The sequence below is a fragment of the Carassius auratus genome, chromosome 25, assembly GCF_003368295.1.
Source record: "Carassius auratus strain Wakin chromosome 25, ASM336829v1, whole genome shotgun sequence".
In the NCBI taxonomy this organism is placed as follows: Eukaryota; Metazoa; Chordata; class Actinopteri; order Cypriniformes; family Cyprinidae; genus Carassius; species Carassius auratus.
In genome coordinates, this window is record NC_039267.1 from 10,714,506 (window position 1) to 10,782,275 (window position 67,770).

A 67,770-nucleotide genomic window follows, 5' to 3' on the forward strand; every position below is an offset into this window, starting at 1 on the left:
TTCCAAACCCAATATGACTTACTTTCATCAGTGGAACACAAGCAAAAGGAGCCATTTCGACAAATGTGCTAGTTGCTCTTTTCCAAGCAATTAAAAAGAATTAAAATTAAAACAAATCTTTCTTTTCACTTCGATTCTTGAATTGGACAATCTTAATGTTGAATGTTGAATGTTGAATCGGACAGTCACTTCATGTAGTCACAGAGGGGCAGATTAAAATTTTTACCTTACATCATAGTCTGTTTCTCACACAGAACTATTAAAGGACTTCGGAAGACTTGTAATACAAAGCACATATAGAGCAATTTTATTGCATTTCAATAGTGTCTTTGTGTCATTTTTGGAGCTTCTAGTCTTCCAATGATTAAGTAATCCAGTCATTTCAATAGAAATCCACACGATTGGCAATTTTGCAAGAAAAGTTTGGCTATAATGATTTGGCACTATTCAGTGAATCAGAAACATACAGTGCAACCAGAGTTGTCTGATTACAGAACAAATGATTAATTATTCAGATCTTTTGAGTGAATCAGAAACTTAGTGTAACAAGTGTAGTCCATTTCTAAAACAAATGGCTCTAATTGTTCAGTCCTTTTCGATGAATCAAAAACATGTAATTTAAGCAGTGTTGTCAATTTCAAGAATGACTGACTCTAAAGATTTGGTTGTTCTTAGTGAATCAAACACATTTAACACAGCCAGTGTAATACCAACCTTATCTCACAGCAATTTGTACATATTTTACTTGATGGCTACTTCGTAAGACATTTGTACAAATTCGTATGATTTGAGAAAGATCAAACGCATTTTATGAGATGGCAAATTCGTAAGAATTTGTACAAAACACCAACTGTTACCCTGCCTCTAAACTTACCTCTCACAGAAATCGTACAAAATCGCATGAGTGAGGTCGTAAGAATTAGCCATCTTGTAAAATTTGTGGGAATTGGTCGTAAGATATTTTTTTTTTTTTTTTGTGAATCAAACTTCAATTAATGTTACAGACTCATTATTCATATGACAGTGTGTAGTTAAAAAAATGCATACTATACCTTTTAACAATTAGTACAATCAGCCATCATTAAAAAAATTATGACGAGTGTTTGTTCTTTTTTTTTTTAAGTCTTCAAAAGTGACTGTCGGTAAAAACAACATTGACTTCTCTCAGCCATAAAGTCTAGTTTTCAAGCTTTAAAGAGCCACCCCAAGTTTAGTTTGCACTCATTGACCTCAAAAGTTACAATTCTCTTTATCCGTCCCACCCAAGGACAGCTCGGCCCAGCAGATGTTATGGATCTGGAAGCCTTAGCCATGCCAGTCGCGTGCCAACCTTGCTGGCCATGCCACCAAAATGGGCATTTGGGGTGCGTCTGGCACCGGTGCCTAATTCTGGCCAATTTTTTTCTTCTTTTAATTCAACTTCTTATTAAATAATTATTTAAAAACCACCTCCCTGCCCGTCCTGTCCCTCCTGTTACCCGGGTGCATGCAAATAGGGCCGTAGGTATGTGTTAGTTATCTTCTCACTGGAGATATGCCCTTGTTGCTTCATATAGCTCAGCTCTAAAGCACCGGCCATTGATAAGGCTAATGTCTCTGATAGCCACTGCTCTTTCAAGTCACCCGCACAAAACAGCCGGCATCCTTTCATGTTGTTTTCCCAAGCCAAGGACAGACAAGCCTCCCTGCGGGACTGAACTGGCTAATCAGTAATCGCTGACTTGTTGAGTCCAGCACAGCTTCATATGGACTGAGTCTCTGTCATTTACTGTCTCTCTTCCGATCTTTCATTTCAATCACACTCCTTTGCCTCATTTTCAAGTTTTGAAAGTGAACGTGTTACTAGCAATTTAGTTGGGAGGAATATCATCCTGTTGCCCACATCTTTGCTTCTGCCACCTGCCCCGTCTCCCACCCCTCCTTCCCCTAATTTTTTCCGTGTCTTCTTCCATCTCTTCCATTTTATTTGGTCTCTCAGGTCCAGCCATATAGCAACTGTTGGTCTCTGAAGATGAGGGTCAGCGGGACGCAGCGCAGACCGGGATGATCATCACACAGCAGACACATGGTGCTAAATTAAAACATTAGTACCACTTTATGACTTTATTTAACTTACGCCAAAGAAAACTGATTACACGTCTGCTTCACGACAAAAGGGGTCTGGATTTCTTTTTTGGATTTGAGGGTTTAATCCATTTCTGAAATGGACTTGATGAACCCTATGGTGTCAAGCTGCGGGCAGTGCCATTAAATGGCTCCCCAGATCAGCTGGCTCATTCTCTTGATGATAGTCCAGGGTGTTCATGGTTTATCCTGTTGCCGGGTGGAAACCTAGTTACAGACAACATCTGCACCAGAATCCCACCCACAGTTATGGTCATATGGTCGTATCATCAGACAGTTCGTCCAGACTAAAGTCTAATATACTCATCCAAGTCCAGTCAATGCACTTTGTGCAAAAAAAAAGGCCAAGAGACTTTTTCATCTAACTGATGTTAAGTATTTTTACAGTAGTGTTTTGATGCTTCTGGAAACCTGCTTGAAAACAGTCATTCTTTTTCATCCATCCAACTAAATACTCCGTAAAAGGGAAGTTCACTACAAGAAAGTTCTGTCATGATTTACTCAGCTTTCATTGTTCTGTGATAATCAGAATGCTGTAGAACTGGTTTGTCCATACATAAAAGACATAATAGACAGCATAATAGGTTCAATTTTATTTAGATGCGACATGCCACTCGTGTCTGGTGTAGACAGTGTAAGACATTATTCAGAATTATAATGATTTAATATTCTACAAAAGAAAGAAATTAATTGAGTTTCGAACGAGATGAGTAAATGACGGCAATTTTTTATATATTTGAGTGAACTATCCCTTTAAATCTCCTGAGCTATACATGCAAGAGCAAACTCTGAGTGCTACCATTTTCCTCTAAGTAGCCAAACACATTGATGTTATTGTTGTAGTTCAGATGCAATAAAACCTGTTGATATCTCATGTGTATGACAGAAAGCAGTGTTGACGTGTTTGCTGTACATGACCTTTGCAAACCAACATTTCTCTCCATTTCACTCTCTCAATTTTTTGTTTTGAAATAAAAACATTGACCCACATGTGGAACCCACCCCTTCTGGGATCAGAGGTCATGGAGGCGGTTGCCTGTTTGTAGTGCTTGCCAGTGGCAAACTGCAAGTCAGCAACCCCGGGGCAAAGGGTAACTATGACAGCTCTAAAACCGTCGGGAAAAAAATGACCTGCGGAAGATGCTGGCTTTCAGGACTTGACACTCATTGTCATTAATCTGATCGTCCTATTTTTGGCCTCAGATCTGTCATGCACCTTTCACCCTGACTATGGTTTCATCCTACTTGATTACTGTGTTTGTTTTCCAAACCTGAATTGATATTTTTAGATGTTTCAAGGATTGACGCCACTTTTTTTGATTTAGAGCAGTATTCTTTATACTCATAAAACAAAAATGTATTTCATTAACCTGCCACCTTCACCTTTTAACATTTAACAGCCTAAATGTGTCCAGATTTAGCCCAGGGCAAGTCCCAAATCTCACCTGAATTACATCAAAGCTCCCTTGTTTGTCAGTCTTTTAAAACCGTTTTAGATTCATGATGTTATCTTGAATAAGAAACGTTGAAGAGAAAAGTCAGGGTTCTGATCAAAAATGGTGCAGAGAACATCTTTTATCATGTATATTTTCAGTGATGTGTAATTTCCAAAGTGCTTCTACTAATTCTGACTAATTGCATATTGAACAACAGTGTCGGGAATGCTTGCATCTGAAAGTATCTTGCTTCTAAAAGTAACTTTTAGTTCCTTTTTATGAGTAATGTGCTTTCAATGATGCCGCTAAAAGTTGCATATAATGATTATTTAATCCAGCATACATATATTTACACAAGTTTATATTATTTTATTTACTATTAAGGCCGTTCGCACCAAGAATGATAACTATAAATATATAATTCTAAGCGTTAAGTGAGTTAAGTTAAGTTAAGTGAAGTGACATACAGCCAAGTATGGTGACCCATACTCAGAATTCGTGCTCTGCATTCAACCCATCCAAAGTGCACACACACAGAGCAGTGAACACACACACACTGTGAACACACACCCGGAGCAGTGGGCAGCCATTTTTTCTGCTTTGCCCGGGTAGCAGTTGGGTAGCAAACCCACTACCCTAGGGTTAGGAATCAAACTCTCTAACCACTAGGCCACGACTTCCCCATCCACAATCTTCCCCAAATCCACACCACAACTAAAACGATGAAATCATAGAGAAACGAACTCATTGGAATCACTTTCAGGAGTGTTTTTTTCCCAGTTGATGAACGATAAAAATTTACACCCAATCAGAATCCATCCTGCTATAAAGAGCTCAAGAATTTAAAGCGGTAGATGAGCATGTGCTTAGAATAAACAGACAATATAATTCGCTATTGTGGTCGTTAATATCGTTATCTTTATAGCTATCATTCTTGTTGTGAACCAGGCTTTATTGTTATTAATACTGCTGGTCAAAAGTTTGGGAATGGTAAGATTTTTATGTTCTCTTATGTTAACTATTCGATCAGCGATTAAGTAAAAACAGTATTATTATAACAGAAGAATTTCCTTTTTTCTTTCTTTTCATTCTGACCCCAAACTTTTGATTGTTACAATATATGTATATAACTTAATATAATTTTAAATGCATGCTCGCAACCAAAGAAGAACAAGACATGCTTAACAGATTATCTTTTGGTCAAAACCAACAGATCAACCCGATGACTTCTAGAAAGTGTAGTTGTCACCTCGCAAGAGCCCTGCTATCAGGCTTATGGTCTAATGGTATGTTTTCTAAAAACATGCCAGTTTTCTTTCCCTCGCCTCTGGAATTCGTTATCTAGTTGCCAGGAAGTTGTGCTACCAGGGTTCATTCATTCACAGCTCATGTGATGTGTTTAAGGAAATGACTTGAGCATTGAAACATTGTATTATCTCATTTTTACCCCTCAGGACATCCCATATAGAACTGACCACAGTACACGAGCCAGAGATAAGGCATCACAATACAGATTTCCTAACAATCTATGGCTGAATTTGGATAAACATACTAATAGCAGTTTGCTATTTTTTCCCCTTTTCATCATAGTTTACATGCAGGCAATTATCTTTTTCTCTCCTGTGAGTTCACATGCAATTTTACACTTTGATGTATTCGATTTGAATTGTGAGAAAAGACAGTTTTGTGTTTGGGAGTCCAAAAGAATTCATAGTTATTGCTAATGCATTGAAAATATTCAGATTAAGAATGGAACAAATAATGATTGGATGAGTGTTTAGAGGAGGTCTTGGCTTTTTAATGCTCCTTTAAGCATCTGTATCCCTGAGGTTCCTCCTCAAATCATGATGGAAGAGCTGGCATCGGCGGAGCGGAGCTCTTACAGTCATCAAGTGATTTTCAACACTTCCTTCAAGCTCCAGTGCATTGCACAACAAAAACCAAAACACAGGCTCTGGCCAGCTCCTAGATGTATTCCAAAAAGAGCATCCTAAGGAAAAAGAGGAATGGAACTAATTTAGAGCAGAGGAAGTCATGGTTTTGGTCAAGGTTTTAAATGGAGACGTGCTCTAGGAAGGGCTATTTTCTACCCAATTGCATTGCGTTGGGATATTACTCCCTAAATAAGGAATAAGTGGCTCCAAGAAAATGTATTTTTTCTGTTTGATTGAAAGTCGGTATGTGTCTTTTGGCAGAGGTAAAGCTGATTGAAAGTTATAACAGTGGTTTGGCAAAGTACAATTTAACTTTGTTCCAAACCTAGAGTGAGCATTTTAAGAAATTACACTTTCTTCTAAGATCACTGCCATTTTGGCATTTTTGAGATACTATTTGTTTTTAATATTTTACATTTGTTTTTTTATATATATATTTTTAGTTGCAGTTTTAGTAATCTATTTGTCTTTTTTATGTCAATATACACTGTAAAAATGGTGCAAATTGTAAATATAACAAAGATTATCAGTATTTCTAAAATTTCATATTTAATTCAGTGTGTTAGTTGTTGTTTCTTTGTAATTAATTGTGAAATTTACTAGCAATTTCTTATTGTAAACTTACACCAAATTGTTTTAAGTCAGTGTGGTTTTATTCTTTTTTTATTTCAGACTTATTTTGAAATATTAGGATTAATAATAAGGATTTTAGTATATCCAGTTAAACTAAACAAAAATGGTAAATGGTGGCAACTAGCTGACATAAAATATTTATATTATTTTATTTCCATTAGCGTTTATTTTTTTTCAGGTAATGCAAAGGTTTTAGATTTTTTTTTCTTTCAGAAAGACATTAATACTTCATTTAGCGAAGTGAAGACAATTAATATGTTACAAAAGATTTCCATTGCAAATAAATTGCTCATAGAATCCTGAAAAAGTGTGTCACGGTTTCCATTAAAATACCAAGCATAAATATTAAAAGACTGAAAATAATAAGAAATGTTCTTGAGCGGCAAATCATTATATTAGAATGATTTCTGAAGGATCATGTGACACTGAAGACTAGAGAAATTATGCTGAAAATTCAGCTTTGCAATCACAGAAACACATTAATCTTTAAAATATATTGAAATAGAAAACTGTCATTTTAAATATTATGTAATAACATTCCACAAAATTAATTTTATTTTATTTTTCAGGACACTTTTTTCTTTTAGTTTAAATTTCCGCCAAATTTCAAGGCAGTATCCCATATGCTGTGTAATTCACAGAGAGGACAATCCCATGATACATTGGGGACAACCTCTGTTGTTTTTACCCGTGCAAATAATGGTAACATTACAGTTTATGTATTTTACATAATTACTGGTGTTTGCATGTGCCATATGTGATACATACGGTGAGCTTGTATGCCTGTGGGTTTGTACTAGGCTGTCTCCATATGTAAACCCTTTTTTTTAATCCTAAATTAAACTCACAACCATTTGGAGATGATTGGACTCAGTAAAGATAGATTAAAAGACCTGCGTTTTACAGGACTTGTGTGAAAGAAAGCTCCTGTTTCATGGTTTAACACCACAAAACAGGAGACAGTAACACCTCCAGACATTGTGCTCTGGAGCAGCTTTGAGGGGCTCAGGGGCCACTTCCGGCCAGCTCATTTTAGAGGAGCGCTACCTCTTTTTTCCCATGCACCACTGCCGGGTAGGTAACCAGACGCAGATGGTACCTGTTACCAGCACAAAACCTAGCTTGTTTTCCTTTGTTTGAGTTCGAACCCCGCCGGTGGTAAAGGGGAGCGCGAATCAGATGTGCGTGAGCTGAAGGCAGCGAGAGGCTCACAAACAGAAGATCGCTGTTTGAGAGGATGGGGTCTTTATCTAATGCCAGGATGTGGGGGAACAATATCCTACCTGCTTAAGGATGTAGATGAAACCCCCGAAATAAGAGAGATATTACAGTTTTAGTCACATTTGTTATTTGTTTTTTACTACAGGAACTTTAGTTCTTACAGCTGCATGTATATGATAAGCTTCACAATGTGAACAGTTGCAAGCTACCTAATAATATGTTACTCCATTTTTATTGATAATAAAATTGAGCTGTGTCGTGTCACACCATTTGTTTGCATTGAGCAAGCAGCAAAAGAATACAGCATGTGATTGTTTTGGTCAAATTATATGTTCAATTACGTATACTATATAATGATAAACGTTATCTATATTTTATAAAAGTAAACAATGCTAAAAAAATTGATAATATATAATAAATATTTTAATGGTGAGTAATGCACATTATCTGTACATTTTTAAATATTATGTTATAAATTCAGGAAGGTAATCTGCGAGTATACTTGCTTGTGTGGCTAGACTACATTAAAGATTTGTGTAATAATTATTGCTATAATAAGCATTACTGTAAGTCTTGAAGGTGGATGGGACATCTCATCTGCACACTGGAGTTTTTCGACTATGACATGGGGCATTTTAATGAATCAGGTTCATCAGAGAAACAGTGTTTAGTGGGAAGTTAAAGACCTGTGAAGTCGCATTTTTAAATCTGATTCAATGAAGTTTCCCCGCCATTCATTTAACCTGTTAATGAATCACACATATGATGCATTGTTACAAATAATACTCAAGAACTTTTTTTTAAGATATTTCATTCAGCAAAGATGCATTTCAGTAATCAAAAGTGACAGCAAAGTCATTTAAAATGTTACAAAAGATCTTGCATATTTCGTATAATTGCTTAAAGAATCCTGAAAAAGTGTTTCACTGTTTCCATAAAAGTATTAAGAGCAAATTATTAACAATAAGAAGAAATGTTTCTCGAGCAGCAAATCAGCAAATTCAAATTATTATTTCTGATGGAGCATGTGGCACTGAAGACTGAAGTAATGTTGCTGTAAATCAGCTTTGCATCACAGGAAAAAAATACACTTTAAAATATATTCAAAAACAAACCTGTTGTTTTAAATTATAATAATAATGCACAATATTACTTTATTTTTAATCAAACAAATGCAACCTTGGTGAGCATAGGAAACTTAAAACATTAACAAATTGTACCAACTCCAAACTTTTAAATGGTAATATATATATTATAAAATAATCTTAAAATAAAGAAAATCTTCCAAAACGGGTTCAAAGCTTATTAGAGCTCAGCATTCTGCCAAACAAATCCAATAAGCTAAATGACAATGAGCTGTTCGGGTCCCCAGCTGTCAGGCTTGTTTCTCAGTTCCACTGAAGTAATCGATGCTCCTCATACTTAAATTTCACTGATAGTTTACAGTAGCCTATAGGGTCTGTCTCTGCCCTCCTGTTCCAGTGGTTTACAGTGGCCCTGAATGCGGCGTGGAGCGAGTTTTGGACCCAACAGTTGGGGAATGTGTTTGCAGTGTTGTGTTTCCTTGTTGAAGTGGTCACGTTCCCTGTCCCCGGTTCTCTATTCATGCTGATAAGACTTACCGCGGTGTGAAAGGGTGCCAGCGGAAATAGCACGAGCGGTCCAGTCGATAAGATTACATGACCCTCACCTTTATCAGACTGGCCTGGGAAAGCGGGGGGGGGGGTTCGATGAGTGCGATCTTACTCAGTGACCGTTCACAGAGCTTTGTGGTGTTAGAAGCTCAGCTCAATGCATGAGAGATGACATATAGTAACTCTGGGAATCATGGGTAGTTGGTGCATGGATCTCTGTTTGGAAAAAAGCATATTTTTAGAAGTAACGTCATGTTTCTGATGATGGTGTGTTCGCAAATGCATCATCAGTCTTGGTAGTTTATTATGACTCTCTTCAGGGGGTCTTTAAATACGTGTGATTATATATCAGAAGTTCTGAAAATTTCCCTTGCTGTTCTTACAAACATGCTTGAATCATACAGTTTCAAAATTATGAAAGCGCTATACTAAAAATGCAACTTTTCTTTTTTTTTTTTTGGTCTGCTGAAAATTCTACTGAAAATGTATTCTATTTTTTTATTCAATCATCTAAAAATAAATTTTTATGTACTTTCAACAAGAACAGTAAATATGTATTTTTATAATTATATATTTAAAAACAATTTTAGGTTACACTTCATTTTAAGGTGTCCTCCTATTTATACATTTAAGTACGGCGGTAAGGGTTAGGGTTAGGGTTAGGGTTACCGTTTGGCTTTAGAAATGCTTGCATGTAATTTTCAGAATTGATTGTTATTATATTAGTAAGTATGTAACGTGTAACAAGGACACCTTAAAATAAAGTGTTACCCAATTTTCTTAATTTTCTTAATTTTTACACTTAATATGAATTATATGTATAATAGATAGATAATCAATGATTTCTTTAGCTTTTCATGCACACACATTCATCTTCCAGTGATTATTCTTCATTTGTTGTCCTGCCTTTTCTCTTCTAAGTTTGAAACATATGTACGTACAGACACACTCACTCACACACACACACACACACACCCTCTTCCGATCTCTCACCCCTTCCTCCTCTCAGTCACACATACACACCCTACACTAATCATTTGTGCCCCTTTCGTGTCATAGTGAGATTGTCACCTCCCTGTTCGATCAGTTTTTCCTGTTCCTGTTACAGAAAAGTGATCATACATTCTTGTTCAATAAAACGGTAACCTTTAACTGATAACGGACAACTGTGTAAACCTATGACTACCTCGTGTTGCCCATAGAGGGCGCAAACCAGACAAATCAAAGTCTCTTTTCACTGCTGACTACTGCAAGCACTTAAGAGACAGAGGCTGAATTTAGAATAGCGAACTAGAATATTACACTTACTATTTAAGTAATTATATGACTGCATACTGAAAACCAGCTCAGTATAATTACCTTTGCCTGCTATTTTTAAATGCAACAGAGAACAATACAAAACTTACAGTTTGCTCCATATTAACAACATTATGTTGCATGCTTAATTTAGCAGATGGAGTTCAGCAGACTGAATGAGTTCAGTTTGTTATATTTACATGCATAATTAATTATACTCGCACACATTATATATATATTTAGTAAAATACCTTTTTTGAAAAATAAATGCATATATGTGAAGTCTGATCTTTGAGAAAATATAAAGGGTCACTAACTTCGTCAATTCTTTCACTTCCTTTTACATTTCTTTTTTCTTTTTTTTTTTTTTTTACTGATCTGTACAATAAATTTATCCTATGGTGTGACATAGTAAAAATTAAGAAAAAAAAAAAATCTTTATAATACATTAATAGCATTAGAGAGATGTATCTTCATTGTTAGACACTTAGTTTCATAGAATGCTGTTTATTTAATATGAAATTATAATTAACATATTTTTTTACACCATGACTTGTTGGACAATTTCAAGACAAACTTTGACAAGGATAACTTTGCAGTCATCATTTCAAAACTGCTGAAAATTATACCATTTTAAGTTGAGTGATATTTGTATCTCCTCTACTGCAATATTCAACTTTTTTATTACAAGAAATTTTGAGATAAAACAAATTTGTGGTCACACCATAGGACATTACGTCATACTAAAGGACAGAAATGGTGGTTATAAAAATGATTTCTATTCAATTCTGAACATGTCAAAGGAGAAAGAAAGTTTAATTTGGATACAAACAATATTGCTTATTAAACAAAACAAAAAATAACTTTCATCAACAAAATTCAGTCTTTTAGTCAATCAGTATGTTACTAAAACAAACGCTGAAAATCTTTTAGCCCCTCTTCTAGAAAATAGTTTGTCCTGTAATTATTGCATTTTTAAAAACACTGAAAGAATAAAAGGGAGTTCTTAAGAGAAATCTTATTTAATTATTTAAAATGCTTCTTAAAACGACCTTGTCCTCTGGTGTGACATTTTTTGTCCTATGGTGTGACAGTACAAACTTCATATCTGAGGACATTTTCTGTTGCACCAAAGGACATTTCAGCCTTTTGTGTCAATTAATGTCAATTAATGTCTTTGCTGTTCTTTTAAAAATTTTAAAAGTTGTAATTTATAGAATTTTAGTGCAATGCATTGTGGGATAGATAGCAAATTATTGTAATTGTTGTTTGTAGGGGTGTCCCCGGCTAAGGATTTTCATAGTCGAATTGGAATTTTTGAATCTTGCCGATATTTGACTGATAGTTGAATCATATGTTTTGGGGACGGGGCAAAATACATTACCAAGAGTCAAGTCAGACATTCGACAGTCATAATTACGTTAACGCACAAGGAAAAATGTATAAGGGACGCCTTGCAGATGCAAATGGTAAATAATGTTTTATATTTTGATTAAAAGGTAGTTAACATTAAACGCAGTTTTGGGCAGTAGCGTCGCTACAAGCAGCGAAGCTACTAGTTTAACTACATTTCTCAGTAGCTTGGTCGTGGCTTCGCTGCTTTCTGAATCAAATAGCTTTTCAGTAGCGAAGCTCTTTTTTTTACCAAGTAGTGCGGTAGCTTCCACACAAGCTACATTTTCGCAAGCATTTCTGAAGCTCAAACTCAAATCGGGAAATACAACTGCTAAGATCGCTGATCCTGGATCAGTAGTGATGCGACAGCGCTACTTCATCTTGTTCGAGTTTACGGTGGATAACCAACCATCTTTATGATGCATTACCGCCACCTTCTGCCCCGGATGGTACCACTCCTTGGCCAGTCACGCAGTGAGTGAGTCGCAGTGAGTGAGTAGCCGTGGCCATACCTCGACAAGTACATGACACTGACCGAGATAACAGAGAGAAAATATGTTTTCAGATGCTGCTTGTAAAAATGATCAGGGTCCCCCTTACGAAAGGAAAATATATTTACCAATATATTTCTTAAAATATATTGTGATATATTGTAATATATTATTTTCCCTTTTTATTTCTAATATTTTATATATTTGAATACATTTAATAATATATTGATGACACATATATTATATAATATATTGCAAAATATACAAATGATTGCCGCTTTCACTATAAATATATTGGAAAAATATATATAAGAATATATGCCTAATATATTACATGATATTTTCCAATATACTGCAATATATTTTTGTTTTATAAGGGCCAGCCTGTTTTACTGTTTGGAGGTCTTGCATTTTGTTCTGCAAAGTCCTACAGTATATTAAGCATGCCCATGCAACAGGTGCATATACTTACTTGTGCGCACATTGTTAATTACATGTATTTTTATTGTTTTTGTTGCCAAATTGATATGGAACACAAAAAACTATTAAACTAACTAAACTAAACTAAACCTGCCTATCTGTTTGACTGACAGTTTTAAGCACTGAGATAGCATTGACTTGTAATAAAACGTGTTCAACATAAAAATTTAATTTTAAAAGTAGCTTAGATGTAGCAAGCTACTGTTGATGTAGCTTAGCTTGCTACATTTCCCAGGGGGGTAGCTTCAGTGTAATGAAGCTTCATTTACTGTAGAGTAACTGGTAGTTTAGCTCACTACATTTTCCAAATAGCTTGCCCAACACTGATTAAACGTCAGCGAAACCCGAAGAATTCACAACATGTTTTACAATATTCATTATACAGTTATGACAGTAGTTATTAATTAATGTTGTGCATTTTTGTTTTGATCTGTGCATGCTGAAGATGACCAGTAGAATGAAGCAGGTTTTTAAATAATGGGATTTAACTCATCATTTATCTCATATAGAATATGCTTTGTCATCTATACAACATAACGTTAATATTACGACTTATAGGCTATCTGAACAAAATGCCCTGAATGTATGAACATGTCTGAACGTGTCTGAAACACGTTCAGCTAAAATCGAAAAATTTACAGCGTATTATAGTAGTGTTCTCATTATAATGTTGAGTATATGACAGTCCCAGTAATAGTTATAAATATACTGCATTGTTGTTTGTCCTGTTCGCTGAAGAGATGATCACGTTTTATTATAATGAAGCACTTCACTGCAGCGCAACTCAACCAAATGCATCTTACACGAGATATATAATATATACACTATATAAATAAACCGGCTGAAATGTTTTGACCCTACCCTTCCTGATTGAAAAAATTTATTAAAGTCTTAAATCGCTGCCGCCAAGATGCTCCTCTAACAGTCACGGATTATGGAACGTTAACTTAACTAAACTAAACTTGAATCTATAGGGGTGGTTGGATTTATTCACACAGTAAAAATATTTATTTGAAGCTTCTTTCTTTTCAGATTCTTATTTACAGCATAATCTTAATATGCTGTATGTTAATTTACAGGGAGAAAACTAGTAGTTCTATGTGAAATCAGACATTTGAGCACCCCCATATAGCCAAAATGGCACAATCATAACACCCCACACGAATGCTCGACTGCGAGATTGGTATAAAATCGGGCTCCTCCGAATCGAAGCATTGAGTCGTTGACTATTCGGGGTCACCCCTAGTTGTGGGTCATATTCTGAATATGAACCTACCCTAAATGGATCAAGTTAAGGTTCTCTCAACTGACAGTATATGTTATGTCATCACTTAGCAAATTTCCATATGCAAATCAAAGTTCACCCTGGGCTATTCACAGTTATTACCCACTGCCAGCCATCATACCCCAGGGAATGTTCTTGTCATGTGAACAATCTTCTCTTATTTTAAGGGTCATAGCACAATTGACCTTTAACTGGCATGGTTTGGTCAGATGAGATGGATTCAGCTATTTTGAGGCTAAAAATGGCGAAATTAAGCAAATTCCTCTGCATAAATAGCATTGTAGAAATGAGGTCCAAGACACTGGAAATTAGGTTTGACTAAAGAGCAACTGAATGCCAGCGATTTACTTCATTAACATGGGAACGGTTTTACTGTGGGTTTTTCTTAACTGTCGTTGCTGTTTGATGTTAGAATGATCTTTTTTATAGCACATTATAAAACAGATTGATCCTGTCCTGGATGCTAATTGGTCAATTCAGCATTCAGGCTGTACTAAAATACACGATTTAGCTGTGACACTGATACTCTATATATCTCCTCAAAGCACTCATAAATGCTTAGCAATCTACAGTTTTATTAAGTTTTTTATAAAAACACGCAGCATAATCTTTCCAAGCTGACTGGAATACCGTCGTACTGATGATCTCAACAGTAACACCAATCCAGCGGCCAAGTAGTATAAAGGAGCTTTTCATGCAAATCAGGCTGAGATATAATGAAGTCAGCATACTGAAATGAAATGGCGATTATAAGGGCAGAAAATAAAGGGTTGACGGATGAGCTGGACTGGTTTTGGTTGGCATGTCCACTTAAATACCAGCCACTTCTGTGCAGCTCTGGGCTTCAATGCCTCTGACTGTCAGGCGACTGAATGAGGCAGTGATTGTACACGTGTGTGTGTGTCCACATGCTTTGCTCGTTTCTTGTGTGTACAGTGTTGCATAACAGCACGGCTTGCGTCACGAATTGCATGGCAGATTCTTCAGCTGCCACATCTGCTCATTTGCATAAACAGATGTTTGAGGTATCGAGCTTTCTTTTTTCATGTTTTAGCATTTTTAAGAGATGAAAAATAGGCTATTACATATCAAGCTTTTTCACTTTCTGCCTCAAAGAAAAACAATATATAAAAGAATTAATTGTGGGATAAAGTTTAAAATAAGAAATAAAGTATTTTTACAAAGGTACAGATGTGCAAATACAAAATAAAAATGCAACTGTGAGTACAGTTACAAAGAAATACAATTATGACATATAAAGCCACATTTAGGAGAAATAAAGTAGTAGTTTAAATTTTTTTTTTTTTTACTCTGAGACAGATTAAATTAATATTTAAACTCAAATCAAATCAGCAAGTTTATATTAATTCATATGCACATCATGGTTAATTTCACTTATGTAGGGTCCAAGGTGATATCAGACATAATAATAATAATAAAAATAAATTATAACGAATAAAAAAAATTGTGATTGACTTGTTAATTAACAAACAAAAGAGAAATGGGGAGTTAAGTAGACTTTGCCATTTTAAAGTGACAGAACAAGTACACTCCCATTCACACAAGATTTTTAATGTTTTTAAATGAAGTCTCTTATACCAAAGCCGGATTTTATTTGATAACAAATAAAATAACAGTAGCATTGTGAAATACAGTATTATTACCATTCAAAATAACTGTTTTCTATTGTAATATATTATAAAACGAAATGTATTCCTGTGAAGCAAAACTTAATTTTCAGCAGCCATAACTTCAGTCTTCAGTGTCACAATATTACATAAATTTTTACTATGACTTTTATTGTTACATTTTATGCTTCTTAAGATTTTAATGGAAACCAGAAGTATTTTTTTTGATGAATGTTCAAATGTTTTCAATGTTCAAAAGAACAGCATTAAAACAAAAATGAAATCTTCTGTGACATAATAAATGTCTTTACTGTTGCCTTTGTTCAATTGAATGCATCCTTGCTAAATAAAAGCATTCATTCTTTAAAAAAATATATTTTTAAACAGCAGTGTAGTCCTGATCTGATACTGACAATATAAAGTCTGCATCTGCCTGGTACTCGTGCAAGTGTGTCCTGCCAAAACCACTGCCATACTCAAGCAGATCGAATCCGTAAAGGTGCACGCTTTCCACAGGTGACAAATCTGGCAGCCCGCCGGCGCTGTACTGGTGGGCCGGGAGGAGGACAGTTGTGAGTCGGCAGGAGTGCGTTGATAAGGAGAAAAGTGGGGGGCGGCAGGGGGTTATGGATTGGCCACAGCTGCAGGGGCGAGTGGTCAGTGGAACAGACAGCTGAAGGATAGAAAGGAAATGACTAAAATAAACTGCCTGTGTTGTGTTCGGCCTTGTTCTGAGTGCCACTGCAGCGAACACATCTGGCCCGTGAGATGCACACCCTGTTGACGTAACGGACATAAATATTTAAAATGCCACAAAGGTCGCAGAGTTGATTCGCACCGTCCAAAAGTGTGAGAAAAACTCGTACAGTGAGAGAAAAGACACTGCGCTTTGACTCAGGCCAATCGTGAGTTTTGTTCTCTTTGCGCACAAAATGCATTCTCGTAGCTTCATCAGAACCGCTGATATCACTTGGACTATTTTAACAATGTCCTTACTGACTTTCTCGGTCTTGAACGTGTCAGTTGCATTGCTGTGTATGCAGGGTTAGAAGCTCTTGGATTTCATCAAAAATATCTTTTTATTTGTGTTCCGATGATGGACAAAAGTCTTACTGGTTTGGAACGACTTGAGGGTGAGTAATTAACGAATGCAGTTTCATTTTTGGGTGAACTATTCCTATTAGCATTGTCTGTGAATCTGGGAGTATATAGCCCCCTTCACACTGCACGTTGGACCCGGAAAATTGCCAGAACATTGCTGGGTCCCCTTCTGTGTGAACGCAAACACGTCCCAGGATTGATTCCCGGGATTGATCATGGGTCGGGGGCTTAGTAACATTGCCAGGTTCAGTCCCGGAATGAGCTCTGTGAAAACAAAAGCCAGAACCAATGCCGTAAAGGGTGTGTCGTAGTGATGATGTGCGTTATTGCGCGACTCTTTTAACCGGGTGTTTTGAAGACAGATCAACGTTTGCGATGCAAAAAATATGTACAAACTGCAACGAAGCAAAGATCAGTTAGTTCTTCACTTTCCGTGCTGAAGCAGAGATCGTTCGCTAGCTTAAGTGAAAATTAACGTGCCTAGCGTTTTTGACTGGTACATTACACGTCCTGACGTCACGAGTCATAACGGGACCTTTACGGGTTGTGTGTGAACGCACGCACAGATTCCGTGTAATCAATGGCAGTGTGAAAGTGCAAAATCTAGCGACCCGGCAACAATTGTCGGGACACATTACCCGTGTATTTTCCAGAATCGCAGTGTGAAAGGGGCTTATGTGTTGCACAAGAAGATGTTTCGACATATTGTGTGAAAAATATGTTTGAAAGAACAAGAATTATATTGTATAGTTTGCACACTAGGGTAAGCATTAGCTTGTCAGTTACTCTGAGGTGCAGCAACCCAGGACAGACTCACCTCACCTCAGTCCTCACCCTGCCCCCCGTACCACTGACATTTGACCTCCACTCTTCTGTCTGCCGATGAGGACTGACAACAGCTCCCTTTACAAAGAACAGGGTCTGACCCTGGCCCTGTGAGTGTGTTTCATGTCGACTCAAGTCGAACTGAGAGGGCACAAGCAGCTCTTTGTGGGACAGAGGTGGCTGGGCCCAGTCCAGAGAAGTCCATGCAGCTGTTCAACACTGACAGCAGCTTCATTCGCTGCGCTCCGTGTACATCTATGTGTGCATTGTCATGACTGTTTGTGGTCTTGTAAATAGAGAGCAGACACTTTATTGATGTTCTGACTTGAGGTAAAAAGACACAAATGACGCAAAGTAGCCTATACACAGACGATTCAAAGAGTTGCTTTCGTAGTGAAAGTGCCTGTGTTATAGTCACATGACATATGTATACACTTTCAGGCAAAAGAATTTGAACTATAATTTATTTTTTATGTTTTTCAAAGAAGTCTTTTCTGCTCACCAAACCTGCATTTACTTAATCCAAAGTACAGTAAAAACAGCAATATTGTGAAAAATTTTTACTATTCAAAATAACTGTTTTCTATTTGAATATATTTAAAAGTGTAATTTATTCCTGTGATTTTTAAAGCTACATTTTTTAGCATCATTACTCCTTTACTCACATGATCCACCAGAATTCATTCTAATATTCTGATTTGCTGCTCAAAAAATATTTATTATTATTATTAAGTTATAAGCAGCTTCGAGTATAATTTTTTCAGGTTTCTTTGATGAATGGAAAGTTCATAAGAACAGCATTAATCTGAAATATAAATCTTTTGTAACATTATATATGTTTTTATTATCACTTTTAAACAATTTAAAGCCTTGCTAAATAAAAGTATTAATTTCTATAACCCCCCTACCCAAATACATACGTACATATATATAGTACAAATATTTGTAGTAGTAATATTACTGTTTTTACAAACATTTTGCAGCCTTGGTGAGCATAAGAGAAAAAAAAAAAAAAGAAAAAAAAAAAAAAATATATATATATATATATATATAATAAACGAATATATGAATTATAAATAAAAAATATATAAATATTAAAGTAGAAACAATATCCAACTTGCTTCGTTTACAACCACTACCCCCTTTATTCATCAATGGAATCATTTTATCAGTTATTTTAACATCTGTAAATTAATTTGCATGTGTTTACAGTGTATCTTGACCTTTCCAATATGGTGGATGCAGTTTGTTGTTTGCAGTTGCTAAGCAACAGTTGCTAATGTAGAGCTATAGCCTCAAATCTCATATCACATCTCATACGTCTATCCAGGTTTTTCCTCTCTGCCCTAGTTTGGTTTTTCTAGTGCAAATTCACGTGCTGGGTCCAGATTCCACTAGAGAGGACCTGCCCAAACCTGCCTGGTCATTTTTCCAACCTGAACCCGGCTGTCAGTGCTGGTACTTGAAGAGGAACCAGTGCTTTGTAAGACAAAAGAGCATGGTCTATGTCCCATAAAGCGTTCTAAACAGAACAGGCGGTGAGGGGGGCCACAAAACCACATGTTGTGTTAGCTCTGAGTGAGGAGACGGCAAGAATGCGCTCCCCCTGATTGGGCCGCTCCCCTGGTTTTTGTAACTTGTATGTTTGTGTGTCTGTGGGTGGACAGGAGAGCACTTAAAGCATGACTGATCACAGAACTTCAGGACATTTTACAATTGTTTTTCCCAGTTTTCACACCTGAAGGTTACAAATGCTACAGGTTGGGACTTCAGTAGAAATAGAAACAGAAAGTATTCATGCCTTCATGTGCGCTCAAGGACAAAAAACTGATATGAATTCTACACACACATCCTTTTACCTTATTTGGATAGTCAGCATGGATCCTACAAAGGTGTGTGTGTATGTGTGTTTCCAGAAATGTGAGCTTCCTTTCATAGACTTCAGCTACATAGATTCTGAATGTGATAAGTTAATGTTGATAAGTTATTATCAATTAAAAAATCTGTTTGACTAAAAAAGAAATATGATAAATCACCCATTTGCATGCCCAAACTCTTTCCAATAGAGTTTCACCTTCCACTAATCAGCATTTTTTAATTAGGGGTCTCAAACTCGAATTTATGAAAGCTCGTTTCAAAAAAAATTAAATATATACTTGCAACTTAATCTCAAATTTAAAACGTTATTCCAAATTCTGGGGTTATATCTCACAATTCAGACCTTTTTCACAATTATTATATTTAAATTCATAATTATGAGATAAATGCACAATCATGAGATATACAAATTCAGAATTGCAAGTCGGAAATGCCCCAATTCTGAGAAAAAAGTAAAAATTGCAAGATAAGAAACTTGCAATTGCGACATGAAAAACAGACAGAATTGTGAGATATAATCTCAGTCAACTACCTTTTTAATTTTATTCTGTACAAAAAAAATAATGATAAAAAAAAAAACACTATAAATTCAGAATTCTGAGAAAGTCGTGAGAATTGCGAGAAAGTAAGAATTGTAAGTTTATATCTTGTAATTCTGACTTTTTTTGGTAACACTTTACAATAAATTCCCATTAGTTAATGTTAGTTATTAACTAACATGAATGAACAATGAACAATACATTAATTACAGTATTTATTCAACTTTGTTAATGTTTGTTAATGAAAATACGTCGTTCATTGTTAGTTCACGTTAATTCACTGTGCATTAACTAATGTTAACAAGTACAACTTTTGATTGTAATAATGCATTAGTAATTGTTGAAATTAAGATTAACTAAGATTGATAAATGCTGTTGAAGTATTGCTCATTCTTACTTCATGTTAACTAAAGTAGATAACTAATGAGCTTATTGTAAAGTGTTAAAAACATTTCTCAGAATGGCGAGTTCATATCTTGCAATTCTGGCTGTAAATTTTTGTTGACTTTTGTGAGATAAAAAGTTGCATTTCCCTTTTTATATTTTTTTATTCTGTGATGGAAACATGCTTCTGTACAAATTGCCTGATGGCAACAAATACAAATGATTTTTTTACCATTCATTTAAATCGAGTACAGTTTCTGACACAGTTTGACAATTATTGGTGCGATTCATCTTTCCACAGCTAGCATAACTCATAACATAACATTTACGAAATAAGTCATTTAAATATGTAATAAGACTATTACAAACAAAGTCACACCTAATAAATGTAAATACATTGTAAATAAATACAAATAAATCAATTTTCATCCCTTGACAAGTTGAAACCGTTCCATCAATGCAATCCCAACATGCACCGCCACCAAAGAAACATCTGCGTGACACTGTCAGCTGTGAACAAACATGGCTCTGAAGTCCTGCCGGGACACAAACAGAGACATGGACAAAGACACTGAGAGGAAGTGATTCTGGCTTAATCCTCAGTGTACTCACTAAATGGGAAGGTAAACCGTCCCGCCGGCGGAGAGGGAACAGACCAAAGACATTGTCCGTCCCTCCAGTATTGCATATTTGTTTACTCAGCTTTTTTTTTGTCCACACATATATCAAAGCTGTTTGTTTAAAAAGGGAGATTGGAGGCATTGAAGAGGTGCGTTTGGACTTGATGCCAGCTCTCGCTTTTGACGCCCACCTGGATGACACTTGTGAACGGCTCTAACCACACCTGCAAAACAAAGAGCAGCATTCCGATCATTGTGTTAAAGCTCTTTTTTTCTTTTCAGATAAAAAGAAAGACAGTTATAAGATGAAAGGTTCGGAGAAGAACACGATAATAGAGCAATGACTTTTTGTCTTCGGATTTGAAAGTTTCCCTTCGTGATTGACGACCCTGCAAAAAAAAAAAAAGGTTGGACCAGCATGAATTATCATGCTGCTGGTTTATACTAGTACGTTTGGAGTTGGTCAAGCTAGTTAAAAACCACATTGTGTATCTTGGGCATCCAAAATTATGAATCATTACTGAAACAGAATCAATTCCATTTTTTTTTTTTTTACTGAAACCAAATGATTCTCATGATGTTCAGTTCTGTTAACACTTTCTTCTGCTAATTCTGGTGCATCAAACATGAAATTTGGAAAATCTGGGATCAGTTAGACAAAAAAACTATTCTGAATCATTTCAATCATTTCAATCACATTCAATCATCAAGTGAACTGTTTGCTGGCTTAATATAACATCACATAATATTTGTGATTTTAATAATGCTATTAAATTAAACAATGCTATCATTTTTCTTTTTATTCTAAAATTAAAAAATAAGTTTGTTCACACTTTTATTTATAATCCAATTCTCGATATTAACAAACCATTAACTCCTAGTTTGCTGCTTATAAATAGTTAGTTAGGTAGTTGTTAAATTTAGGTATTGGGTAGCATTAGGGATGTAGAATATGCTCATGCAGAATATGTGCTAATAAAGTTCTAATAAACAGGCCAATATGTTAATAGACATGCTAAAAAGCTACTATTTAATAGTGAGAATTATTCCCTCACTGTAAAAAATCCAATTAACGAAATGTTGGAAGGCCAAAAATATTTAAGTTAGTCCTAATTTTATTTAAATTTATATTATAAACATTGAATAAATGGTTATTATCTAATCCAGTAAACATTCTGAAAGTAAATTTTTGACTGAACTAATAAAAATGAATCCAGCCAACACTGAGATCATTCCAGACGTGCACGAACCTGAGTGACTTCGCGGGAGAAACACCACCTTCAAACGCCACCATCTTGTCAAGTTTTCGCATTGGGTAAGTTGCATTAAAAATATAAAATTTTTTAGACTTTATCGACAAAATCATACAACATATTCTATGGTTTTGAGTGGATATTTAGAAGTGTTTTATAAGTCGTATGTCCGAAGAAAAATTAATATTTATGTTAAGTGTATGTCAAGTTAATGTGTCAAGTAAATGACACTGAATAAATATTTGTACTTTGACTGAATTTATCAAAACTTGTATATTAAAAAAATTGTAAATGTGTTATTTAAAACGTATATATTTGACACATATATAAAAACATTTTTATATAAAAATAACGTTGTGTGAATTATATGAGGGAAATGTTAAGGGAATGTGGTCCTCTTATTTAATCCATAAAACATTTAATGTCACAAGCTGTATTACTATAATGAATTTTAGGTTTTATTTTGGCGTTGTATGATATTTTTGTGTTTCCGTGACATTAAAAGGCATGAAGAGCATTCACGGTCTTTCTCTTTAATAAGCCATTGATGGTTAATATGACGAAACATGTAATGTAAGCCACAGTAATGCACTTATTTGATGTTAACATGGGTCTGTTGAATGTGTTTTTGCATGTGCAAACTTTTGCAATTGTCCCGTAAAGTTAAAAGATGACACAACTGTTTCTTTTTTTGTTAATGGCACCTCGGAAGAGTCGTTAGTTCCGTACCAAGATAAACAACTGAATCGTTTCACAAGGCTGTTATCAAAGCAGACTGCATCTCAGTCAGTTCCCTCGGTAGTGACTAGATTGTGCATATGAGTCCCTGCACTGGTAAAGAGAATTATTATATTATTTTTATGCTGTTAAAGGTAGACTTTTAATATGTAATGTTCATTTTCTGTTTCAAATCCTTGCAACAAATGAACACAGTCAACATCAATGCTCCCGGTGATGTGTAGTGCAAAAATTATAACTATAATTAACTGATACTATATTTTAAAGGTCACGTTTTTTGTGTTTTTTTTTAGCTTTGATTGTGTTTACATTGTGCAATATAACGTGTTCATGTTTCGCGTGTAAAAAACACACTATTTTTCACACAATTCACCTATCTGTATACCGCTGTGAATTCTGTTAAATAAAATATCTTGCTTGCCATTGAACTTTGAGCTTTAGAATTTTACAGATATTATTTATACTCTAACAACAACATTACACACTAACTGAAGTTTGAAACATGGGATCACGAAGAACGGGACCTTTTAAATTATTGAAAAATTCATAATTTTATTTTTTGAGATAAATTGTATATTTTTTCTCTCCATCGGGGTGTGGCTAAAGGTTTTATTGGTGCTTTGTCATCCTTGCAGGTTTTCAGTTGCAAACCAGTCAGTGATTACCAGACCAGTCCAATGGAACAACACAATGTGTGTGTACTTCCAAGACTAAGGTAATATGTGCAAATGTTTAAACTTTTTACTACAATTAAAATTTGCTTTATTGTTCTCAGTGGCATCTACACTAATATTTTCATTCTTTTCCCGAGGTCTCCGTAGTCACCCATATCTAGTCTGTATCCAGATCAGATAGTGTGGATCAGCACCAAGAGATGCCCTCGACAGCCCTGAATGTCAGAGGTTCCAGTGACAACTAGATGAGCCCCAGAGACAGATCCCCTCCGAAGACTTCTTTACCTAGATGGCCATCTTGAAAACACCACAGGAACCAGACCAGTCCTCTGCACAATCTGACTTTACTGCAGCGTGCAATCAAACTGCTGATTGTACCTGGCCAGGGAAGAAGGATGGAGTTTTGGTTCCTTCTACACACAGCTCTTCTGTTTAATACTGTAAAGCTGCTTTTACACAATCAATATCTATATTTATACACCATCTGGACTTTACTTGACACAGTTCAGTAGAACTGTAACACCTGGTTCATTTATTTTTCATGACTTCTGCCTCATTTTAAAGATGTAATTGTGAGCAGTATTAATATTTGTAAATGTTTGTTTGCAAACATTTTGTTTAACTTGTTTAGTCTTTTTATACTGGATTTTTGACTTTCAAGAGCTGTAAGCCCCAATCGTCCAAATTAAAACAAAAAAACTTTTGAAATGTTTTAATTGACATGTAATGAATCTAGAATATATGAAAGTTTAACTTTTTGAAATGAGTTACAAAACAGAGAACTTTTTCACAATATTCAAACTTTTTTAGATGCACCTGTATATGTACACCAGAAAATTAAAGACAAATGTTTGCTTCTTTAAGGAATAAATAATGAACCAGAATCTTTAAGCGCAGTTGGAATCAACCAAGATTTGATACCCATCATTAACTAAAACACAGCATATGTTGATGACTAACTTTGCTGTGGGGGAACCTTCAGTCACAGTCTTTGCTGCTGCAACTAGATGCTGCTTTTCTCAAGTAAAAAGCATGAGTCAGCAATCACACACACATGTATGCACATCACACCACAACTGCATAGCAAGAAGTAAAAAACACACACATCATGCAATGTCTTGTAAGCTTCATCAACACTGACAGAGTAATGTACATTTATCAGAAGGTCAAATACATTTCTTGCGGTACACAGATTGTGGGAACCCCATAAGTCTGCTGCAACAGGAGGGTGCGGATATTTTAGAGCTAAGTCAGCAGTCAGGCAGAAACACGCACTTACGCAACACCTACGGTGGTGCTACATGAAACACAAACCACACAAACCTCGCATACACTTCTGTACGATTGACGACTGAAGACAGTCCCTAACAGGGTGACCCCCCCTCCACCCCCCTAACTTAAAAAAACAGCAGTATGGGTTGCATTGAGGCACTTAAAATGCAAGTGAATGTGACCAATATGTTAATGCTAAAATACTCACCGTTGTGTGTTACAACGATTTTAGTGTAATAACATTGCTTCATAACCTTTTCTAAAATAACTTTCTGAAGTTATTAACAATACTACACTCGCTGCAATGATAACACCATAACCACCAAAATGAATAAAATTTTTTTAAAGAGCTTTACAGCTCAAATTTATCACATTTATGAACTTTCTGTTTCCTTTGTTGGTCACCTTCCTCCTAGTTTTGGTTAATTGATTCTTTCCACCTGTTTCCAGTCCCCTTATCACCTCCTGATTGTTCAAATACCCGTTCTGTTGAGTTCTCCCTTGTTCGTGATTAGATGTTTGTACGTTTGGATGGTTGAATGTAGATGTAACCTGATCTAAGTGTTAATGCTAAATGTAATCTAGTCTATTGTCTTTGTCCTCCTTCTTTATCAGTAAACTCCTTATTTGTTCCATATCCTCATCTCGCCCTTTGTTTGACATTTAGCACTACCTTAGTTTGTAACAGAATCACGGACCCACAAAAGTGTAATTAATTTAGCGGCGTTTTTTTTCTTTCATTTATTTATCTTTTTTTTTTTTTTTTCTCTCCCGGAATGGCCATCCCAGCAGTCCGTCTCCACCAGGGACTTTTTAGATCTGGCGTGCCTTACTCACTTCCCCGACCGCTCGCTCTCTAACTTCTTCTACACCGGCCTGAGCGAGCGGTGTAAGGCACGCCTACCAGCGAACGGTCCCCGAGAGGATTTCACCGCTTTTGTGGAATGGGTGCTGGAGAAAAACGGATCTTCATGGACCGTCAGCACCGCCGAAGAGGGTATCTCCAGCCCCACTCCCGACCCAGAGACCAGCCAGCCACCATCAAGCCGCATGGAGCCAGAGCCCACCGCAGCCAAAGAGCCCGAGCCATCCGCTGACAGGAAGCAGGATCTCGAGAGCGCGACTGACCAGGTGTGTGAGCCGGCAACACCGTGCATCGTGGGAGTCCTCGTGGAGATCGAGGGCGTGGAGGAAAGCCCTGCCCACACCCCACTCCTACCTCCTCCAGTCATTTCCTCTGCTCCATTTCCGCTGGTTCCATCCAGCTATGAATTTTCAGTATTTACGCTGGTTCCGCCCAGCCCTGAGTTCTCGGTTTCTCCGCTGGCTCCGCCCAGCCCTGAGTTCTCGGTTTCTCCGCTTGTTCCGCCCAGCCCTGAGTTTTCTGTTTCTCCGCTGGCTCCGCCCAGCCCTGAGTTCTCTGTTTCTCCACTGGTTCCTCTGTTTCTCCGCTGGCTCCGCCCAGCCCTGAGTTCTCGGTTTCTCCGCTGGCTCCGCCCAGCCCTGAGTTCTCGGTTTCTCCGCTGGCTCCGACCAGCCCTGAGTTCTCTGTTTCTCCGCTTGTTCCGCCCAGCCCTGAGTTTTCTGTTTCTCCGCTGGCTCCGCCCAGCCCTGAGTTCTCTGTTTCTCCGCTGGTTCCTCTGTTTCTCTGCTGGCTCCGCCCAGCCCTGAGTTCTCGGTTTCTCCGCTGGCTCCGACCAGCCCTGAGTTCTCTGTTTCTCCGCTTGTTCCGCCCAGCCCTGAATCTTCTGTTTCTCCGCTGGTTCCTCTGTTTCTCCGCTGGCTCCGCCCAGCCCTGAGTTCTCTGTTTCTCCGCTTGTTCCGCCCAGCCCTGAGTTCTCTGTTTCTCCGCTGGTTCCGCCCAGCCCTGAATCTTCTGTTTCTCCGCTGGTTCTGCCCAGCCCTGAATCTTCGGTTTCTCCGCTGGTTCCGCCCAGCTCTGAATCTTCTGTGTCTCCTGTGTTCCCTCCCCCCTCCCTCTCCCACCTCCTCCTGGACCTGCCGGTCCCTCTGCTCCACTTCCGCTGGTTCCGTCCAGCCCTGATCCTCCTGTCCTTCCTCCCATCCTTCCTCTCTTTCCTCCTCCTAGACCAGCCAGTTCCTCGTCATCCCTGCTGGTGCCAGTCAGTCCCGCAGCTCACCCTCAGTCCGCGCCATCGGGGCGTGATGGTTCGCCGCTGGACTGCCGCTCCTCCTGCTCCGGGCTCCTCCCTGGCTCCTCCCTCCATCCACTCCGCCCTGGTTCCTACCTCCATGCTCCCTTATCACCTGCTCCTGGCCTGTCCTCGCCCGCCTCCAGAACCCCCACCCTCCCTCCGCTGGTATTCCTCTTGCGGTGCGAGGACGCACCGTTCCGGGAGGGGGCGAACTGTCACATTTATGAACTTTCTGTTTCCTTTGTTGGTCACCTTCCTCCCAATTTTTGGTTAATTGATTCTTCCCACCTATTTCCAGTTCCCTCATCACCTCCTGATTGTTCAAATACCCGTTCTGTTGAGTTCTCCCTTGTTCGTGATTAGATGTTTGTACGTTTGGATGGTTGAATGTAGATGTAACCTGATCTAAGTGTCAATGCTAAATGTAATCTAGTCTATTGTCTTTGTCCTCCTTCTTCATCAGTAAACTCCTTATTTGTTCCATATCCTCATCTCGCCCTTTTTTTGACGTTTAGCACTACCTTAGTTTATAACAAAATTATACTATTTTAATCATTTTAACAGAAGAATTAATGTATGTTTTTATAAAATTATAAGCTTCACTACTTCCAATGAAAATGCCTTAGAATAAAAAACACTCAGAAATTACTATTACATTAACCTGATAACTGTCACTCACGTTTTTGAAGATAGACTTGAATGTGCATGATACAAACTTAAATTTTTATATTTCATGACTGAAAACATTTTGTTACATGATTTTGATGTGCCATTTACATGGTAATGCAATGTCTGATTTTAAAATGGGTTTTAAAGGATGAAAAAGTGATAGAGAAAAAGGCAACGAGGAAGTCTTATTTTTAAACAAAGGTCAAAACTCCTTTTGTAATGTAGATTTCTGAGGGTGCACTCTTGTCATAAATTTATCTATTACTTTTCCTACATAATTTTTAACAATAAATATTGGTATAATATAAATTTGGGAGTCTTAGACCTTTCCAACGATATATAGTTTGTCAAGATTAGATTAAATTTGATTGTAATATAGTACAGTCAACGTAGGCGTCCCATATACGGGACGGGGTGACATTTAACAGGTTAAAAAAAAAAATGTAAAGGCTGAAAAGTAGAAAAGAATTGAAGTTTAGTAGAAAGACTGTTTTTTAATAAAAAACATACTCCAATAATCTCTGCTTTATTTACAGCCTTTTTAAATTTAATACAGTATATATAATCTTTATTATTATTATTATTATTATTATTATTACTATAAAGAAAACTAGGGAAAAGTCCAAACTGTTATGGCACAAAATGCTGTCAATGGTAACATCCAAAATACAACTTAAAGTTTTTTTTCCAACCACATTAGCACCTGAACTTGATTCAGTATTGAATCAATAACTCTTCTCTTTTCACAATTGACCACCTGTGTTATGTATAAATGAAAAAGTAAATTGTCTTCATCTGTCTTTTCACTATAAAATTAGGTGGTATTATTGAAAGCCTCCTAGAAGCATGATTCAATGGCACATACACACTAAGTACTCAAGTTTCAAAGACATTTTTTGGGTGATAATAGCGCTGCTTCTAAATGCAGAAGGAACAATGGAAGAACTTTAGTCTCACATCATTTATCTCCTGAGTTTCCTGAGAGTCTGAAGTCTGGGATCTGCTCCAGACATCTGCCCATTCACACTCTTTTGTATACGTACTCCTTGCTCACATTGAAATATGTGTTTTGACAACTTCACATCTCAGTAGCTTTAGGGATGCAACTGTTTCCCTCTCGCCCCTTATTTCCTCCTTGTGTGCTGGGACTCTCACGTTAGCTCTTTCTTGCCTACTGTCTTTCCATTCCTCCCAGGTGAGTTTGACTAATCAGTACTAATCAGTACTGACGAACTGTCTACTCACCTGTCAATCAACCAATGCGCTGAACCCATCTAACAAAAAGGTGTTCTAAGAACATTTAGCTAATTATTTCTGAATGTCGTCTAAACATTTTTTCTTGGTTATGCAAATATTAGAGAAACTGTTAAGGAAACTGTATATTTTAGGTATTGTGGAGACATTATTTTTGAATGTTCTGTGAAAGATATATAAACAATGTTTTTGTGTTAGCATTTAGAATTTTTTTTTTAAAGTCAGGTAACTTTAAATGAAGATTATTTTACAGTCTCTCAGAGTTTATTCAGTTTGAGAGAACGTTTGCTTCTCTGTTAGCTGGAAAGAAATTGTAAACTTTACTGCTTACTAGGGCTGCATATCGATTTCTCAATTTTATAGTTTCATTCTTATAAATCGTTATGGATTCTTTAATCCCAAGAATCGATTAGTCTTTTCATTTAATGAATGGAATATTGATATATTCTGTGACTATAAACCCGTTAGTCAGTTAGAAAAATTAACAATAGAGGAGCATTTTGATATATTCATTATAACAATATTACTGTTCTTCAGTATTTAGTTTATATTTGAATAAGTGTGCACTTGATGTATATCCAAAATAATCAATATTGAAATGAGTCAAATCGAAATTGTAATTGAATCTAATCTAATGTAATCGCAAGCTTATGAGTAGAAATCAAATCTAACTGTGAAATTTGTGTCAACAGCCAGCCCTACTGCTTACATAGGATTTAAAAAGAAACTAACAGTTAGCGGTATATATAATGGTAGTGGTTATTAAAACAATAAGCCCCAAGAAACCATGGTTTACAGAGAATTTATAACAGCAAGGAGCGTAAACCCCCTTAACTGTTATTAATTGACTGTAAACCATGCTTCATGGGGCTTATTGCTTTTATAAAATGGTAATTCCATATATAAAAAGAGCAAATAAAGTGTAATAGTATAAATAAAAAGATTCTATCCGTATTCTTCCACCAAACAATGTAGTTCCTCAGAAACAGTTGTGGTTTCAACAAAGTGGTTGCCGAGCAACACACAGAAGTAAACAAAGGTGTGTGTTTGTAGTGTAATTTACAGCAGCTTTGAACCTGGCTCAACCAATCAGAATCAAGGACCAGAACTATCCGTTTTATAAAAGTAGCCATTTATTTCAGATGTAAACTTGTAATAGCATAATTGGAGATTGAGTTGAATATCTGTGGAAAACAGGGTCTATAATGCTAAAGTGGTAATTGGGTGAATTCTTTTATTGTATGTTTGCTTCCGTGTATTCAATGAAAAAAACAGATTAGGGGCCCTATTTTAACGATCTAAACACAAAGTGTAAAGCGCACGGCGCAGGTGCACTCAGGGCGTGTACAAATCCACTTTTGCTATTTTAACGACAGAAAAACGCTCCAGTTTTGAAATGAGTTGTCGCTATTCTCTTACTAAGTAATGGGCGTAACGTTCAATAAATCAACCAAAGTGTCATCTCCCATTCCCTTTAAGAGCGAGATGCTCTTCCGAGGTGAAGAAGGTGTGGGATGAAGTAGAATTTCATTCATCATTATAAGTAGTGATAAGCTGAATTGCAAATAGGTAGCCTAATTCTAATACACGCAATGATTATCCATCATTACGTTTTTATATTTATGTAGTCTACACAATAATATTCTTTTACACATTCATCCTTTTGTTTTTAATATTTGGCATGTTTGTGTGATGCGCATCCCTGTGTGTAATAAGCAAAGTCAACAGGCACTGTGGACCCGCCCAGAGGTGCATTTTCAACCAATGTGCTCTTTAAATAACAAAAAATATTGCCCCATTGACTTACGACTTTAGAACAGGTTTGAGTTGGTCTATGGCACAGTTTATTTTCAGCTCCTTAATAGCAATGCCCCTAAACACACCTCTTTTTTAGACCAGCACACCCATGGGCGCACAAATGGGCACAAATTAATTTGCTAATTAAACAACGTTGGCGCTGGACGGGAAAATGCGAATGGCGCCAGACTGAAACTAGCAAACACACCTGCACTGCGCCTTGCGTCACATTGCGCTGGGTGTATGATAGGGCCCTATTTTTTTCAGGGATTTTCAGCTTAGGGTTCAAATGCATTTAGTTTTTTTTTTAAACAAAAAGAAGAAGAAAAAGTAAAAATGTGCATCGCTCAAGTAAAATGTGGCTGCATAAAGTCTAAATCTTTTGGAGATGGTTTGATGGTTGTTGTTTTGAGTCACTCTTCTTGTACTCTTAGCAACCTACACTTTTTCCATATCTATTATTTAATCACAGTGTTGAATTTATACAGAAGTAACGTTTCTCAACTGTGCTGAATTTTTTTTTTTTCTTTCAGTTTTTCCACTTTCCAGAGTCTTAAGAGTAACAAAAACAGTCTGGTCTGAAAGTGTGGGGTTTCTCTCTTCTGAAACCGGCCACCATTAGGGGAATTCCACCAATTTCAGTAAGAGAAGGACATGGATTTTCCACAAAAAAAGAAGATACATTCACTATGGTCCTTTGGGCTGTACAGTTTAATGCCATAACCAAACCGTGAAGCCCCATGCGCCAGCCGAGAACATCAGAAGCATGTTTAGATTGTGAAAGAAGTCATATAGAACGCTGTAATCACTGTTTGATTCTCTGTTTTGTTTGGTTTGCAGGTGGCCATGGATTTCAGATAGGCCAAAGCCTGTGCATACATTCAGGTAAGTGCTGGTTAAAGGTTTTGCAGATGCTGCAGCTTCTATAGTTTCTGTATCTTTTTTTTATTTTATCTTTATTAAAAAAAAATGTGATGACATAAGACAGCAGTTTGTCAAAAAATGTGGCTGTTTTCTGGCATCCATCAAGGGTTGAATGTTTCAGTTTAATTTAAGGACATATAGGAAGTTGCCTGCTATGAACCAGGAAATGCCTGCTGGTAACGTGATGAAGTTTTGTGGCATGAAATACCAACATACCCGCTAATACCTATGGGATGTTGACCTTAAAGTAAATGTGTTTCTGTGGTCACAAAGGCTTTAGCTCTAATGTCAGTTTTGAAGTCAAATGATTAATTATAATCAATGAACATGGAGTTTTTTTCATGATTTGATACTTGTGCTGCGCTTCATTTCAGTTTTGTTTGTTTGTTGTGTTTACGTTCTTGTTGTTTCCTTCTGTCTGTGCCTGGCATCAAACAATTTCACTGTATCCTATCACGCTGGCTTCATTTTGAGTTTTTCTACATTTCCCACAAGTATCTAAATACACATAGTTTCATATAACAGCACGGAGGTGGGTGTTGTTTTAAGGGCTCATTATTTCAGTAAAGTGATAATGCATGTGTGTGTGTGTGTGTGTGTGTGTGTGGGTGTGTGTGTGCGTGTTTGTGTGTATAGGGACACGTCTTACCAGGAGTGGTGTGATGCTGACAATGGCTGTTTCAGTTGTTCCTTTGCAGAAGCTGTGAACCTCATGTCTGCAATACATTTTGTTTGTTGTGGTAGTTTAGATTCAGACGTTGCAGCCTTTTAATATCTCTCTTTCAAGAGTAGATGTCTTGCACATTCAGAAAATGCTAGGTATGTTCGACTTGGCTCAGGTTCAGTGCTTGCATACATTTACAGCTCAAGCATACAGAATATACTCACTCATTAAAAACATAAAATAAAATCTGAATTTATTCATAATATCGAATTTTAAAATTCTTCTTATTTTTTCCTTATTTTGTTAATTAATTTATTTTTACCTTTAAAGTTAATTTATATACTGTTTTTACGATTCATCTGACATCTGACTTTATAAGGAAACTATTTCCTTTTTCATTTTCATTTTTTTACTCTCTGACCTTTAGACTCTGACCTAGACTTTGGCCAACCATCGTACCAATAGCAACAGCAGTGAAGATTCTCGGTATCAAAATGATCTGATACTTAAACAAGCTGAACCACTGAAACCTGAATTACAGTTGAATTCCTGTAAATGTTCTTGTGAGGGGTTTCCATGCTATTTATAAATCCCATTCATTACTAAACCTCCTTTCATTTACGCTAGCCTCTTATGCAATAATTCTCTGTAAATACTGAAGCAAAGGTTGTCTGTAACCTTATGAAATAAATTCAATATAGACACAGAGGTAATTATGAACAGTGGAACATATGGCTTAAAGTGCTTAGCCAGTTCCTCTGTCTGGATGCCAATGAGAACAGTATAAACTCTTACTTGGACTGGAGTCACTTGTTTGGATTGTACTAAAGATGGTGGCGCTTTAATCTGCCAATCCAGGAGTTCACATTAGAACTCTGAAGTTGTGTGTCTTTGCTTAAAGACAGTGTTGAGAAGTCGCTAACTAAAAGTAGCTTACATGCATGACAGTAGTTCATTTTACAGTAATAAGCTGTTTTTTCCAAGAAGTAGTGGTTATAGTGTGACAAGCTACAGTTTTAAAGTACAGCAAAACTGCAATTTATATTGAAGCATGTAGGGAATAAACACATTAAAGTCTTCTTTTGGTTCATTTGGAGTATAAATGTCTCTGTTAACATTGATAAAACTTGTAGAACTATTCGCATGTGTGTGTGCATGTGAAAGAGAGAATGACTTGACACATTTGACATGAACATTTGCACTTGTACTCTTTTCAGTTCCTGGGCTCGGGTCTATGCAGCTGCTGGCTGCAGCTGAGCTCCAGTTGAGCTCTGTGCTGGAACCACAGTTTCTAAAACCCTTCTCCACTCCGGCTACACGTTCTCCTTGTCGTTCCTTGCGGTCAGTTCTCCCTGCGGTTCAGACATGCCACCCAATCTCCCGTTTATTGGACCCATCTGTCTCATTAGATAGTGTGTCATTGCTAGCTAGTATTGTTTTAAATGTCAGATTTGGAGACCAGCCTGTATCACTTCCTCTTCCATTAAATACACTAGAGAAAACGCCAGGTTCTTCATAGGATTGGCATGATTTCCCTACAGGGCTTAAAAGTTTAAAACGGTCTATGGGATATTTTGAGTTCCAGCTGCAATTTTTCTTGGGTGAAATTTTTCCAAGTGTTCCACAAGATTTACCCAGGTAATTAAGACTTTCTTTGCCACCATGTTGAACCATATCTAAGTTCAAGGATGTGCACCTGCAGTGGCCATCACAAGACCCCAAGTATGTGTAATGTACAATGTAATTAGCAACACTCATTAGTGTGCAAAGCAAACTGATCTTTTTTTTTTTTTTTTTAGAGTTTGGCACAAATTTGTTCCAACTTCTTTTGATTTTTAGGACTGGTTGAAACATAGTGGCAATTTTATTATGACAGTTACTGTATCTTGTGTTTAACATAACTGCATGTGTGATTTTTTTTTAATGGTTTTTGTCTTAGTCATAATTTTTATTTTGAAGAGTATAAAATGAGTCAGTATTTCATTATATCATATTCATTAATTATTAGATTTTACTCTAAAATGGCTTCTAATATTAATTGGCGAAAATCTGATCAGTTCCCAAAGAAAGTGCAAAACCAAAAATATTATATATAAATTTCAACATGCATCAACATTTTACAAAAACAACATGTGAAAACTGTCTTGTCCAACATTGTCTGAATTAGAGTAATTTAAATACTGACATTATGCAAATTTTTCCATCCAGAGTTTCAAACAAAATTGTAATATCACATCAAACCTTTGCGAATAAGAATCTTTCCAAAGTCAAAGAGAACAAAATCGTCACTTCCTGATAAACTTGCACTAAATATCACAAAGAAAAGTAGGATAAGCCACTGAATATAATCATTTCCATGTGTAATACATGACTTGCGCCTTACGAAGCACAATTGCGTTCGGAGGTGAATGCCTGCTGTTTGGGAAAGAAGTCGTGTTCTTCTGGGAGGCAATTATACAGAAAGACTTTGCTCAGTTATTTTAGAATGAACATAAAACATTTCAGATGCTGTGCAACAAGATCAGTCTGCTTGTCATTTTATGTTATCCCAATGCACCAAACTTTTTTGATTTGCATGGAGAACTTTATTTGGCAAACGCATTTCCATCTGCTATGTAAAGGATAATGTACATCCAGTCGGTTGTTCTCGCAGAATAAACACCGACAGAGATTTTCAAACATTTTAAATCGAGTTTAAATATTTTATAAGCTAAACAAACACAAAGCTTCCACCAAGAAAAAAAATTGTTCAAGCAAGAGTACAGCGCCGACTGCTCTTACCCGGATGAGCCGGTGTCATTAGCTTTATAGGTTGTTATCGAGGGATAACATACCTCTGAATGTCCTGACTGACCAATCAGAATCAAGTATTCCACAGAGCTGTGTAACAACAATTGCATAAACCACCTCAAGGAATCAAGTTATCATTTGCATAAACCACCTCAAACAAGCGTAAAAAAACGTTTATGAGTTTATTTCCGAAATTTAGCATTTCCATCACACGATTCTGATGCGAGTCTTCAAAATGCACATAAAAACACTGTTATGGAAACATAGGTATTGATCAAATCAAAAAACCTTTGTTATCATACATTTAACATTATTATTTTTATCGGTTGGGTGGCCTGTGTTGTTCTAGAAGATAATTATATGCCTACAGAAATACTCGGGTATTTAAGAATGACCATAACATTTCAGATGCTGTGCAACACGATTGGTCTGCTAGTCAGGTTATGCCGTCCTGTGGCACAAAGTCACATTACGATTTTGATGGGCATGGATGATTTTATTTAGTCTGCAAATACGCTATTATTTGCATTAAACCTTTATCATACCAGTCAAAAACCACCACAAGCAAGCAAATTATTTTTTTGATATTAGGTGTTTCTGTTACTCGTTTCTGATGTGATACGTCAAAATGCACATAAAAACAGGGTGATGGAAACATTGATCAAATCAAAATCCTTTGTTATCAAACATTTTCACTGCTGTTTTTATTGTATGAGTGGCATGTAGAGTTTTGAAAGTACAAAACTGATTTGACAGTACAAGCTCCTGCATACAAACATTGTTTTACAGTGCCCTGTTTGGCGGTGCCCAATGAAGGAAACATCTGTTGCACCGTCTGCACCAGATCCCCACAGCCGGCTAACTGAGGGAGAACTTCTGGCACATCCACATCTCCAGAGCAACTACTGCTGCTCTCTCACACACACATGTGAAGTCCTGCTTCAGCTGTGTGCGTGTGTCTGTTTGTGTATGTGTGTCGTCTCTTTTCCTCCAGCAGTTGGGAACATGCGTCGGTCCTCACCGCTGGCCATCAGCTCTGTTCCGTATTCTTCTGGAGTGTGTGCATGTGCGCATGTGCACACAGTTCCTGTGTGGTAAACCTGTTTAAAAGCAGTGGGTAACTCTGATCAGTGCAGTGCCTCGCAGGTTTAGCAGACTAGCAGAGGAAGCCTCAGGCTGTGCAGTATTGCAGTGTGTTATATCAGAGCTGATTAAGACTCGTTTTCAACCGTGTTCAAACTAAATGACATTCTGGTCAGTATGGCTCCTGATGTGGTTTTCACAACCAACCTTTAATGATAAAAATCCACCCAGTGTTTTTTTTTTAATCCAGATAAATAAATTTTTTTTTTTTTTTTTTTTTTAATCAAGCCATTCTCAGATTCTTGGCTTTGTGACATCACACATACCCAGGCCCCTCCCACGATTGTTGACTGAGATGGCCCCCTGAGTGAGCTGTCATCAGTCCACCAATGTTTGTCTACCAGATGTAGACAAGAATATATCCTAAGCGATTAAGGTGTTTTGTTGTTGGATGTAATAATTAACAAAAATTGCCATCTGATGGCCCCTTTAATAATCAGTTCTCTTCATTTTGATCAGTTTGACAGAAAACAAGACTTATTATCTTGTCACGTCTCAATCAAATATATCTAGAAGATGACAAATTATTGAGGAAAAACTAATTTCTGTGCAGTGTGACAGAAGGTAAAGTGAAAGTTATTTAAATATTCTACTGCATGGTCTAGCTATTTTTTCTTCTTTTTTCCTTGTGTACAATTAATTGAAAAGTAATAGATATTGTTTGGAAATGTTGCTTATAATAAGTAAGTTCCCCATAGACATTTACGTTAGGATAACATTTTGACTTATTGTGTTTACTTCAATTTAATCCTAAAATTTTCATTACTTGGTCTTAAATAGTTCTTAATTATTTAAATGTATCTTTGTAAAACTAAAGTTTATTATCTAATAAAGCTGAGATCACCAATTAGTGGTCCCAATTCAAATCCATGGTTTATCCATAATTTATTTTACATTTTTTATATGAATGTTTTTCCCCAAGCAGAAATGGAGCACTGAAGCAGCATATATACCATGAAAAATGCATTTCATGATTTATTTACACAGGAAGCACAATCATGGGAAACAAATAATCAACATATTTACTCTGGCTTAGCAGGCAAAAAATTCATTTTATTACCGTAACCAGTACCCTATATCATGTGAGTTTTAACAATTTCATGTTATTTCCAGGGCTATAAATACATTTGAATAGAATACTGACTTGAATTTTTTATTTCATTTATTATATTCAGACCTTTTTGCTAAGACATTTTAGAAGAGCACTTTAGAGTTATATTGAGTAATTTCTTTACCAAAGATTTGGGAAATAACCTCGATGTTTGCAATGTCATGGTACGTTTTACTTGCAACTTCAACCTCTACTGCAGCATTGTATGGGAAGGCTACTGTGCTCTTACTCCGATGATTTTAGTCCTTCTAGAGGTTAGAAAGCAAAGTCAAAGTCAGCTTCCCCAGAGAGGAGGCTCTTTCTCTGAGAAAAAATGGCTACTGCGGTGACTCCTCTGCAAGTCCAGACTGCCAGTGGCCCTTGCTGTCCACTCTCCCAGCCACAGAAATAGTCTAGCGTGGGTAAGGCAGGATTGGACGTTAAAATAATAATATCCCATTTAGCAAAAGGGAAAGCACAGGCCTGCTCATTCCCAGAGCAAGTGGTGGGAAGAATCGATGACTTCCTATTTCCAAGTCTCTGTGGATTAAGGATACAGCGCTGGTCCCCAGGGTGTCTATCGTATTAATAGCCTCTTGATAAACTTGCAGAACATGTGAGAACTTCTGGTCAATGAATCAAACAAGAGATCGCGTGGAAAGCACATTTCCCAACCACGAGCATGTAGTATCTTGTATCTTCCACACAATGGGCGAAGAAACTGAGGTGTGTGACATTTGAATGTGTTGAAGACAGCAACCTGAGATTTGAGCTTTTGAAGTGTCAGTCCAGGTTTCTATTGCTCTGGAATTGTCAGGCATTAACCAGAAGTCTGTCCCGGGGTGCAACGCCCTGAGCGAGGGAGTGGGGGACTTTTTCTCAGGTGAAGTGTTCATGGGCTTTGTGTCACAAATCGGAGTCCCATACGTGAGTATGAGAAGCGCTCGAGTATCTGAAATAGATCAGCAGCTCTGCCCTATGGGATGTGCTGGGCTGATCATCGGGTCTCTATGGTTATCAATGGGGAAAGCCCCAGCGTATGCATGCGTGACTCTATTCATGAAAATATCAATTAAGGATCACATGTCGAGTCTGACACTCTTCAGCTGTGTGAAACACTTGAGCTTGTTCTAGAAAAAAAAAAATAGCAATCAGAAATGAGAAGATCGAATCTCGAAGTATTGATACGTTCTATGTTACAGCGAGATAAATTTTACTGTTCTTTTACTATTATATTATTTTAGCATATATTATAAACCAAAAAAAAGCCAATTTTAAAGAGCCAGTAAGATGAAAATTCTAAGCTTCCTATCACTGTTTATAAGTCCTGCACATTAGGTTTAAATCCATCCAAGGTTAAAAAACATTGACATTTTGTCAAAATATCATTTTAAAATTACATCAATTCTCAGAGATCCCCAAACGGTTCGCGCGAAGCTGTTCAAAAGATTCAGTTTCCTTAAACCTCACCTTTCGGTAGCATACTATGTTCTGATTGGTCAACTGACATAGTCAGTTTTGATTGGTTGTTCCGCACACAAATTCCCGGTAAACAAATCGTTAGCATCTTTTTTGGGGTGAATTATGTCTTATTCCTCTCATCGCGAAGCAAACAGTAAAATAAAAAACAGTCTCGCTGCTTTTTCTTCTGTGTGGGCGTATTCAAGCCGCGCGTGTAATTTAATTTAAGTAATTTAAGTTCTTTTCGGGGTTATCAGGGGAAAATTACTCATAACGTATATCCGTGTTAATCGACTCCAGAGGGTTAACATATAGTGCTAGCGCGACATACTGATAAGACGCTCGGGAGAAAACAAACACATAAATTCATAATCATACTTACAAGTTGTGATACGGAGATGCTAGTTGGTCCAAATAAAGTTGGTAATGAACCCTCTTTTATGGCCAAATGCTTTGAAAATCCCGTCTTGTACTCACCAAGATTAGAAAAGCAGTCATCAGTGAAATGTTGTGAACACAACAAAAGGGATTTGTTGTACTGCTCTGGTATTGTGGTAAAAATGAATTTTAGCCATTGGTTCTTCTGATCTTCATTCTTTGGCTGTGAAAATAAAACAAACTTGCCTTTACAATTAAAAACACACTGTCTCCTCGACATGATGCTCTCACACCAACCAGAGCGTCTGTGTGGGGGGGTGGGGCAGGTCAGAGTTTTGTTTCTCCCAAGACGGCAGGCAGAGATTATTATGCAAAGTGCTCCTGGTGACGTACATAGAGATGGGCAAAAGATTTGAAATCTATAACGACTCGTTTCAGCGATTCAGAGTCGACTCCTTACTTTAGAAGCCAATAACTTTATGAATTGTGTACTTTTTGGTTTAATTACTTTGCACATTGTTTACACTGATGGACAGCTACATCATACACTCTAATATAGGTAATTTTTGATTTCCCATTTGTGTGGCTCTTTAACATTAAGAAATTATGAAAAACTTAATTTTAACACTTTAAAACACTACAAAACAACAAAGCTAAAAGAAAACATTTATTATAATGAGTTTGTGTGATGATTTATTTCAGTTAAAATTTGTTTTTAATTTTGTCATGTTAGGTAATAGCTGTAAAAATATTACACATATTGCAGTATAGACCAGTAAATGTTACATTTAATTAAATGTTTGCTTTCAAAACTCTAATTATCCCTTATGTTGGCATTTTAAATGGTACGTAGTTGAATCAGAAATGAACTCGCAGTGGGATCGCAGAGCACAAATCCTTATCTTTTCACATAAAGTCAAACATGGGGAACAGAAATAAATTTAATTGTTCATTTAGTTGTTCAGCTAGACCGTTAAAATATGGCCAGAAAGGATCGTTTTTATTTCTACTCTATCTAACATCTCCCTAAGATGAGTTCCTCTGGGCAGGGTGGCGATAGTCCAGTATTGAGGAAAAACCCATGGTCCCTAAACGGGCACAGGAGCACCAGCGTACATACCGACATACCACACAGATGGCCGAACACTTCCCAGAGCGAGGGCCACCCAGTTCCGTAGGCCCTCCAAGGTCTACCTTCCGCGTTCTTCGTCGAGTCCAGACGAGGATCAAGGGCAGGCCGCGCATCGAGGGACTCCGTAATGAGTGCAGGGGCCCAGTCATCACTTTCAAGTTGCCAGGTGTAATTTCATCAAACGGTATTTCCTGCAGATAAGACCCAAACATTTCTCCTCATTTAATTTTTAGGGTTGGAGGGAGTGGGAGTGATTGACATGATTTTGACTAAAGGAATGTGAATCATCTGCAGCTCTTGTAGCATTGAAGTGTGTCACGTTAAAGCTCATCTGCAAAAGTATGTGTACAAGTACACGCTTTATGAATAGCCACTTATCTATGGTTTTTTTGGGTTTCCATTCAAACATAACGTAACTCCGCTCTCCAGCTCTTTAATAGCTTAATCAGGCCTGTATTACACTATTACTTTACTCACCCAAGACCTTGCAAATTGTTTCCAGCTTTGAGGAAAATCAGTTAAGATAGTTTGCAGGCCCTGATAGGCAGTAGATTTGAATTTAGCGTAGTTGGTCCTTGTTCTCTTTCTTTTGGTTTTGTGTTTAGACTACAGAGAGTTTGATATTTGCCTTTGTTTGACCTCAGTAGCATATTGCTTGCTGTTGGAATGCCCACAGTTGAAACGCGTGTTGTGTCAATGAATGTGAAACATTATGAACTCATCTGAATCTGAACTGAATGACGCTGCTGTCACAAGGGAGAGGAGTACAAGCAGACAAGGACAAACATGGGACTTCCTTCCACGTGCCTCAGATTCCAATCATGCATAAATATGCACACCCAGGGAGGTTTGGAAGTCTGTCCATCCTGTTCATTATCTGGAAGCCTCTGGCCATTAGGCTGGAATGGAAACCATCACAGGCTCATCTCTAAATAACGTCATGGTCCGGAGGGACAGCAACCTGAAAGCCATAGCAGCTCCCTTTTCCGCTTGGTAGGTCTCAGTTCATCACTCCCCGGCCACTTTCAACTGGCCTCACTCACTCTTTTCTTGGTTTATGGCCTTCCTTGTCAATGCTCTTATGTAGCGCTTGCACTGACAGCAGTTCAAAGCGACTGAAAAATTTTCATCACAGTTGGTTGTTTATGACATGGTAAGCAACAGAAACTGGTTTTGATGCAACAAAGCAGAGAGCAAATATTTATGTGCAACAACATGCAACTAGCAAAGCTTATGCGATCTACCGTCTGATAAGAGTTTGATACTGTAGATGAATAGTCTACTACAGACAGTAATAACACACTTGGCATCTTCCTATGATTTAATTTCAGTCTTTCTTGCCCTCAGCAATGCTTTTTCTTATTATTTCTGCCTTTCTGTCATTTTTTTCTCACCTGATAAATACTTGACATTGCTACTTTACCATGTTTTATCACTTTCTTTTCTGCTGATTCTCAAACAGATGAAAAAAAGGACCAGTGTTTCCCAACCAGCGCTTTATTTTGGTATAAAAATTTAATTGAGACAATTAAATGTATTTATTATATATTTCTTATAAGTTATTTTTATATTGATATAGAATTTATATTTATTATATGTAAGATATATTTACAAACAAATTGTATACATTATATAATTTCTGTCATGACAACTCTAGGAATAGATTGTAAAATCTTTATCACTGTAAATAGAATGTGCATAGGTTTGGTCTTGGCAGACTAGACTTGCTATGCTGCTGCTGTAGAGCAAGTAGACTTGCTTCTGCTAAATGCTCAGAACATATAATGAAAAGGAAACATTCTGCTGAGAGAGGAAAAGCCCCCGTAGCAGACCTAGACAGGTGGTGCTGGGGAGGAGGTAGGCTAAAATTAGGACCTGCAGACAAAGCATTTATTGAATATGTCCGAGGTAAACGGTAATGAATATGTGTATCCTATTGGCCTAATGAACTAAGTTAGAATGCAAGTAGAATTTCACGGCTGAACTATTCATTTATGTATATTTACATATATATTTTTATATAACAGCAATTAAATAAAAATATTTTATTAATGCTACTAATATTATTTATGTATTTGTTTATTTATTTGAAATGCTATGAAATGAAATACATTAAGAAAGAAAATGAAATGAGTAAGTTTCAGGTTTTGCAAATTTGTGTGAATGACAGTTGTAGTGGAAATATAAACACTGTACAGAGAGAATTATGCAACAGTGACCTTTACTCGCCTCACACTTCACAACGCATGCTTGCTGTTTTCATCTCAGATTCTGTATCTCTCAAACCATCAAATTAAACAACAACACAAAATTATAATAACAATGTTAAATGAACTTATATGAGTTCATAGGAACACGGTTTCACTTTGGTGTTGATTAAAGGAAATTGGAGCATTTGTAATAAGGCTTTGAGGGTGACTAAGATGGTAGAGGTTGGAAAGCACTGGTATAGGCTGAGCAGCCACCATCTTGCTTTCTGTTTTACAGCCTTTACATGTATCACACTCATGAAGGAGAGCCTATGAGGAAGGAGGATATTTTCAGTGTTCAGACAGGGCCATGGTCTCATCTTCACTGTCTCTTTTGACCTCTGTCTTTCGTGTTTGTCTCTGTCTTCCTGTCTTGTGCACCTTCCTCTCTCGCTCTCTCTTTCCTTTCCTTTTGACTGTGTTTCACCATATGACTGCTCTGCCTTGGCCTCTTCTCCATTTCTTAATGTCTGTGTTTTTTATCTCAGCCCCAGCCATCTATGTAGAGTTCTGTGTAGAGCATTTAACAATTTTCCCTTTCAGTCATCTCACAGATTCACCTCTCTCAGCAGAGTCTGTTCTGAAAACCCAACTCGCCAAAATGTAAATAGTGCAGAGGCTTTCTCATTACCTCACTGGGTATTTTTAGGTGCCTCTTAAGAGCAGACACGAGGAGGCCCATAACTCACCAGCTACAAGAAAAATCATCGACAAACCATAACAATAATGCACAAACTATAGGGAGTGCAGTGTAGTAAACCATGCTGCAAAACTATAGTAAAGAAGTCCTTATTGCTTTCATAATTTTAATGTCACATTTGAAACCAGCAGCACCTCAAGACCTTGATGTTGCAAAACCGTTTGGGGAAGTTAGTAATGGTCTTGCTTTCCATAGTAGTGTGGGAACAGGAGTTGGTATCTGAAGAGCGATCACAGTTGTCATCACATCATCTATCGCTCCCATTCCATCCATGTGCCTCTCCCTCTGCTGGTATGAAGTGTCCCTGTCTCTGACAACAGTGTCTTTGAGGAAAGGAGGGAGTTTTGCTCTCTCTGCTATGTCTGTGGGGCTCAACTTTAGCGGGGTGTTCCCTCCCTGGTTCCTCTCCAGCAAAATTACCTTCAGCTGCAGTTGGAGCCAGAGGATGACACACATCTGGGAGTCTGGGCCCAAAGCCGAGGTGGAGGCTGTCTTGATGTTTCTGGTTATGCCGTAGTCATCACGAGGCTCTCTTATCTACGTCTCCCTACTTTCTTCCAGGAAAGGACTTTTTCCAGTCCGTTCACACTGTCAAGACTGTTTGGAAATGGAGTAAAGGATTTAGGAAGGGAAAAAAGAGAACTAAACAAATCAAATGATGACAAGGATGACTTTTCCCTTCTAAGATTCATAAATATGCCACTTGAATTGGTTTGGCTACAGGATATTAATTATTTGGTGTCCTGTCCTGTAATTAATACTGATGAGGCCCTGTAGTCTTACCTGATTGGCTAAAAGGCAAACGATGGTGAATTAAGATTGCTGTTTATTGCTAATGTATTTATGCAGAAATTTTTTATATATAGTATTTGTTTCTGTTTATATATATATACTGTTTGTGTATAGATTTTATATTCAAAATTATTTAATTTACATTTTACCGTGAGAATTTTTGTTGAGAATGTTGTTGTTTGTACTGTTGCCAAAAAAAAAAAAAAATTATTAGTTCCCAGAAAGACAAACTTGAAACTTTGTCTCCCCACGCACTGTGATGCAAACGTGTAGCTTAAATCACAGCTTAAATATCTACAATTAATTTGAAATCCTTGACACTGTTAATTGCCACTGCAACAGGTTTTTTTTTTTTTTAAGTCTAGGCCAGTGAGAAGTTTGATTTAAGGGTGTGAAACTCAAAGAGATGACTCAGAATTGTTTCCACTGAGGTGAACAGTCGTCATTCTGTTACCCGTAGTCATACAGAAAGCATCGCATGCACCTTTTAGCTACATGCATTGTTAAATTGCTCATTCTGTTTCTGGTAATGAGGCTAGAGCCGAAGAAATCACCTAAGCTCAGTGCACAAAAAGAAAGTGTGTAACACAATGGGTGCTGCATTTAATGGACAGCCTCCAGAGTTCGTTCCCCATCTCCATTCAGGCTCGGCTACAGTGAGAAGGCTCCGTCTGAGTGGATCGTGTCCAGCAAGGATTCTCCTCTCACACTTCCACTTTTTCATCTGGCCGGAGCAGTTTCCTGCCCCCTGGATGCCACGAGGCCATAGGGGCGGATGTGTCCTGAGGAGGGCTTTCCATTAGTACAAAGAGGTGCTGAAGAGAGAAGCCTTCATCCTTCCTTCCTTTAAAGAAACTTAAAACATGACATCATAGACAGAAACCTAAAAGGGGAGGAGAGGAGGAGGAGGAAAGGATCTCAAAGGATGGCAGTTCAATCCGACGCCAGTCTTCTAGGAGGCTTTGATCAGGCTCAGCTTTCTGCTTCCAAAAGGCTACAAAAATATCCTTCTTATTTCAGAAACTTACATAATTTCTTCTCCCACTTCCCCTTTGCATGGAATCTAATAAAGCAATGAAACTAATAAAGCGAATTAGGACTTGAGCCGGGCACCAGCGCACAAGAGCCCTTTATGTCTTTCCTCGCAAAATGGAGCTCACAGGGTTGAGCTCACAAGAAGGTCTCCAGCAAAGCAGGCGAATGGCTCTGGTTTGCCGTGCAACATCTCCAAGCAATCCGTACATCTAAATGTATAGCTTTGAAGTCAGACACTTTTAACATGCAGTCCATGCAGAATGGGTTTCTGAAGCAAGACGGAAGGCAAATGTAGGAAGCTAGACAATGTCGGACCATGTGCTGTGCCATGCCTGCAGTGGCATATAGGAAAAAGATTGAGAGAGATCGCGGAGGAAAAAAAACTGCTCTTTCATTTTGCTGGGTAGCCAGCTGTACTGTACTTCAGTGGCCCTGTGCACTCTATACACTCTGCTGAACTGCGAGATAGTGATCAATTATAATCCTTGTCACTTGGGGCCATGGGTATAGCAGCTGGCCTCAGGAAGCAAGAGTTCCATAGCCTCTTAGCCAATCAACTGCCTCCAGCTGTCCTCACACTTAACCACCATTCAAAGTGTGGCTGTTGCGTGCAACTGACGAGGTTCCCTCACCGGACTTTCTTTTCCAGTTCTTCCTTCCTAATTCTCCACAGCGCAGACACATCCGCCTCAGGCTCTGACCACCATCCTCCCCCCTAAAGCGTCTCTCTCTCTCGCTTTCTCTTTCTTTCTCAGTCTCTGTCTTTTTGACATACTCTCCCTCTGCTCTTTCCTTTGTCTTTTCTTTCGTGTCTGTGAACTCCTCTCGGCTCTTCTTTTCTTCCCTCATGCCCTTGGAGTTTTTTCACAGGTGTTTTTGTGTGTGTGTTTGGGGGGGGGGGGTGTTTGGGGTTGGATTTGCATGTTTTTTGGATATCCAGCCTGTGGAGAGCAAGCCAGCCGGCAGATCAAAGCCTGGCCCTGTAAAATGATCTGAAAGAGTCCCCCATTAGCATCCATCAGGCTACCCTGAAAGCTCTCCACTCGGCTAAGGGGGTCTGAGGGCCCCCCAAAGTGAAAGGCAGTCTGCAGAGGGAAGAATTTGGGGGGGGGGGCAACCCGGCTGAAGACATACAGGAAATATTTTAGGAAGGGAGGAAAATTCACACAACACACACTCTCTCTCCTTGTCTTAGATTTCTTTATAGTGTCGAGACTGTAATCAGAGAATATCTCCATCTGTGCTCCATCTCGAGCATCGTATCCTCTTTATCCCTCTGTTGGATAGTCAAAGATAGTTCCGAAATCAGCAGGGAGGGAGCGCTTTAGCTTGGTGCATCGCGTAGTGTTAACGAGCACCTCCATTTGTCAATTTGAGCACCAAACTGACCTACTTCCAAACTGGTTTTGGAAGCGTGATGTGAGCTTTCAAGGGCCCAAACCTGACTACAAATCTGCCATGTGGTTTTACAGATCCCCTGTAAAGACCTTGTCTCAGATGACCGCCAGGACAAGACCACAGGAAACAGATGATTCTTCTGCACAATCTGAGTTTGCTGCAGCCTGGAATTGAACTACTGGTTTCGTCTGGTCAGAGGAGAACCTGGCCCCCCAACTGAGCCTGGTTTCTCCCGAGGTTTTTTCTTCTGTCACCGATGGAGTTTCGGTTCCTTGCCACTGTCCCCTCTGGCTTGCTTAGTTGGGGTCACTTCATCTACAGCGATATCGTTGACTTGATTGTAAATAAATGCACAGACACTATTTAAACTGAACAGAGATGACATCACTGAATTTAATGATGAACTGCCTTTAACTGTCATTTTGCGTTATTGGCACACTGTTTTCCTAATGAATGTTGTTCAGTTGCTTTGACGCAATGTATTTTGTTTAAAGCGCTATATAAATAAAGGTGACTTGACTTGACATCAGATGTATAGTCTATCCCAGTGCAGTAATGATCGCTTATACTAGCTCCTTCCACAATAGGGTATTGCAAAATCTTTGGGGCCCCCATATGGAAGAGAACAAGGGGGCCCCGCTGTAGCACAGTTATGTAACCCTGCGGCCCTCCCATGCTACTTACCCGCACACATGCTCAGAAACACTCTGCTTGCTTATCCCTTTGTGTTGACTGCTCAGGCGCGCATGTGTTGTAGATTTGACTGATGCCTGTATAGTACGTTTGCATGCAACTTCCCATCGATTGCAACTGTGTTGCATGTGAGATGGTACTGTATATGTTTGCATGATAATTTGCATTTAAAACTGTTCACTTTAATGTGTGCATGCACGTGCTAATGTGTGTGCGACCGCATGCCGCTGTCCCAATAATGAGTGTCCCGTTTGGCATGCCGAACACTCGGCTGTCCGACCGAGGATGAGTCTCTCAGCCACTGAGGAAAGAGGATGTGATCTCATCCTTTAAAAATCCAACCTATGTCGTTTGCTGCTCATGACTTAATCCAGGCTTCTTCTTTGTGCTAAGCAGCCCCCTCCACAACCCACCTCCCCTTCTCTTTTTTCTTCTGTCCCCAGTTCCTGCTGGATAGGAGAAATGAGGCCGGAACGGGTGAAGGTCTTTTCTACTGTACTCTTAAAGACTTTGACAGATGCAGTGCTCTCCTATTGCCTGATCTTCACTTTATTCCTGTTGTCATTGATGCTATTGTGTGGGTGAGTAGATCACATCACAAACATAAAAACTGCCAAAACTGGTTTGCCAAAACTTGCACACATGCTCTCAAGAAAAGTGAGCCTTACCAGCCATATTAATTGCGCTAACGCCAGTGCTCAACAACTGTCCCGGCAGCTGTTGGGACGCGGCAGATGATGGTGGCACATCATAACTCAGGCTGCTGTGAGAAATGCTGGTAATGCAGCGGCTGCAGTCCACACTTCCTGGCCGAGGGCAAAGGGCCTCTGTGTTAGCATGATGTAGCAGGAGGGCTCACAGATGTCACTTAAAACTCTGGCCCTAAGCTTTCACTTTCATTCAGCAACATCTGTTGTCACAAGTGTTATGACATACAACAGAACACAGCAGCAGCTATAAATAGTGTCGGACAGTACTTGTATGTACAGCTAGCATAAAGTACAGAATGCTAATTGTGTCTTAATGATGTTAAACTTCTTTTAGTTGGTTGCTAGAATTTCCAATGCATAAATGTGGTATTCAACATGCTCATTTAATGAGAAGATTCACAAGAGATGTGTCATATGGCTTTGGAATGAATGTGCATTCCAAGCTTATTGCGAATCATCTCTCAAGGATAGATTGATCTGTTTCGGAACACCTCGGGGAACTGATTTGCATCAGTGCTTTAGGACAAACTGACACCTTGCACAAGCATTCCAGAGTTCCTTATCATTCCTAAGAGAATGCAACTCTCTTTTATTGTGTGATGTGTGTCATAATCATATCTTTTATTATTTTACAGCAACCATAGTTGAACCATGCCACACACTACAAGGACAAGATATATTTATGTAACTTTTACATCATATAAAATGTGAATTTGTTGTGCATGCTATGTTTAACACCTAATGGAATGCGTCTCACGAGAATTGCTTCCTTCCCACCATGTTATCTGCTGTTTTGTCTGAGGGACATCCAGCCCCCCTCATATGGCACAAAACATAGGTACTACTCAAGCCTCATGTGTTGAAAGGGGACCGAGCACCACCCCTGATAATTGTGTGCAGGCAACTGAGGTAGCTTAAACTTTCGTAGCCGACACACGATTCAGGAAAGCATTCCCAGCACCTCCATTCCATTGCACAGCGGATGTCATTACCTTGCTCGCAGCCTGGCTCTCTCCTTCTCCTCATAACATCCAATTGATTTATCCCTGATTGTTTGAAGCTTGCAGAGTGCAGCTGGATTTGGTCCATATGAGGACGGCGCTGAGGGGTCATCTATAACAATCATTTTCAGTGGCTCATTATTCTCAGGCCAAACAACCCAAAGACCCAATTTCCTTCTTGGCTGTCCATAAAAGTAACAGATGGCAGAAACCTGGAAAGTCTTTTTTTTTTCTCATAATCATTAACCCCTCAAATGTCAAATACAGAGCTCCCCCACTTTGAAAGTTTTTTAAAGGTGAGGAATTTTAGTGGGCGGGGCTGGATAAGTATGTGAAATAGTTTGAGGGTGCAGCAAAGTTAAGGTTTTCACTACATCTGCTTTGGGATGTAGATTTAGCGCAAAGGTGTTGTCATATTGTTTGTCTTGCTTTATGATTGTTGTTTTAAATGGAGGAATTTCCCCAAACAGCACCTTTTTCATGCAGTTTGGATGTTGAGAGGACATGACACACATTGCCTGGCCTCTGAGAGTCTCTCGATTTCTGGGGGAAATGCCTCTGTGATAAATGCAAGGCCTGGAACAACAGCTGAAGTAGGACTTGGCCAGTTCCCCCAACTGTTTGAGACACGAGAGCAGTTTCCTCATAGCTTGGCTCAGGCTCATGAATGACCTCTTAGATTTTTTCCAATAATAACTAAACTCCTCTACTCAGCATTTAAAACACCCCTTTCTTCCTGTTCTTTTTTTCTACCTCTTGTCCTTTCTTTTCTTCGAAATTTCCACCCCTGTCATTCTGGCAGTGCTAGTGCAAGTTCAGAGCTGAAACCTAATCTATATTGCAGCAGACTGCAGGGCCCAGGACAGAGTCTGAGAGCAGCGAGTGGGTGGGCGTGCATGGGGGTGGGCTATCAAGGGGGGGGGGGGGGGTTAACAAGCCTTTTCTTCTTTCCTAAAAGAAAGATGAACACTGCTGTCTTTGAGTTTCCTATTGGTAGAATTCTTTTAAATTACAAGATACGTTTTGAAAATAACTCTCAGCACAAGATATGTTTTCCACTGTGATATTTATCATCATTTTTTTTTCTTTTAGTCCCTCTTCATCATCTGTCTGTGGTTCTTCCTCAACGACATTATGCTTTTCAATGAATCATATCCTGGTTATAGTTTACATACAGGCCTGTGAGGAAGATGATGATCAGTTAATTTGCTCCGAGTGACATTGTACACAGCCATCTTTCATTGTGGTCACTGACCTACTTTAGATATGTAGTTAATCTCTCCCCCGTGTGTTTGAAATGTCACGGCTGATGAGGGAACATGTATTTGCTTGTTATGGATTTCCTATGGAATGCACACTTTCGGTCATACCCACGTTTCATGTTTTAATAAGCAGTCATTATGGAGTATTTATTTTCCTACAGGGTGTGGAAGCCAAACCTGTTGGTACACTACTGATTCACGCTCCCCCAGCCCACCATGCCTGGCATCACGGTTTGAACTAGGAATACTTCACCCAAAAATGAAAAAAAAAAAATTTATTCAACCTCAGCTCAGAGATACTTTGAAGAGCCCATACAATGAAAGTCAGTGGTGTCCCAAACACAACGTTGCTCCTGTTAAGGAGAATTTTGTGGTCAAGCTGAGGGCCACTCATGTGCTTGCACTTTAATTTCTGTTATGAAGCTCCACTCAAGGTTCAATGAATGGCGTGTACTGTAAACGCAAGCATGGGTCTATTAAAGCGAGAAGAATGGAGGGGAAAAGAGATGCCGAACTTTATATGACTCTTCAATGAATGAAGGAGGGGAGCAGCAGCCACAGCATGACAATTCCAATGATGGCGACCATTCATAGACACAGGAAATGCTTGACCTCACACCCTGAGAGACGGCAACAACAGCCTGCTTGTGTTAAAGGTGTTATTGGGTATAATTACGGCTTGGCAATGAAGATAGTCTACATGCTTACTCCTACCACCAACATTGCTTTCCTGATAGCATTCTAGGATGCGGTGTATCCTTGGTTTGTTTGAGCTCTTAAATAGATAGTCCACTCAAAGACTTCACTTCATAGCTGTATGACATTCTTCTGCGAAACACAAAAGACGATACTTAAAATGTTTTGTCCACACAATGCAAGTCAGTTGGGTCCAATACACTTTTTGAAGTTCATCACAAAAGGACTTTTTTGCATGCTTGTTTGTCTGGGCTTCACACAGGGTCAGGTCAGCGATGTAACTATCCCTGCTTCAATTTCGCTAATTGGATACGTGTAACAGCATTACCTAGATGATGGTTTTGATGGAGCATGTGACAGGAGTTTAAAGAACCGCTCTGTTTTCTAGAACTAACTATTTCCTCCCTCTGACCTCGTTTATGGACCCCAGACTCAATCCTACTATTGTGTACATGAAGGCTTGACTAAGGTCGACCAATTCAGGCTCTGGTGGCATGACTGCTGTAGCCCGTAATGCATTCCCATGCTCCCAAGCCCTGCGTAGGAATTCAGAGGTAGCTTTACTGCCGTCACTGCAGTGCCTTTCTCCATGGCTCGTCTGTTCATAACTGCTTCTATTCTGTGTCAGCAAACTTCCTGAACCACTCAAGCTAAGCAGTGTGGAAGGAGCTGTCACTTTAAATGTCTTTTGGTCTCTCCGAGCCATCTTTTATGACCCAGCACTGGGGTCCAGATTGGTCCCTACCCAGTTCATTAGAAACTTGTTGTCCATTCTCCCTTCCTAGCATTCTCATGGAGAGCTCTGGGGAAGTCAGGGGGGTTGACCCATCAGTCAGGAGGTCTGGGGGGGCTGACCCTTGACATACTGGGAAGCTCTGGAGAGTGGAAGTCGAGCCCTAGAGAAATTAGTGGGAGGGGGCAAGGCATATCCATCCCATATCCCCAGCAGAGTTTCTCTTTCCTCATTGAATGGCTTCTCACCATTCACACTCCCAGATTGAAGTGGACAGTTCTGAATTCTAAATCAGCATGGAGGGAGGGTAATGGAGATTACCTTCCTGGAGAGACAGACAGATGAAGGGGGTAGGGGGAAAACATAGAAAAAGAGAGAAAGGAAGGGGGGAAGGTGTAAGAAACAGGTCATTTGGACCCCTGAAGCTCTTGTTGGGGAGAAAATTCCAGGTCTGTTCCAGCCACGGCCGCTGTTTACTCTCCCCCTGCTAAAAATAGTGCTCTTGTCTCCAGAATGATTCAGGAAAAAGGCTGCATCCCTTTTTATAGCCTTTGCATGACACAGCATGTCAGTGTTGTTTTCTTTCCTCTTCCCCCCTTGTTTCCCTCTTTCTCCAAAACAAAGCATCCCTCTGTTTTTGGTGAAACACATGTATTAGATTGGGATTGCAGAAAGCAAAGGGTCACACTCCTGTCAGTAATTGCATTGCAATTATGAATGAGCTTACATGATTAGGGCACAGGAGTGATTGAAAGGTGAGTGCCGGCCTGTGATGTGGACTGGCTTCTCAACTATGTGGAGAAATTCCAGAGGGTAATGGATCATGAATGGCTTTCTCTACCCTAAATGTGGACAGGAGAAGGGCAGATAGTAAAAAACAGGGATCAAGATGTTTTCTGAGACGATGAAGCAATTTTTATCATTTGTGGTTCTAAAATTAGATTTAACGTTGATATCTGACTTGAAAACTAGCTGGAATGTTTTTAATAATAAAAATGATTCTATCAAAATATATGAAATGAGACATGAAATATGAATGAGAAGGTGATTCTTTTGTTGCATGACCATGCAGTGACACATGACTGTAAATGCTCAGTAAAAACTATCCAAATGCTTCACAGCAATGTGAAAAAAACAACAACATTTATTATGATTTATCACATAAACCTAAGGATTTGTAGCACTTAAGATGTATTAATGGAAGTTGTTACATTGCTGTATTATTGCTTGCTAGTAGACATTTCTACCTTATCAGGAGGTAGATCACAATATGCACACTTACTGGTAATCGATGCATCATGTTGCTGCTTATTTACATTGAGTAAACTTTGTTCAGCTCTTTTGCATTGTCACCTCAAATCAGGAACTCTCATGGTTGCATTAAGTTACAAAATATATTTAGTGAATGAAAGTGCTTCTTTGTTGCATTATCATTCAGTGATGCATAATTGTGTAAGTTCTGTAAGCATATTTACTACAGTAAACTAAATGAAGAGTTCATTATGTCTATAATATAATGTCATCTTTAATGCAGGTAGCAAAGAATGGACATACACATATGTTTTTGCAACAAATCTAGTTTTTCTAGTCAGCAAAATCTTTAGAATTTCCTAGAATAAATTCTGGAAATTACATATGCATTTGTGACTATTTTAATAATAAAAAAATCTTTATTATATATATAGGTGCATCTCAATAAATTAGAATGTCATGGAAAAGTTAATTTATTTCATTAATTCAACTCAAATTGTGAAACTTGTGTATTAAATAAATTCAATGTACACAGACTGAAGTAGTTTTGGTTCTTTTAACTGTGATGATTTTGGCTCATATTTAACAAAAAATCTCAACAGATTAGAATACTTTATAAGGCCAATAAATATATATATATTTTTAGTGAATTGTTGGCCTTCTGGAAAGTATGTTCATTTACTGTTCATGTACTCAATACTTGGTAGGGGCTCCTTTTTCTTTAATTACTGTCTCAATTCAGCGTGGCATGGAGGTGATCAGTTTGTGGCTGTGCTGAGGTGGTGGAAGCCCAGGTTTCTTTGACAGTGGCCTTCAGCTTATTTGCATTTTTTTTTTGTCTCTTTTTCTCATTTTCCTCTTGACAACAATTCTTTAGGTCTGGTGAGTTTGCTGGCCAGTCAAGCACACCAACACCATGGTCATTTAACCAACTTTTGGTGCTTTTGGCAGTGAGGGCAGGTGGCAAATCCTGCTGAAAAATGAAATCAGCATCTTCATGCTGGTCAGCAGAAGGAAGCATGAAGTACTCCAAAATTTCTTGGTAAACGGGTGCAGTGACTTTGGTTTTTCAAAAACACAATGGACCAACACCAGCAGATGACACTGCACCCCAAATCATCACAGACTGTGGAAACTTAACACTGGACTTCAAGCGACTTAGGCTATGAGCTTCTCCACCCTTTCCCTCTAGACTCTAAGACCTTGGTTTCAAAATTAATTCCAAAACTTGCTCTCATCTGAAAAGAGGACTTTGGACCACTGGGTAACAGTCCAGTTCTTCTCCTTAGCCCAGGTAAGACGCCTCTGACGTCTGTGGTTCAGGAGTGGCTTAACAAGAGGAATACGACAAATGTAGCCAAATTACTTGACGCGTCTCTATGCCTTGACCCCAGCCTCAGTCCATTCCTTGTGAAGTTTACTCAAATTCTGCTTTTGCTTGACAATCCTCATAAGGCTGCGATTTTCTCTGTTGGTTGTGCATCTTTTTCTTCCACACTTTTTCCTTCTACTCAACTTTCAGTTAAAATGCTTGGATACAGCACTCTGTGAACAGCCAGCTTCTTTGACAGTTAAGTTTGTGGCTTACCATCCTTGTGAAGGGTGTCAATGATTGTCTTCTGGATTGTCTTGCAAAGCCTTATGGTTGAGGTGAAAATTATTGTTAAATACTTATAATAATAAATACAGTTATTAAGAGTCAGTTTCATGAAGTTTAAGCATATGTGAGCCTCCCATTCAGAACACCCTCTACATCTGCGTCTGCTTTCGGTGACATGTAGGGAATGTATTCAGGAAACGGAAAAGGGAAAATCAGAACCGAATCCCTCTGAATAAAGGGATCATTTGATACATATCTAAAATGGCTTGAAATCCCTCCAAACACAACAAACAGTTAAAAGCCAGAATAGAACCACTCAGATCAGATAAAGTGTTTTTTCAGGCAGTTGTGTGTTTATGTCTGTGTGTTGTACTCATTTTAAGCACAAGATTCTCACCATTATGAGAGAATATGTTAGAATATATTTCTTGCTTATGAACAGAGTCATGTATTTTGCCATGCAGGAGCTCAGCAAGATGTTGAGGTTATGATAGAACTGATAATTTTTCACAAAGTGGCACTCGGCTAACAGGTGCATTCAGCTAGAGAAACTGCTTTTCTCTAAATGACTTGAAAACCTAGTTTGCTCTGCTCTCAGTTTGTTTTATCGTTTTCATTTTCTGCTCGGTGCAGAGCAATCCATCATGCCACATTTCGTAAATTTTGCTTATGACCACAAGTGTGCTGTCAATTTTAAATGTTTCTATGCGGGCTGTTGCCTCATAAATGTTTGACTGCCACGGTCTGATTAAATAGATTTAATTTTATCAATGCATTATTCAGATAAGTGAATAGGCTGTGCAACAAATGTAGTGACTCAGAGCTTTGATATGTTTTGTCAAGTTGCATGGCAACTTAAGGAAACATACCCTGTCTTTATTTAACCAGTAATCAATTTAATATAATTTTTGTTCTCAATATCTTTACTTTGGAGAACATTTCCTTGTTAGCACTGTTACTCAAAGAATGTCAAGAATTTTCATAAATGGATATATATCTCCTTATACAAATTAATTTCTAAGACTGACAACACCTTCATTGGTCCAGATTTATCTTTGGTTTTAGGGAGTGGAGGCAAAGAACCTGTCATAAAGTCTTCTGTTTACCTCGGAAGTGTGACGAGAACTTAGGTTCATTGTAGGTTAACAAGGTGTGAGCAATCAGTATCATAAAGCCTAAGTTGACCTAAATTGAAACCCAGGAGATTCAGACTCGCCCAACTAAAAGAATGCAATATCCAACAATATTGTGTCTGACATTTAAAAGGTGCAATTCCACAAATCTGACCCCCCCCCCCCCCACAATAGCATCTCAGTCAAAACAACCTCCACCCTTCTTAAATAAACCCAAACAGATTCATGGGTCTGTCCTGCAGAGAGGTGCGGCTGGATCATCATTGATCAGTTCTCGTCGTGGCTACTGTTTTGGGGGATCTGGTCAAGAATATGTTTTTTTACAATACTTGAAAACCTGGTTATAATCATCTTTGTATTTATTTCAGCATTTTGTCTTTTATTTTACTCTGTCGTGCTCTGTACTGCTCTTTATCTCTCTCAGCTGTTCTACTGTGGTGTGTTATGGGTTCATTGAGCTGGTATGCAGCAGGAATCTTTGGATCAAGGTAATTTCACTCTGTTTGAGATTTTCCCAGGATGTTAAGCTTCCCTTTACCTTTGTGTGCCTCAGCAAGCGAGATAGCAAGCGACACATGTTGCAAACACACACACACACGGTGGCTCCTGGGGTTTGATGGCAGCAGCGGGGCAGGGGGAACTTGAAAGATACTAATCGTAAATTACACCCGACACTAGAATTTCCCAAAAGGATCAAATTATTATAGCCTGACTCAAGTGTGGGGCTATACTGTGAATTCATGTGTGGTAAAGTAATTGTGATGGAGGGCTGTTTGATTTGTAATGCCCCTTGCTGGAGGGCTAGAGGCCTGAATGGGGGGCCTATCACTGAACCTTTAAGATCCTTAGTTATATTAAAGGAGTAGTTCACCCAAAAAAGAAAATTAATTTACTCCCCCTCATATCTTTCCAAATCTCTATCTTTTCCCCCCTCCATAAAACAGAGAATTTGTGCATTACAAGTCTATTAATCATATGAATGTTTTGAGTTATGAACAGGTCAAAATTGAAGTCATTATTCACTGATAAACTGTTACGACCAAATCATTGCATCAAATGATTGAAAATGAATCAAACAAATAATAATAATAATAAAAAAAAACATTTATTCATCAAGTGGACACCACATCACTTATTAAAAGTTCACCCAAAAATGAAAATTCTGTCATTAAAAACTCATCCTTATGTCGTTCTAAACCCATAAGACCTTCATTCATCTTCAGAATACAAATTAAGATATTTTCAACATAGGCTCATTGGAAATACGTGCCTCTGCCTACATTTCTGCAAAACACACACACAGACACACACACAAACCGTACATAAATACGAATCGCTGCAGGTTCCAGTTGAAATGAACACTAGAGGAAGTAAAACTCTCACAACTTTTATTGCTTTTCACACAAAGTATGATTTGCAGGTCCACAGTTTTGATTAATAACTCCTAATGTTCACATAATTACTTGAGGAATATTATGTTATGAATTCAAAACCATTTTAACAAGCTGCGAGATTTGAGGTTAGCGTCAAATTTCCAGCTTCATATGCATGTGTTTTCTGATTTAGTTGGTTTGCTTGGTGGCTCACACAATACAGCTCTGCACTTAGGTGATGAAGAGCTCTGATATGAACCCTGTGAAACTACGGTTCAACAAAACAGCTCAAATCTGCATAAGGAAGTTATAATAGCATGGCTGCATCAACAAATGCATTTTTATATCACTTTTGCATTTGTTTACAGTTGGGTTTGGTGTAGGGGATATTTGCAGCACGATAGAGCATTAACTTTTTGTGACACTCATCAGATATTTGAAATATGAACCACAGCAATACTTGCCTTTATCAACGTAACAAAAAAGTGCCAGGGTCACGTATTGAGAATCCATGTTTTAGTGCCACTCACTGGAGGCTTCACTTTGAGACTGCCGTTAAAGGTGCAGTAAGGTACGTATTAATGCTGCAGAAATGTATTTACCAATGAGTCTGGGTTGAATATTTTTGATGAAATCGAGCTTTCTTCCCCTCCATAGACAGGCCCAGAAAGGTAGTAAGGACATAATTAAAATAGTCCATGTGACATCAGTGGTACAACTGTAATGTTATGAAGCTACAAGAATACTTTTTGTGGGCAAAGACATCAAAAATAACTTTATTCAGCAATTTCTTCTCTTCCATGTCAGTCTTCGATATGCTTTCATGACAGTGCCACCTTGACCTTGAAGCAGTCAGTTGCATTGCTGTCTAAGCAGGGTCAGAAAGCTAACGGATTTCATAAAAAATAAATTAATCTGTGTTCTGAAGATGAATAAAGGTCTTACGTGTTTGGAACGACATGAAGGTGAGTAACTAATGACAGAATTGACATTTTTGGGTGAACGAAATAACATATTTTGTTCCGTTTCTTACTTAAAGCCATCATAAAACTCCAGAAGACTTTGTATATGCAGCATGAGTTGCATCAACAACTTTTATGATGATTTTTTTTATGTTAATCCCCAATTTATTACATTTATATTTACATTTAGTCATTTATCAGACACTTGTATGCACTTTTAACTCAAAAATGAGGACAATTGAAGAAATCAAAATCAACAAAAGAGCAATGATATTCAAGTGCTATAACAAGTCTCAGTTAGCTTAACGCAGTACACATACCAAGGGCTTTTTAAATAATATAATAGATAGAACGAAAACAGATAGAATAGAAAAAGAATAGAGCAAGCTAGTGTTAGAGGTCAATTCAGTGTAACTAACAGCACTATTGCTGAAAACCCTAAATGAGGTGACACCTGAAGTAGGTTGAACGTGAGAATTTGCAGATGATCTCTCTCACATCTATGCTTTAACCCCACCTGATTTTGCCAGGGACCCCCATGTCCTTATCCAAGAACACAACTAGGTGACTAGGGCAACCAAGGTGCAAACCTACCTCAAGATGCCATGCCTTGTGCAACAGTGCAGGTGTGATTGTGGGATTGCAAGAGAACCCACATAATTGAAACAGAACTGCAAAGCCTGCATTTGGATCAGTGCAATAAGAAGTCTTGCGCACTAGTTTGCTGCAGGTGCTTTTCAGCTGATAGGAAAAGCAACAATATTCAGTGCAAAACATGAAAGTTACTATTGTTTCAAGTTGGTTTAAAGATAGAGGAGAGAAAAAGCAGTGTTTCTTCTCAAAGTGTATTTGATCCCGACTGCTACATTGTTGACAATGCTGAAGTATGCTTTGCTCCCAGGTGGAACTTCTCGGGATGTTTTCCCAGTAATGGAAGTGTCAGCCATGCAAAGTCTGGATGGCATTTTTTGTGCTGACGAATTCTCGAGGGACATAACCTGCCCCCTGAAATGTCCTTGCATTCTCCAACAAGGCTTTTGTTTCTCTATGTGGGTTCTTTGCTAGGTGGGAGAGGGAAAAATGGGCACTGGAATGGTAAAGTATCAGCCAGCAGCTGTTGCGTGAGTGACAAACTCAAGGGCTTGTGATATGAGAGGCACAGAGGAGAGGAAGACAGCAATAGCTGTGCTGTCCAACATAAAATGTGCTGGTGTGTTCAGGAAAAGACAGTACCTATAAGAGGTATCTTGGAAACAATAATATTTGCATGCACTTATGGGTAGAAGGGTCTTGGTGCACAGTGTCTGTGATGTTTATATGAGGATTCGGGGGTCGGGAGAATGAATACTGTAATGTTGGCAGGGAGCTTTTGACAGGGATCTACATTGTCAATTTAAACTAGACAGACTATGTCTGAAGAAAATGTCTGTCATCACATTGTCCAGGTTGATGATGAGGTAAAAATAGCAATAGATTCCTCTGGTAATTTTTTTAAGTGAAGCAAAGAAGTCTTTCTTTTTTTTCTAATAGGAGATATGCCTGAAGCTATTCTGTGACTACTGCTCTATGCAGTTATTTCCTAAGGTCTGTTGCACCTCTTGTGGGTTTGTGCTAGTAAATTAGATTTCCTCTGCATCTCTCTCACACTGTTATTAACTTCTGGACAATACCTATATTTGACTAAACAAATTAATATTCAGTCAACAATAAGACTTTATTCATTTTGATTAAAATAATGAGATAAAAGTTCGGTTTAAAGAGTTTGTGAGGCTCTTGCATCGTAATGAATGTGTTAGGCAGCATAAACAATTTTACAGATCAGGTCATTTAGCCAAGCAAATTAATAGGTAATAAAAAGTCATGTAGAGGGAAAAAATCATTATATTGAGGTAAGATAAATTAATGATGTGTTGAAAATTTAGCTTTGGATGAAAGAGAGAATGTATGTATGTGTGTGTCTGTATATATATATATATATATATATATATATATATATATATATATATATATATATATATATATATATATATATATATATATATATATATATATATATATATATATATATATATATATATATATATATATATATATATATTCAGTTCTATGTAAACTCTTTAATTATTTTGAACAAAGATGGAGAATTTTTCACTCTTTTATTTTTATCAACAGCAGTTTCAACCAGTTGTTGCCATTTAAAATAATCAGAAACTATGTCAATAAATGAAGCATATCAAATATTTTTTGTGATGCCTAAGTGTTCTTGTTTTTATTCAGTAAGGACATCTGCAGTTGCTCAACCACAACATTATAACTGTGAGAAATCTGTTATTTTGTTATTCCCTTTCTTTGCCTTTTAACTAAATGTAACTTTCATTGTTTGTTGTTAATGGTAAAGACATTTGCTGCTTGATGATTTATGTTAAAAATGCATGTATTTTATAAACATACATGCCTGTTTAGTGGTCATGTTCATTGATTCAAAAATATATAATTCTCCAGGAAATAAATTTACTTTGTTCAGAGAAATAAGTTGAATAAAATAATGTTAAAATAAATGTAGTAATTTAATAATATACAAAATTTGGATTTATGATGATGAACCTTATACAAATGTGTTCTCCCTTTCTTGTTTAACTGTTCAATTAAAGAGAATTAAACAATAATACAAATAAAGAATTGTTTGTAATTGTAATTTAAAAAAATACTGAAATTAAATAAAACTGAATTAACTGAAGGTGGAGAATCTTTTTGTAAATAATATGGTACTATACAAAAGTGTAAAATTATATTTGTAACATTAGTTAGCACAAAGGTTGTTTTATTAATTTATGTTTTATAATAATAAACAAACATGTTTTAAACTAAATGTATCTTATATAAATATATATATTATTATATAAAAAATAAATAATTTAGTTGTGGCTTGTACATTATTTTTTTAATCAATTTCTTTGGTTTTGCAGAAATTCTTTTAGACAAAAAAATATTTCTAGTAATCTAGAATAATTTCTTAATAATTGTGGCAACAATGGTTTCAAATGAAGGAAGTGTTTGTTTAGTGCAGCAGATTATTGCTGTAATGCTTACGACTGATATCTGAGTTTAACTGAAGTGATGATTGTAAATGTGCAAACATTTGTGTCTCAACATTAGTTTTCTTATTATCCTATTATAGGATGCTTGTTTCATAGAACTGTGATGCCATTTCTGTGTTTAAATGAATATCATGTTTATTTTATATAATCAGAGATACACATTTAATCGTATCATTACACCTTTAATTTATGAGCAATATAACTGTCATTATTTTAGAGTTTTCTTTGTCTTTCTGTGTGATAATGACCATACAGAAAGACTTCCTCCATTTATGGAAACCCAAAACTTAAGCTCTTTGAGTTTCCATGGAAAAAAACACATAGGATAATGTGTGAAAAACTTAAATGTAAAATCAGCTATGATATTTGGGGGGTCTGGCAAACTTTCTTTGGGTGTGTCTTCGCGGATATCGCGTTAATTGTATGCATCCGGGAAATAGCATGAGCTGCTTAGACCAGTAAGAGCTTCGTTTGTGTGACGTCATTATTCCGCGAAAAAACAGCATGGTCAGGTTAGAATATAGAGGCATGAACCACGCACAGTCATCAGAATCAGACCCGAGTTAACTTTTTTGGCGTTATTTGAGAGGGGCTATGTGATGCTCTATAGTGTCTTTTTGTTTAAGACTGTTTGTTTACTGAGATGGATATATCCCGACGAAGTTTAAAAGATGCTCATATTATATTGGCTTCTTGAGTCTTGAAATGAGCTCAAAGGAAACTAAAGGCGTTGATTTTGAGGGTTTGAACACGTCACTTAGTGGGGGAGTCAAAACGTTGCTGAAATGTATATATTTTATATATGTATATAATGTGTATTTTATGCTAATAAATTCATGTGACGTTTGTTTACACATGTAGGCTACGTTTAAAAAAATAAATAAAACGTTCTAATGATGAATATTTTAGTAATTTATTAGTTATTGTTTTCTTTAAAAAGAACGTTTGAATGATATCCACCCATAAGAGTTTAAAAAGGAAAGGAAAGCTTTATATTTTCAAAAAGAAAAAGCATGCATCCTTGATGGTGTTATGACTCGTAGTGCCCATTGTTTGAAGCTATTAATGCGGCATTTGGATGTCTTGAAACCCACTCATGATGCCCTGCATTACCGAAATTTCACGTGTCGGCTGCGTGTGGGTAACACTGCAGTTTAAATAACGCACATGTTTAAACAAGGAAATGCAATTACTAGACTTTCCAGCATTTGAATAATTGGAATTGCTTAATTATCCCTAAATTCCAAGCTGTCGCTGAAATAAATCATTTTTGCGTGCTCTGTTAATTTAACTTCATAAGGCTCAGTAATATAATAAAAATATAGACTAGACGTATGAGCAGACTAACTTTGAAAATATAGGCTAATAGAATATATTTGTTATTTTTTGTATTATTATTATTTTTCCCTTTAATCATAAATTGTAATCATTTTATCACCTGTATCACTTTATCTTATAGGATACGGTCTTTATAATACAGATATCTTTGACTTTCTCAGAGGGCTGCAGATTGGCTATTTCTGTCACTCTGCTACATTTGTATAAATTTATTTATGGCATCTGCACGCGGCAGACTCTGAGATGCAGCAGCGTTCATCAGGCGATTGGCAAAATAGATTAGGTTCTTCCTGGCAAGGTGAACTTCCACAGACAAAGTCTGCCCAGTAACAATCCGAAAGCCTCAGACGCGCGCAGAACAACTATTGGCTATGCAAATTGATCAAAGAGGGGGTGGAAACAACAGCGAGGGGAAAAAAAAGGTTTTAAAGAGACATTTCCTATCACATTTTTAAAGTGTTGAAACGAAGCAACTGTTGCAAAAGCACATAGCTGTGGTCTGTTGAGTTCTTCAGAATCACTGTTTAGAAGCTGGAGAGCCTCGAGATGCACCATGATCAATAACTCACTAAAGATGTTCCCTTGAAGGTCTTTGAAGACACACTAAGGCTATTTAACCCTATTATACGAAATGTTGACCTGTTTTGACTCTTTGCTGCTTTAGTGACTTTCTGAATGAGTTTGTGCGATATGCATTTTGAAATCGGTCACCTGCATAGCAGATCACAATTATGGAACGCTCACATCTTCTTTTGAGACTTGCTATTTTTAATCATAAGTAGAGACGATAAGAATGCTTTATATAATACACTGGGGGCAGCGCAAGAGAATATAACTATCATTCAGCTGATATCTCTGTCGAGAGAGCGTTGCTTCATGCTTTCGCTGCATTTCCTAGAAAGCTATCTCGTTGACCACAAGGCGTTGCAGCTTCATGTAGCTCTATTTTGACTTTGTGATGACGATGTGGCGTTTAGTGTCCCTAAAGTTAAAAAAAAGAAAGTTTTCTGACCGTCCATTGGTCTAATTTGCGCATATGTCTGCATGGCACAACTGTATTGTCAACTAGGAAATGCATTTCATATGCATATTATTTGATAAGAAATTACATCGTAAAACCCCCAAACCACTTTTTTTTTAAACTTTGAGATATTATATGTAAGTTGAGTGTTGCATTGGGTGCACTGTGTTTATGGTTACACTGTAATGAATTGCTGTAAAAATTACAGCATTATTTTACAGCCGCGGACTGTTTTTTAATAATACAGCATATTGCTGTAAACTGCAATGCATTCTGGGGTCACGTGTAGGTCTGACTCAAATTTACAGAATTTTGCTGTAAATTTCAAATCTTCGGAGCCGCATCGTCAACGGTCGAGGAGATTAACGTTAAAGACAAGAGGAGTGATTCACAACTGTGGTAAGTGACTTCAGTTTTTTATATTTCTTGTTTGGTAGTTTATAGTATATGAATGCATCTACATTCGCGGATTATATTGGTAACCCCAGATTCAAGCATCATCCGTCCGCGGGGCGCGAGGCAGAATTGCGCGGGGTTTCAGTAGCGCGGTCGCGGTAGGATTTCACACATCCCCCGGCGCTATAGCAGCCATGGACAGAAAATCTCTGGAATCCTTCGTTATGAATGACATGTTTCAGTGCTAATAGTTTATATTCACTGTAACTTAGTGTTTATCAGCACACTTCGTCGTGATTATTTTATGATGTAAACACCTTTGCACATGCAGTCATCTGTTAACACGGGCGCCGAAATAAAACGCCTTTCTAAAGCCTCGCGGTCAGTCAGGGTCGCTCACGGAGGATGTGTGTGTCATATAAATTCTCAGTGGTGCTTTTCTAAGAGGTTAACGTAACCAGTGAGATGTAGATTTTTTTTTGAGCATTTGCTAACTTCAGGTAACGTTAATGTGAAAACTTTAACAAATCTGTTTGATATAAAGTCTGCTTTGTATAGTTAGCCTAATTTATTACCTTAGGGCGACCAAATACGTTTTCCTTGAAATTATTAAATGTGCTAGTTATATATATGTGTCTATATTTATGTCGGCCGGCAAATCTTGTGTGTATTTTGGCACAGGGTGCACAAATGCTCCTTATCAGTGCGGTGACACTTGAACAAATGAACTGATCATGCGCGACACTGACCAATAAACAAACGAGTTGTTTTATTGCGTCTATGACTTGAATCTTATCATCAGTTGTAGTGATGGGAAGTTCGGATCATTTTACCGAATCGGACTTTTGAGTCTCGTTCAGCAAAATGAACGAATCTTTTTTCGAGTCATTTCAAATGAACGAACAACCAGAAGGTTCAGGAAGACAAAAACAAAGTGCTTGCAGTCTGTTTCACATTAGGAGGCATTTTGCTGCATAATCGATCCACCACAAACCATATGCAACTATGGAAGCTCAACTTCCATTAAATGGACTGAAAACGCTCAAGTAACGTTATAGGTCTCAAAACGCTTGCTCTGCGCCAGTGGATACACACCATAGACAGTAAAAGAAATATGTGCATGTCATATGGGCATGCACTTCCGCGTTTCAGAGATCCGCCTTTTACTTTCCGTCAACATTACATTAATTAACGTTTAGAAAATTTATTTTTGACATTTGTGAATCAGTTCAGAATCGTCTGCTTATGCATTGCGATACATTTAAGAATCACATTTTTATCCCACCCCTACTAAATATAGTATGTAATGTAAATGTAAAAATCTGAAATACAAAAAAAAAAAAAAATGGTATAGGTATTAATTACTATTGTGATATTGATTGTTTTAGGAGACACTTTGACAAGTGGGCACTGGATGCTGAGTATTGAAGGCGAGGTGGTGTGTGAGGGCACTCAGCCCAGTTTCCTGTCCGGCCTTGCCACTCTGTTTGCTGCTTATTACTAGTTTAATCTTGAGTATCAGGAGGAAGCAGTGTGTACCTTGGAGTTCATTCAAAGGTAATGGTTGAATTCTAACAACTTCAGAACCAGCATTTTATAGATAAGTTATATCAGAACATTCCTTTTAATAATGTTATGTTATCAGTGTTATTTCTGTTGATGCCTTTAAAACAATGTGTCTTAACTCGAGAAGAGAATATATTTGTCTCCCTATTTAACACCAGCAAGCTATTGAGTTAAATATGTTTTTTTTTTATTATTAGTGGACATCTCCAACTTTCTTGGAGGTCCTAAAACCGATCTTAATTACATATTGTCTGTTTCATGACCCTTTAGGTGCTTTGTGGGCATAAATCCAGAGAGAGGACCCAAAGCCAAGGGAAAAGTGCCATCGAAATAAAAACAGGACAAGTGATACAGAAGAAAATGTGTGGCAGTCAACCCACATGTTGCCACTCTTCTGTGCAAATTCCAATGGAATTTCTGAAATGTAAGGATACACACACACCAAGATTGCGTCTTCCTTTTATTGTTCTCTATCTGCCTTTGACTGTACCTCTCATCCCTCTGTCTCTCTCTGACTGTACCTCTCATCCCTGTATCTGTCTCTGACTGTATCTGTCCTCCCCCTACTTGTTTCTGAAAGTATTATTATGTTTTGTAATATATCTAATGTATTGTCCTCTTTACTCTTTTCAATATTTCTAGTCACACTTTGAATCCTGGGGATGGAACTTCATCTGGAGCATAATTGTTATTTGGTTGATTTTTATCTGTTTGATGGAAAGTTTGTATGACTTCTGCAAGTGCGCGGCTCCTTCCGGTCAGTCATGCATCACTTTTTTTTGTATGACTTGTTTGGCAATATTGGTCTATTCCTTAATGATGATAGCTATCTGAAAATGTCTTTGTGGTTTTTAAAGGATTAGTTCACCCAAAATGAAAATTAAGTCAATAATTACTTTATGTCGTTTCACACCCGTAAGATCTTCGTTCATCCTCACAACACATAATAAGATGTGGCTCAGTGAAGCGTGCATTTCTAGCAAGATCATTTCTTTTTTTCAATGCCCAGAAAGCCTCTAAAACATTTAAAACAATTCATGTGACTACAGTTGTTCAACCTAAATATTATAAAGCGACGAGAATACTTTTTTTGCCAACCCCCCACCCCCATCTCCCAAAACAACGATTTTATTCAACTATATCTAGTGATGGGCGATCTCAAAACACTGCTTCATGAAGCTTAGAAGCTTTACGAATCTTTTGTTTCAAATCATTTGCTCAGAACGTGTATCAAACTGCAAAAGTCACACGAACCATTGAAATTTCAAAACACTTATGACGTAACGAAGCCTCATTTACTGAAATCATGTGACTTTGGCAGTTTGATATGCTCTGATTTGAACTGAAAGATTAATAAAGCTTTGAAGCTTCATGAAGCAGTGTCATCCATCACGAGATACTGTTGAATAGTCATTATTTAGTTTTTTGGCACACAAAAAGTATTTTCATTGCTTCATTACACTAAGGTTGAACCACTGTAGTCACATAAACTGTTTTAAATATGTTTTTAGTACCTTTCTGGGCATTGGAAAGGAAATGATCTTGCTAGCAATGTAGGCATCACTGGGCCATCAGGTTTTATAAAAAATATCTTAATGTGTGTTGTGAAGATGAACAAAGGTTTTAAGGGTGTGGAATGAAATTGAGGGTGAGAAATGACAGAATTTCACTTTGGGTGAACTGTTTTAATATGACCATGTTGGTCATGTTTCGGTTATAACGCAGTTTGAATATTTCTTTGTGTCAAGGTCCATGATGGCCATTATGTTCCAAGTAATAAAAAAGAAATCATGCCAAATTTTCATATCCATTTAAAAAAAAATGAATAATTTTAAAATAAATAAAAATGAGTTCAAAATAATATACTTTTTATGTCATTTTTTTATGTAAATTTGAAAGTGATTTATAACATTTGACCTGTTTTTTTTTAGATTTTAAAAATGTTATTTTTTTATATTTTTTTGGTGAATTAAGTTATGCATTATATAACACTTATGCAGTTAAAGTTAAGTCAGCAATAGGGAAAATATATTGTATGCTATCATTTTACATACTTTAAATATAGCAAATACACATATGCTTTTTTCAAAGAATTGCTTTGCACAGTAAACTACTTGAAAGTGTGCATTTGCTATTTAAATAATTGTTAAATGCCATATACAATGTATTAAAAATGCAGTATATAATATATTTTTTGTAAAAATGCAGTATACAAAATATAAAAAAAATTACTGTAAATTTTACAGTAAAATACTGGCAGCAGGGTTGCCAGCCAGTTACTGTAAATTTTACAGTAGTCTTACTGTAATTTAATTTACAGAATTTTACTGTAATTGAGAATACAGGAAAAATCTGTAAATTAAATTACAGTACGACTACTGTAAAATTTACAGTACCTGGCTGGCAACCCTGCTGCCAGTATTTTACTGTAAAATTTACAGTAATTTTTTAACAGTGTTATGTT

The 67,770-nt window shown here is 37.6% G+C and overlaps 1 long non-coding RNA gene across 1 annotated transcript; it reads left to right on the plus strand.

The window, feature by feature from the left end:
- Window positions 1-30,836: 30,836 nt before the first annotated feature.
- LOC113043255 (uncharacterized) lies at window positions 30,837-53,273 on the plus strand. The gene is made up of 3 exons (XR_003275710.1): window positions 30,837-31,358; window positions 31,558-31,602; window positions 47,610-53,273. It is a non-coding gene; the product is annotated as an uncharacterized LOC113043255 (long non-coding RNA).
- The last annotated feature ends 14,497 nt before the right edge of the window (window positions 53,274-67,770 follow it).